Consider the following 72,089-nt stretch of genomic DNA (forward strand, 5'->3'; position numbering starts at 1 on the left):
TCATCACCGTCACATCACACATGGCAATCATATAAGAGCATGACTTTTGCAGTAGCATCGGCTTGTAGTAGGTGAAAACGAACCTTTCAACGAAGATGGTGCACTCTTCGATAACTCTCTCACGTTTGCCCTCCTCCTTCCTTTGTCTATGATTAGAATTTCATATATGTGCTATGCAGTTCCCATGATCTTTACCCAGTGCATCTTTGCTTTCTCCGTCTTCTCTTCCATGTTCTTGGTTATCTTCATCCCATAAATCAGATGAGCATCATTTAGTGTTGTGTACGCCACTGCATAGCGGTCCTTGAAATACTTGCAGGTCCCTTGAAGTGTGAACTCTACAATCCCCACCAGCAGCAACCCCCTCACACTTTTCATCACCCAATTGTAAACCTCTGCTAAATTTGTAGTCATAATGCCATACCTATCACCATTTGTGTCGTACAAAAGAGCCCACTTCTCCTTCGGCTCATTCTCAATCCACTCGCTAAATGACCGGGTAAATGATCTGTTCCTTTGCGTATGCCAACTTCATTGTCCGTTGGTAGAGACTCAAGAGGTACTGGTTTTCCTCCGGTCCCCTCACGGACCTCCTTGCATGCTCATGTGTTTGCTTCTTCATCAGCTCATCCAGTGCCTTCCAAAGAGCATCAAACTTCCGCTGCTGGTTCTAACCGCACAATCTCTTGAATATATCCATGAGGTTCTTGTTCTTGGATTGGCAGAAGAAGTTTGCACCTAAATGCCTATTGCACCACCTACTCTGCATATTTGACCACATAGGTCCATTCAAGCCATCGACCATTCCATTTTGTAGATCCATAATTGCCACGAGGATCCAAACATGTCAGTCATGTATAAGGCACACGTTTGGTCGAGCACTAATAATTATCATCCTCACATGGTATTGAAACCAATACCAATTGATGGTGTTCTCACTCTCCACAAAGCAAAGGTCAACAGTAGAACTTAGTTGTTCCCATCAACCCCAATAGCAGTCAGGATCTATCCTATGTACTTACCAGTAATGCGAAGAAGCATCGCTTCAGGACATACTTGCTAGGTTTGGACAACAATGCATACTTGTCAATGTCATAATATGTCCCCTGGTTCCTTCGAGTAATGGTCTGCAACACATGTGGAAGATTATCATATGACACTTCATAGGTCCTAAACCTCATCTCAATTGCCTTCCTCTTCGCCCTTGATGCCTTGCTGTAGCTGATAGTGTACATGTACTCCTCCTCAATTTGTCTGATTATGGACACTGGTTTCGTAGTTTAGGTTGTTCATAATCTGGGCGTACATCACATTGGCGAAAAAGGCTGAGGTGATGTTCCTTTGGTTGGGCTCAAGTTACTCCATTGTGCAAGTGTAGTCGGTCACAATCAACACCTCCCAATACTCAACCTACTTCCCCTTTAAGTCGTGCACCCACCACGTGCCACCCTCCTTCACACACTTGATATTACATTTCTTCTTGCTTGACTTGACAATATAAAACTGCCCTCGAAGCGAAGTCGCCCATTGAGTCACAACATCCTTCATGGCCTGACTGGTAGGATACCTAGAACCCTAGGCCACCTCATTCTGTGTATACTCCCAGGCCACTTGATTCCCCTCATTCACCACAAAAGTTGTTGAAGTTGGGATTTTTATAGCTTGTGAGAACCGGAGCATCGTCCTCATCATCTGACATGTCATACTCAAGAGATTTGTCAGCTTGAAGATCATCCCACTCCATCTGTTCAATTAGAGAAGGGATTCATTCCCCCTTGTCTGCCTCACTCGTCAGTTCAGTCAGATAATTCGATGAATGTGCACCATCTGGATCGACATCCTCATCATGCTCCTCCTCATCATCCCCCTCCTCCATGTACCCTCCACCTTGCATCTCCCAAACTAACTCATAATTCTTCTATTGCACAAGCAACATACGAGGTTGACCTCTGTGCACAACATCCTATAGGTACCTCCTCCACAATTGATCTTCCTTATGTGTGTCACATGAAAATGGGCTCGGAAGTACGTGTTGGGCCACTAAAAGATACCCAAGAAGTGCCATGCGAAAGCGCAAAGGTAGATTTTGGCAGCATGGCAATTTTGCCGCCCAAATTGCTCCCAGGCGCCTTCACCAAGTCTAGGTCAAATTGCTTATGGGTATTGCCGGAGCCCACGTGGCAAGGTATGCCACGTCAGTGAATGGACTCTGTCATACGCCATTGAGTATGCCAGGTGAGGCCTAGCCATCAAAATGGATCAAGGAAACGGGAGTGTAGCTCTGTGATACCTTTGGGCAAAAATGGTGTAGTTTTTCGATAAGGTCACATGAAAGTGTAGTTTACTGATAGTTTTTGCAAAGTATGTATAGTTTTATGATACAAAATGATATAAAAAGTGTAGTTCTATGAAATAGCTTTCTAGAAGTGTAGTTTTGTGTTAGTTTTGACGATCGCAGTGTAGTTTTGCAAAATTTACTCTTTATTTTTCTCTATTTTCCAACACTGGCCAAATTCCCCTCTTCTTCATGTTCCTGGTCCAGCTCCCTTCCTTTTTCCACCATTCCTTTCTTCAACATGTTGGCCCAGATCTGCATGGCCCAATCCCACTCCGACCTCGGCCAAGATCACTCTGGCCCAGCTCCACCCCACCAAGGCCTGACGACGTGGTCGTCTCCTTCCTCGCATTGAGACACGTACGTCTTGAACCCCTCGTCATCTTCCTTCCTCTCCGACCTTGATCTCTCCCTCCCCTCCCTATGAGCCGTGTTAGAGTGACAACAACACACACAAACGAGCCAAAAAACCCTTCACTGCAGCACCACCGCCCCACTTTGTCACCCCTATCCTTTTGTTGTGTCGTGCACCTATGTTTGACTGATACGTCGCATAGGTTGTCATACATGTATCTGATACGGTAGGATACGGCGATACGACACGATATGAGAGGCTCATCCAAACTGCGTGAAGGCGGCTACATGGCGAATACGGGTGGCATCGCCTGCTCGACCCGCTGCACTCGGACCTCTGCTGTGAGATTGTACGGTACGAGGAGTTCGTCGATGCCGCATACGGTGCATTCCTGGCCTACCCCGACGCCGCGCCAGGGGACTGTACATGCGTCCCTCTCCAAGACACCCCGTACCGAGTCACGACCACTATCCATGACCTCCTCCATGGGGCTCCCACCCTAGCTCTCCACAGCCGCACCGTGCGCTAGGCAACGCACCACCTCATCGGGTACGTCGCCATCTCTGATAGCCCCACCGAGGTCTGCCACATGGGCCTCTGTGACAACATCATCGTGCTCCAAGGCACCTGTACCATCCTCGAGTTTTATATCAATATCATTCTCTAGATTATTCAATTATTTAAATTTTGGTAGAAATTAAATATATACTTACATATCCTTGTATTTGGGCAATTGCCTTACCCGTATCCGTATTGGCGTATCGGTGAAACTTAGCCGTGCACGCTACACCAAGCTCCATCGACTTTTCCACCGGTTACAACCTCACAGCAACTGCCATAATGTGTCACATAGCCTTCACCGACTATAAAGGGCACGATAACCTCCTCTTCCTCCTCAGCTCTCCCTAACCATCTCTAGCCCCTCTTCTCCCCATTCCTCCTCTCTATACCAGCGAAGAGTGCTGCTGCCTGCCGCTTGCCCTCGATCTAGTGAGCACCACCATTAGTGTGTCGTCGGCCACCCACACACATCACCAAGCTGAGCCAGTGTCGCGATTGAGTTCGTCGTTGCCAGTCGATCACTAGCACAGGGTATGTCGTCAAGTTCCACCCCTCTTTGTTGTTCTCGGAGAAGCTCTGGCCGTCCGCCATCGTCAGAGTACTGTCCTGAGCCGCCCCTCCACTCTCTCTCTCTTGTTGTGCCACTGACTTGTGGGCTCCGCTTTGGGCCATCTACCACGTGGCTGTCACGCTGACATGGCAGAGCCCTTTTGACCCAGTCCATGCTGCATGAGCCAGTCAGTCCACGGGAGTTGCCATCATGGACTACTCTTTGGCTTCGGCTGAGGTCCATGGACCATACTCCTAGTCCACGGCATGGTAAAAACCGCTGACTACAAACTCGGTGAACGTTAGCCGTTGACCTGTGGGTCTCGGACCCACTTGCAAGCTTCAGTTCTTTTCCCTATTTCCCTAAAATCATTTATATCATTATAAAATCCTTTTCTAAATTCCAAAGAATATTTCTTCCTCTTTCTTTTTCTAGAATTAATCTTCTAGGAGAACTTCCGAGAGTTACTTCTCCTCCCTTTCAATTCTGATTTTGACGATTATGTTACGTAAATTCATATAAATTCAAGACCTATCCATCCATGCCAATTTCATAAGTTTTGGAGTTCATTTATATGTCATTTGAATTTCAATTGAAATTGAGCGACTTTTGTTGTAAGTTGTAGATAACCTTTTAGCTAGTAAATAAATTGGACCAGCTATGTTCTAGGCAATAAATGTAATTTGAGTAGAATAAATAATAATCTAAATAGTATAATTAATAAATAAATGCCTAGTAATTGGGTAGAAACGCTAGGCAAGTGTAACCTATAACCTTCAACAAGTGACAATAATTTTGGCTCCTTACAACGGTGGAATAGCACATAGATGTACACTTACGTATATGTCGAGGGTAAATCCCTGACAGTGATTCCAGGGTATGCTGGACAGTGGGTGCGTGAACGGTGTTTCAGGGACAGGGTGTGTATGTGTGTAGATGGTGGATTCGGGGACACCAGGGGTTATACAGGTTCGGATCTCCCGGAGGATAACAACCATACATCCTGTGTTTGTGTTATCGTAGATCTCACTTGGTTATAGACGGTGTTCTAGCAGTTTGCCAGAATTGATTTCTCTACCTTACAAACAGGGTCCTCATCCCTTTATATAGTAGGGAGGGGGAGAACTTACATGTGGACCCTACACAGATGGCCCCTACTCATTCTAATATCTAACTCAAATAATCATTACGGAGGACAAGGCATGCCAACTTGCTCTAACGACATTGTATGTCATGCTGCCGTGCGTCGTCGTGCTTAGCCTGTAGAGCTCTACCTCACCGCATTTAATGCAATGGGACAGAACGATGCCCTTCTGCACCGTCTCCGTCCGCTTCCCTCTCCGCGGCGTCCCCGTCCACTTGCCTCTCTGTGTCGTCCCCGTCTACTTGCCTCTCTGCGCCGTCCCCGTCCACTTGCCCTGTCGGGTGGCTGACAATGTCCCATCTATTGTGCGGCGCTGCGCCGGCCTGTAAAATCTCACTCTGTAGCCTTTAATGCTATGGGACGGGACAATGCCCCCCTGCACCGCCCATGACTTTATCCACTGGAGCTGGTGCCTGGTGAAGAGAAGCTTTTGAGCGGGTACCAATAAAGGCACTTCGGATGGGTTGCGTCTAATCCGGTCCTGCGACCAATGGGGCTGGTTGTGGATTTATGTGAAGGCGTAGAGAGATTGGTCGTTGGAGTCCTTGCACTAGTCGCGGTAACCCTACCCTGGTCGCACGACCGATCAGCTTTCTATGAGGCATGTTCCCCTTGCCGTTTACACCCTTTGTGGGGCCTGTTAGCCGGGGTACCCCTTTACTCAATACACCGACAGTAGCCCCTAAGCTCCCTCGTGATCGCGGTTCGGCCTGATCCTACCACTTGGGTCCCAGGCCAAATGTAGTTCTCCCCAGGAGTGGTCATTGACATCGTTCGTCCTCAAAGTTCAACTTTGAGTTCAGCATCACAGGGGGAGGTTTAAGTGTGCTGGGAGAGAGAAAAAAGGGGAGGCACATTTATTGCCGTTGGACCTGAAGGACTCTTGGTTCTTTCTGCATGCCCCCTAGGGTTTTGAGCTGTTTGAATGCTGTGTTGGTTGGGATGCCGCTGTAGTCTTTTTAAAGTAATGGTGTTTGAGGGTCCTTCGAGTCCTCCTCTTGCATTCCTTCTTTCCTTCAAGCCTTTTGCACCTAGAGTCCAATTCTTTATCCCGTCTCGCGTTCAGCTCCGTAGTGTAGGCAGACCCTGAGGCCATGGCGTGCTCTCCTCCCTTCTCGCCGGAGAGGTTGACGATCTCGGATGATCCGGCGAAGGGGGAGTTGCCCCTAGCTCTGGATCCACCTGCCGTGGTGCTTTCGGATGCGCAGTTTGCCGCGGTCACATTTTGCAAGATCAAAGCCGATACTCACAAGATTGAACCGGGTGACCATCAAGCTTCCGTTCCAAAGAAGGCTGCCTCCTGTCGGTCCGTCTCGCTCTCCCGCCCGGGTGGATCCATCGGCCGAGGTCATCGATGTTTCGGATGACGAGGAGGGGATCGATTGGGACCTTCTGGAGAAGGAGAGGGATAAAGAGGAAGAGTCGGAGATGAAGCGGAAGGGAGATCCTCGGGATGCGCCAGAGCTGGTTAGTAGCTCCAGTAGGGCCTTTGCATCTGCCACCCTTCCTGGCCCTTATGCAGGTTGTCGTCCGATCCCCGAAGTGGTGAGCTGTCATTCCAGGTAGGAGTATAAGAGGTTCCTTGACTCGTTTAGGGGCATATAGAGGCGAGAGTCCAGTGGACCCCTTCTGTCAACTACGCGCTAGTTGCTCGAGCTAGGGAGGATAGGGCAAGCATGTAGTAGGATAGTTAGCCCGACTAGATGTAACCAACCGGTTTGTAACCTATCCTCTTTATGAATGAAAAATGCTGGGGTTTTATGGTGCCCATCTTTATTCTGTTCCCTTTCCAAGGCCCTGCCGATGGTCGGAGGACAAAAACGGAGTCCCGCGGCTTTTCGGATGGATTGGCCTGGATCACTGCTTGGAATTTTTCGGGAACACTTTCCTGGTGTTGATGCGGAGAATTGGCTCTACTTGTCCCATCCTACTCTCTAGTGAGGTTCTTGGCGTGTAGAACGGCCATAGCTCGACAAGTCCGTCGGTGGCGACCAGCGCTCGGCTTGAGTGAGGACTTGTGGCCTTGTCGTCATATTTCCGGCCGCTCGTACCCCTGTTATCACGTGAGAATATGGGATGGGGCTTCACACTGTTCTAGGGTCTCTGGCCGCCTGGTTGTTTGGCTCCCTGGTCACTAGGTTTGGTAGTGGTCGTCAAGCGTGGTCGCGCGCTGTGGTCGGAGGACAAATTTGCGGGGAGTCCGTTGCTGGTCGGGAGGTCATGCAAAACAGGGAGTCTGGTTTTTTGAATTTGAGAACTTACAGGTCGTATTCCATGCTCGTCTGGAAGGTCATACAAAATAGATAAAATAGGCCCATTTACGAGCGGCCCAACACATAGAACTTGCGTAACAGGGTGATGTTTCAGGAGTTGTGTAATTCACGGATGTCTTCCATGGCTAACTTGAACACACCAGGTTGGGTGACATCGACCACTTTGTAGGGTCCCTCCCATTTGTGGGAGAGTTTATTCCGACCGGCCTTATTCTGAATTTGCCTAAGGACGAGGTCACCTACGGCCAGTGTTCGTTGTCGTACCCTTCGGTCGTGGTAGCGTCTGAGGCTCTGCTGATACCAGGCGGCTCGAATTAGAGCACGATCGTGAAACTCTTCGATCAGGTTTATGTTGTCCTCTCGTTGCGCCACTTGGTCATCGTCCGAGTAGTTGTTGATTCGGGGTGACTGGAGGGCGATTTCAGAGGGGAGCATGGATTCCGTGCCAAAGACCAAGAAGAAAGGGGTTTTGGCTATGGCCCGGTTGGGGGTTGTCCATGGCAACCTGAGTACTGTGGGGAGTTCGTCCACCCAACGTCTTGAATAGCTTTTAAGCCTATCAAAGACTCGAGTTTTGATCCCTTGCAGTATCATCCCATTTGCCCTCTCGACTAGTCTATTGCTTTGGGGGTGAGCCACAGACGCATAGCAAACCTTGGTCCCGATTTCCTCGCATTAGTCTTGGAAAGCACTACTAGAGAATTGAGTTCCGTTGTCCATGATTATGTGGTTTGGACTGCCAAACTGTACTACCAGCCCTCGTATGAACTTAATCGTTGCTGTGGTGGTGATCTTCCTGACGGGTTCAGCCTCGATCCACTTAGTAAATTTGTTGATTGCCACGAACAGGAACTCAAAACCGCCTGAGGCTTTAGGGGACAGTCCCACGATATCGAGCCTCCAGACAGCGAAAGGCTAAGAGAGTGGTATGGTTTGCAGTGCCTGGGCTGGTAGGTTGGTATTTCGGCCGTGGTACTAACACGACTCGCACCGTTTCACCAGCTCGCGGCCATCCTGGAGGGCAGTGGGCCAATAGAATCCTTGCTGGAATGCTTTTCCGACCAGGGTGCAGTATGAAGTGTGGCTACCACATATGCCTCTGTGGATATCAGAGAGCACTGTGCTCCCCTCTTCCTGAGTGATGCATTTCAGTAAGAGGCCATTACTCCCTCAGCAGTAGAGGCGTTCCTCTACCAAGGAGTCTCTACGGGCTTGCCACGAGACCTTTTCTGTTGACTCATCATTATTAGGGACTGCTCGGTTCTGAAGGTAGTCCAAGATCTGATCCATCCAGGTCATACCCGAACCAAGCAGGGCGACCAAATGATGGTCGCCCAAGGTCAACGGCACCGAAGGAGGCGTTGCTCCAAAGGTGTTGCCTCGGGTTTTCCGTTTTCGAGCGGAGCATCCCCTTCACCTTGGCCCAAGACTGCGGTGGATGGCAATGAGACTCTTTATTCAAGGACTTCGACCGGGATAGATTCTCGAGAAGAAGTTAGACGAGCCAGCTCATCAGCTAGGAAGTTGTCCTTACGAGGGACATGCTTGACCTCAAAGTCGATGAAGCGTCGCTCTAGTTTTCTCAGTTCGGTGAGGTATGCTATCATTGTCGGGTTAAAGCTTTGAAACTTCTTTTGCACTTGGTTTACGACTAGTAGCGAGTCCCCTATTGCTAGCAGTCGTTTAATCCCAAGTGTGGAGGCTGCTCGCATTCCGTACAAGAGGCCCTCATATTCAACAGTGTTATTAGTGGCTGGAAAATACAATCGAATGACCTACCTGAGGATGTCACCAGTGGGTGAGGTCAGAACCACCCCAGCTCTAGCTCCCTTTAGTGTGAATTACCCGTCGAAATGCATGGTCCAGTGCTCGTCCGCCTCCAGTCGCTGCACCTACTCGGGCTCGAAGGACAACCATTCGGCTACAAAATCAGCCAACGCCTGAGACTTGATAGAAGTTTGAGGGACGAACTAGAGGTCGAATCCCCCGAGCTCTACTGCCCACTTTGTTGTTCTCCCTGTTGCACCTCTATTATGGAGAATTTCCCTAATTGGGAATGAGGAAATCACCTTGATTTGTGATCCTAGAAGTAGTGTCTGAGCTTGTGAGAGGCTATCATGATGACGTACAGCCGTTTCTGAGCCTCTAGGTACGAAGCCTTGGCGTCATGTAAGACCTCACTGACGTAGTACACTGGTCACCGGAGGCCTTCTCGCTCGACGATCAGAACCACGCTTGCGATCTGTAGTGTCGCGGCAACATAGAGCAAGAGCTCCTCATTTGGCCGAGGTGCGGTTAGTATGGGAGGGGTGGAGAGGTACCTTTTGAGTTCTTGGAATTCTATTTCCACCTCCGGTGTCCACAGGAAGCAGTCGTTTTTCTTTAGGAGTTTGAAGAGTGGCAGTCCCTTTTCCCCTAGCCTTGAGATGAACCTGCTCAGAGCAGCAATGCATCCCGTTAGTTTCTGAACTTTCTTTAACCTGGTCAGCGGCCGCATCTGGTCGATGTGTCTGATCTTGTCAGGGTTCACCTCAATCCCCCGATGAGATACGAGGAATCCCAGCAGCTTTCCTGACGGAACCCCGAATGTACACTTCTCCAGGTTCAGCTTCATGCGATACTTTCGAAGATTATCAAATATTTCTTGGAGATCAGCGACCAGGTGTGTCTTGATCTGACTTTTGACGACCACATCGTCCATGTATGCCTTGACGTTTCTCCTGAGCTGTGGTCGGAGAATGAGTTGAATGCACCGTTGGTAAGTGGCGCCGGCGCTTTTTCGGCCAAAAGGTATTTTTACATAACAAAAGACCCCAAAGGGTGCAACAAAAGCCATTTTTTCTTCATCCCCCCTACACATGCTAATCTAATGGTACCCTGACCGGGCATCTAAGAAGCATAACAGGTCGCTGACGGCAGTTGAGTCAACTAGCTGGTCGATTCGGGGAAGGGGGAAAAGATCTTTCGGGCATGCCTTGTTCAGGTTGGTGAAGTCGACGCACATCATCCACTTACCATTGTGCTTTCAGACCATGACTGGGTTAGCCAGCCATTTTGGGTACTGCACCTCCCAGATGAAGCCTGCCTCCAGGAGCTTGTCGATCTCCTGTCGAAGTGCTTCCTTCCGGTCGGCTGTGAACCAACGTGCCTTCTGCTTGACGGGTCGTGCGTCCGACCGTATAGATAGCTTATGCTCGATCACATTCCTGGGGACTCTGGGCATATCAGACGGACCCCATGAAAAGACGTCCACGTTCACCCGGAGGAAGGTGATGAGCGCGAGTTCCTATTTGGGGTCCAGCGAGGCCCCAATCTGGACTGTCTTAGTCGGGTTGGTGTCGTCCAGGCTTACTGCTTTGAGTCGATCGTCTAGGCTGGCGACAACTGGACTTTTACTGGCCGTCTGCTGGGTTCAGCGGTCTCAGGCTGCGACCCGGGAATTAGCTCGACCATGTCGAGACTCCTTTTGTCGCAGTGCAGGGCTGTCTTGGTGTTGCTAGCAACAGTGATGGCCCCTGTTGGCCCAGGGATCTTGATTGCCTGGTACATGTAGTGAGCAATGGCCATGAACTGGACCATTGCCGGTCGCCCGAGGATCGCGCTATACGCAGTCCCGAAGTCGGCCACATCGAAGAGGACTCTTTCGGTCTTGAAGTTACTTGGCGAGCCGAAGGTGACCGGTAGCTTGATTTGTCCTAGCGGCTTGGCCGAGGAGCCTGGGGTGATCCCGAAGAAAGGTGAGCCCGGGGTGAGCTTCTCGGAATTTGCAGGGCGTCCAGTGCATCAATGAAGAGAAGGTTGATCGAGCTCCCACCGTCGATGAGCACGTGGCCAAGCCGGATGTTCTGTACCGTGGGTTCAACTACGATGGGGTAGTGACCAGGGCGCCTGATGCATGCCGGATGGTCGACCTGGCTGAAGGTGAGAGGGACCTTCGACCACTTGAGGCGTGGGCTCGGGTCTGATGTGGTTGCCCACACTTCCCGGACCACCGACTTGTATTCCTATTAAAGGAATATATCACGGCCCCTCTGAAAATGTGATGGACCATGTGATCGGCCTACTGGTACCCCAGCGCCGACTGGTCGGGGGTAGCCTGGTCTTCATCGTTTGTGCTTGCGCTCTCCGAGCTCCTGGTCGATGATGCCTCGTATGACCTTGCATTCGGTTAGATCGTGGGCATCTGTACGGTGGATCGGGCAGTAGCCCCGACCCTTTTCCCGTCCTTCTTTTCGAAGCATTAGCGTGTAAGGCCGGTTTGTTCAACTGCCAAGACCTCGGGAGGTCCGGCCTTCCGCTTGCTCTTCTTGTCTTTCTAGTCAGCTCCTTTGGAAGAGGCAGACCGGTCGGACGCCGGGCGTGACCTGGAGTCGATCTGCCACTCCCAGGCCTCAGCGGCCCGTGCGCATTTGTTCGCGAGCTCGATGGTGTTTCGGATTACCTGGGTGGCCACCTTCTTGACCATTTTCTGGTCATTGACCCCCCCTCTTGAATGCTATCATCACGGATTCTCCCGTGATCCTCAGAATGGTGTTCCGACGCTCAGTGAAGCGCCAGATGTAGTCTCATAACGACTCATCTTGTCGCTATCAGACCTGATACAGGTCGTCCTCGACCCCTGGTTGGGCGTAGGTTCCCTGGAAGTTGGTGACGAACTGGTCGCACAGGTCCTCCCAAGAGTGAACCGACCCGCAGGGGAGATTCATCAACCAAGACTGGGCGGAACCAGTTAGGGCAGTAGGGATGTAGTTGGCCATAACCTTCCCATGTCCTCCGGCGTCCTGCACCATGGTGGTGTAGATCGGTAGGAACTCTTCCGGGTTGGTCGAGCCATCATACTTTTTGGCTAGGACCGGCCAGAATTTGTCCAGCTAGCGCACCTCCCGTAGCCTGGCAGACAGGGTGTTACACCCTGTCCCGTAACGGGGCACCGTTCATTGCTGGGCGACGGCACGTGTCCTGGGGGAGAGACGGCGGTCTCTGGGTCCTGGCGACGGGGTGGAGCCGTCCGATGCCTCCCTGCAGAGGGAAGGCATACAGTAAGGTTGTTTGCCCTTTTCTAGCACCCGTCGGGCCCTCGATCGCACCCCTTCCTTCTTCTCTCAGGGGCAGCCAGCGGCAGTGGCTCGCCATCGCCACTCTCTATGTCCCTCTATCTTTCTTGCTAGCGGCCGATGGTGGTAGCTCTCTATCGCTGCTAAAATATAAAATTAGATAACATACGTGATCGTATTTACCAAAATAGACAACATATCGTCGTATTTACAATTTTAGCATTCGTATTCGGCACCTCATTTACCAAAAATTGATTTTCGGTACACCGTACACCGAAAATACCATATTCGGCACACGTTGTGCCGAATATGGCACTGTAGCACCGTATTCGGCACACGGTGTGTCGAAAATGGGCTACAGTGGCATTTTCGGCATATGCCGAAAATGAACAGTACCGCGCATGAACAGTAACATCAGTGCGTTTGCATTTCGCTTTCCCTCTTTTTCAAAACGGTGGTCTTCTGTTACTCTAAAAATTTTAAAACTTTTTTTACGTGTCCATAATCTATGTGCAACCCATTTTAATTGGATTGAAAAATTCTTTGTATATTTAAAACTAAAATTCTCAAAAAAAAACTACTTTTATAACTTGTAATAATTGTTAGTGTCTCAAATAAATTCTCAAAAATCTCAAAAAATTCACTAATATTTTTCTTATGTGATGGACTAATTTCTAAAATTATTTTCAGCCCTAGTTTATATGATGAAAAAGTGAGTTCATTTGTAATGCTTCATTTATATGCATTTTTATCATTTCATTTAAATAAATTATTACAAAGGAACTCACTTTTTCATCATATAAACGAGGGCTGGAAATAATTTTAGAAATTATTCCATCACATAAGAGGAATATTGGTGAATTTTTCTAGATTTTTGGAATTTATTTGAGACACTAACAATTATTACAAGTTATAAAAGTAGTCTTTTTTTGGAGAATTTTAGTTTTATACAAAGGATTTTTTTGGTGAATCCAATTAAAATAGGTTGCACATGGTTATGAAATATGTAAAAAAAGTTTTAAAATTTTTGGAGTAACAAAAGACCACCGTTTTGATAAAGAGAGAAAGCGAAATTAAAACGCACTGCTGTACTGTTCATGCACGGTATTGTTCATCTTTCACACCGTATGTCTAATACGGTGCTACAGTGCCATATTCGGCACACCGTGTGCCGAATATGGTATTTTTGGTGTACGATATACCGAAAGTTAATTTTCGGTAAACGAGGTGCCGAATATGAATGTTAAAATTGTAAATACGACGATATGTTGTCTATTTCGTTAAATACAATCGCATATATTGTCTAATTTTGTATTTTGCCCCTCTCTCTCAGCCGCCGTATTTTTCATGTGGAGATGGGGAATGGGAATAGGGTTTTCAGGGGAAGGTGCCAGTTTGTTCAAGCGAAAATGACGCTGATTCGTCGGATGCTTTTGGATGGCCGAGATTATCTCCCTGCATTGCTTCAGGCCGGAGAGCGAGTGCGATACAGATTGGACCGATGCAGACCTCAGATGGGCCACCGCGTGTTCACAGAAGCGCATTGGGCCAACGTGACAGCAGGCTAGATGGCCACATTGGTTCAATAATGGGCCGACGGGCAATGATGAGTGGGCTGGCTCAGTAAATAGGGCCATTTCTTTATGGGCTGGTTTCTGGACCGAAAGAGAATGAGGCCGGCTAGGGCCGATTTTCTGAGGATTATGGGCCTTTTTCTATTTTTTATGTTTTCCAGTTAATTTAAGGTTTTCTATTTATGCATGAAATTATTAATGATCATGGCCCAAATAAATAATATTTAATGTACCAAAATCTAAGATTATTTCGTTAAAGTATTTTATGTTTTATGCACTGGTTTAATTAACTAATATGGCTTGAAATTATGATATTTTATGCACCAAATTTTACGAATATTTCTCTGGATAAATTGGAACCAACAGGAAAATTTATTTGGAGAATTTTGATGTTGTTTTTGGCAATGATTTGCATACTGACCAATGTTGTTTGCGATCATGTGCTGAATCTTTATGATTAATTTATGAATGTCCATAATTACTTTTTGACCAGCGTTGATGTTAATTGTGTGCCACTTATGTATTTATTAAAGATTATTTCCCATTTTCTGCCCAACTATGATACGAACTGGAATTGAACTTTCGCATGATTTTAATTAGATCAATGCGGGGTTATCTTCATGCAAATATTTCTTCATGATAATGTTCTAATCATGCCCAATTTTTCCTTTTGATCTTAACATTTCCATCGTTGCCGCCACAATTGATGGTATCGAGCAATTCATAGGAAGCAATTTTCCCGTTTGGAAAGTAAAAGTAACAGTTGTCCTTGGCATTCTGGCAATGAAGGAGGGGAGTACGCCATGGCCTCCGACAAGATCATCGACCCCTCTGTCAATGAAGGAGGGGAGTACGCTATGGCCTCAGGGCATGCCTACGCAACGGAGCAGAACGCAAGACGAGATAGAGACGAATGGACTCTAGGCACTAGAGGTCTGAAAGTAAGAAGGAAGGCAAGGGGGTGGATTGAAAGGCCATCAAACACTCGTCCTTTAAAAGACCTCAGCGGCACCCTAACCAGCGCGGTATTCAAATCGCTTGAAACCCTAGGGGTGCACAGAAGGAACCAAGAGTCCTTCAGGTCCAGCGGTAATCAATTTCTCTCTCATACCCTCTTCTCTCTCAGGACACTTAAACCTCCTCACATGACGCGAAGTTCAAAGTTGAACTTTGAGGACTGACGGCGTCAATGACCACTCCCTGGACGAACTATATTTGCCCGGGTCCCAAGTGGTGTGACCAAGCCATACCACAGTCACGGGGAGGCTTAGGAGCTACTATCGGTGTATTGAGTAAAGGGGTACTCTGGCTAATGGGCCTTGTCGAGGACTTAACAACTAGAGGTGTATATTTTCCAAAAACTGGTCGATCATGTGACCAGGATATGGCTCCAGCGACTAGTATAATGCCTACGCGACCAGTCTCCCTACGCCATCGCATAAACCTATGACCAGCCCCACTGGTCGTTGGGCCAGATTTGACACAATATGTCCAAATCACATTTATTGACATCCACTCAAGTATTTTCCTTCTCCAGGCGCTAGCTCCAGTGGGCGAAGTCATGGATGGCACAGAGGGGCATTGTTCCGTCTCGTAGCATTAAATGTTGTGGTGTGGAACGTTGTAGACCGGCACGACGGCGCAAGATGATTGGGACATCATCATCAGCCCGACTAGGCAAGTGGACGGGGATGGCGCAGAAGGGCATTGTTCCGTTCCGTAGCATTAAATGCTGCAGAGTGGGACTTTGCAGGCTAGCACGGTGGCGCACGACAATAGGATATATAGAGCCTTTAGAGCAAGTGGGCATGTGCTGTCCTATGTAATGATGGTTTGGGTTAAATATTAGGATGAACAGAGGTTTTCTGTTTGGACCCATATGTAAGTTCTCCTCCTCCCTACTATATAAAGGGATGATGATCCGTTTGTAGGGAGAGACAGAGATCAAGTCTGGCAACCAGCTAGAACATTATCTGTAATCAACTGAGATCCTCCATAACATACAGGACGTAGGGATATTATCCTTCAGAAGGCCTGAACCTATATAACTCCCCGTGTCCCCGAGTTCACCGTCGACACACACATCCAACTCCTAAAACACCGTTCACGCACCCACTGTCCAGCATATCCTGAAATCATTGTCAGGGATTAACCCTATACAGGAATCTTGGGTAAATGTGTTCCTTGCTCCCTCTTCTCCATAGTTCTTGATCACATGTAAATCACAAGAATTAGGTAGAATTCCATTATCTAAACCAGACGTATAAAACCTTAGGAAGGAGTGAACCCAATAGTTTAATTGATGTGCTCTAGCTCGAGTAATTGGTCCTTGTATCACATCTGGTTTGGAATCATCTTGAGAAGAATTGGTGTGTGTATTCAAGGTGGTGATGTCCTCATTAGGTTTCTGAAATTCCTAATGAAGCACCTAACGATAAGCCTCAACAATTCCAAACTCGTATCAAGAACATTCACTTAAATGGTCTAATGATGAACGAAACTTAGTAGAAATTTCTGACGGAGCCAAAATAATAGGTTGAAAATAGGTCTAAAAACAAAGAGTGACTCTAAGGGAAACGTCAAAAGGTTCAAAGCAATGCTCAAAGATAAGAGATTGACCATAATAAAGTAAAATAATAAGTAAATTGACAACTACATTCAAGTAAAGTTTAGAAGGAGAAAATTCACCACCTTAGACATAAGAAGGATCTCGGTGAAGGTTTTTACGTCCTTTATAATGATATTCACCAAGATAGGTCTAAAGGCATACATTGACAAAGTACTAAAGAAATACAATATGTATAAGTGCTCGATCTCGTCTGATCCTATTGTAAAGGGTAATAAGTTTGAGACATTTAATATGCAATGTCTGATGAACCTTTATAAAACTGATCAGATGAAGTCAGTTCCTTATGCTTCAGCTATCAGAAACATTCTGTACGAGCCCTGATTTAGTTTTCGTAACTGGGGTACTTGGCAAATATCAATGAGAAAGTCATTCGCTGTTCACAAGACATTAAGCACTACATGCTCATATTTAACAATCCATTTGTGAGTTGCGTGGATACTAAAAAAACCCATGACATGTTATATCCTCACCCTCGTCAGATGAGCTATTTCGTAGAAAAACCCCAAACAAACACTTACGGCATCATTATCGATGCAAACTGAGTTTGTAGCATATTATGAGGCTACTGGGCATGTTGTATGCCTATACAACTTAATACCTGGATTAAGAGTTGTAGACAACATTTTAAAACCACTTACACAGTTTTTCTAAGTCAATTGGTACTACCAACTATATTAACATTAAGTATTATGTTGTGAAAGATAGAATTCAGAATTAAACCATCAGTGTCAAGCATATAAATACTAAATTAATGCTTGCGGCACCGCTCACTAAAGGCTTACCACCTTATAATTTTCGTGATTATGTTGCTGCCATGAGATTATTGGAAAGCCTATGATTCTGAATAAGATGACCATAAAGCAAACCAACTCCCATTAAACATAACAAATATTCATTTCAAGATGGAGTACTATGCTATAGGTTTTTGGGTTTAAGTGGTATTTTATTAGTTACTGTAACGCTTTACCTTGGTGTGCTGTTTCATTAAGAGTGAGTTTATGATATTAACCTTATGATCAATTGGGAGTATGTTGGATTTGATCTCAGTACCAACCTAACGTGTTTCCTAACCGAACAGAGAAAAGAGGGGGGAGTCTGTCCCTAGGTATGTGCTTTGATCGGAAGCACAACCAACAAGATTGATTATGGTCCCACCATCGTGATGTGCCTATAAAGATGAGGGGGAGCCGGTATCTCATTGTGCAATCTCGTGAGGTTGTCTGCCCCATCAACTGAAACCCTAAGACGATTCTAAGAGGCACAGAAACAGGGTGAAGGCCGTTGTCTCCATAGCCATCGCCACCACCTGCAGCTCCAGCACGGCCAGCAACAAATTCATCCACGACTATGTGCCGGCGAGCCAACATCCTCTTCCTCATGCCACATCCACTGCACGGACAAATCAAGGCCCTAATAGTATCTCCTAAAGCCGGTGAGTCTTCACGCTTCCGCACTAATGTTTATAAGTGTTCAATCATTAGAGTTAGTGATCTTGATGTTTAGGTTAAAGTTTAAGATCTAATAGGCCTACACAGCCTATTTCTTTCACCTTGGATTATGTAATTCTTAGAGAAGTTAAATTTTGATGGAGTAGATGGTTGTAGGCCAACAGTACGAGTACATGGGCATGATCTTCTAACAACTGACAAAAGTTGCAGTGTCTTTCCATCAACATCGAAGGCCAAGAAACAAGTTAGGCATCACAGACAGATACCATCATGCCCGATTTTGATCCAAATGGTTCTATTGTTTGTTCGAGTACTCCGACCTCCTCCAGTTCCCCCACTGGTGGCATGCTGCTATAACTGCGCACCGCGCGCAACGTAAAAGACAGGGAGCGATAGGAGGGGGAGCGCGAGGAGTAGCACTTGCTTCCACCTGAGACAGTGGGCCGGCGGCAGCTTCTACTTCTTCATGGGTGGCGTACGAGCAGGGGACAGTGGGATTCGGTGGCTGGTGGAGACAGAGGTAAGGTAAAGTTAGGTTTTTTTCCTAATTTTAATTAGAAAATTCCCATGGATGAAAGTTAGTCCCCAAATATTTCAACATACAAGACATATTTAGGCTTTTCTGAATATCTGATTAATTAGGTTCTCTTATTTCGTTATGAAGTCCTGAGAGACTAAGCCTTTTGATTGAATTTACAATCTTTGTTTTTCTCTTGAAACAGACACCATTGTTAAAACGTTTTACAATTAGCTACAAACAATGCTCAGATTAACAATTGGTTTGCTATTAAAGGTGTCATTCTCTTTTAACAACAGTTGCTAGAACTCAGTCAGAGGAAGATGCTGCTGCAGCTGAGGTTGTTGAAGGGGTGGATCTAGGAATCGTGGGTGATGATACACAGGTTTTCAGCGAGGATATCATTTATAGTATCCATTATTTATCTTGTAGCTCAACATGGGTCTGTATATTTATCACCTACGATAAACTCTAAACTGAATTTGTTCATTTTGCTCACGGGGAAGAGTTATGGTAAGCTCAGTAATTATATCTATTTGCTGAGATTTATCTTCCATTTTTTTTACTTATTTCTACTTGCTATTAATAAACACGTTTATTGCAATGTTACTAGACCATATGCACAGAACATGCTGATGTCTACTTGCCACTTCACGAGAAAATATTGTTACTTCAGAATGATAACAACAGCTGGGAAGTGGATTGTCGTACTAGAAACAACCATACATACAACAGACTTTTGAAGGGATGGAAAAACATTGCAACTGACAACAATATAAAACTTGGGGATCTCTGACTTTTCCAGCTACTGCAAACCGAAAATTATACATTCCATGTTTACACCACTGCAAAAAGGTATAAGTGTGCTGGTTGAAAAACAGCTTTAGTGCCAATTTTTCAACTGGCATTTTTTACTCGGCACCGATACTCGGCTAGTATCAGTGCATGTTCTGCAACCGGCACAGGAACCCACTATCACTGCCGGTTTGAGTCACCAACCGGTAGTGATAGGTGGATCAGGAGCCAAAAAAAGAAATCGAGCCAGCTCGGTGCTGGTACCATCGACGTGCTCCGCCACGGCATCACACGCCTCCATTGTCCTCCTCCCCGACGCTCTTCCACTGCATTGCTCCGCCGCTCGCCTGATCGAAGCTTTGATGCATGAGAGCAAAGCAATCAGAACAAGGAACAAAAATCTTTACTGTACCTAAATCGAGCTCATCGACTATACCTCAAACAAAGCAATCGATTTCTACACCCAAATATTTGGTTTTTCCACACAAAACAATCGATTTCTCCAAAGAAATCAGACAAACAAATCACTACACCTCAAATAAACAGCCATTGCAAATCACTACACCTCAATCTTCGCTTCCGCACCTAATCCGGCCACCACCATTCTCAGCTGCAAACTCTGAAGAAACGCCAGGAATGTCATCTTGGGAATCAAAACGCAATCGTCGAAGGATGAGACATGATGAATCAAGCTTATCAATTATTTGCAACTCGATCTAGCAATAACTCGAATAGAGCAAAGCACAAGCATAAGCGTGAGGAGCACGCTCCAAGAAACACAATCACTCACCTTGGATGAGGGAGAAGAGGCACGCATTGATGAACCGTGCGGCCTTAGGCCCGCAGTGCTTGTCGTACACGCTGACGAGCGTAGCGGACGGGGACGCGAGCACTTGTGCCTGGTCCTCGAGCGCCTCGTTCGCCTACACCATGGCGACGGAGTAGTCCCCCAATGCGTGCACCTTGAGGGCCATGTCCCACACCAGCCTGTCCGCCACGCCCCCGAACCAGTGCCTCCATCGCCACAGTAGCAGAAGCAGCATCCGCCGCCGTCAAAGCAGCAGACACAAGATATTCACGGCGAAGAGATAAAGAGAGAACGAGTGGCTATGGACTCAAGCCCGATGTAAGCACTAGAGCCAAAATAGGAGCGTATCAAAATCTTGGGTCCAGACACATATGTGCCGGTTGTGTCTCGAACCAGCACTGAAAATGAACTATCAGTGTCGATTCTTAGCAGCTTAGTCATTATTCGCACGTGGGAGTTTAACAACCGGCACTGATACGTCTTCAGTCACGGTTTTTACACAACCGACACTGATAGGGCCACTACTAAAAAAACCACTTCACTGTCAGCCCATAAAGGGGTTTCACTACCGGTTTTGGAGTCGGCAGTGGGCAACGCGCAGTGATAGTCGGGGACTCCCGGACCCGCAGTGAAGGGGTTATCACTGCCAGCTGAAGGTTTCAGCTGGTAGTGATAGTCGGGCACCGAATCGAACCTTTAGGGGTGGAAAAATTTAAAATATATATATTGCACATGAGGAACCCCCACGCCTGTGCAAGTCACAAGTCACGCGATTTTTCGTACGAAATATGCGCACATACGGTTCATGGCACTCGAACTCGGAACCTCTCAGCTCGCACGATACGTCCTGACCATCCCACCACAGAAGTACTAGTGATACTATTAGCATATGCAATACTTTTGACATCTTCTATTTGAAACTTCAAATGATTATTTGGATATTTAAATGACATCAAATGAAAAAGTTTTCAACTACAAAGTTATGGATCTCGTCGAGGGCTATAGTTTTGATATAAGTTTGTCCCCATAAGATTTTGTATGAAAAAGTTATGAATTTTTTAAAATAAACTGTCATCCACTATCACTACCGGCTGGTGGCTAGAGCCGGCAGTGATAGTCAAGGTTTCACTGCTGGCTCATAATACGAACCGGCAGTGATATCGGCTCGTGGTTAGAGCCGGTAGTGAAAGTAGATTTGCACTATCGGTTCTTTTCGAATGACCTTTAAGTACCAGTCTATGATGCGAACTGGAAGTGATATTTCATCACTGTCGGCTTGTAAGAAACCGGCAGTGATGGATCGGTATATAAACCTATTTCTATAATAATGGACGCTACTTATGATATGTTCTGTAGTAGTATTATATCATCCATGCAACATTACACAGGGTACTATCACTACTTTTACATTTTATAAGCTGATTGCATCTCTCGTATAAATATTGGAAACTGGTTTCTATATTCTATATGTTTCGCAGCGCAATCATCAACTTCTACTCAATACATGGATACTTAATGCAAATGGCACACGCTTTGTATCAAGGTGAGTCTTACGACAGGATTAAATGAATCTTATAAATATTTCTCAGATGATGGCAACATACTGGCCTTTCTCCATTTTCAGTTTATCTTCTGCTAATCTCACTCATTATAGATTTAGAATTCATGGCAAATAGTTATTTGCTGCTGCTGATATCTACCTCCTTTTACAAAGGATCAACGAAATATCTAAACTATCTCTTTGTCGGTGTATTAAGTAAAAGGGTATCCTAGCTAAACGGACTCCGCAGGAGACCTAGTAACTAGAGGAGTATACTACACAAGGTCTGGTTAGTCGTACGACCAGGGTGCGACCATAGCGACCAATCTAACACCCGCACGACCAGTCTCCCTACACTATCACATATACCCGCGACCAGCCCCATTGGTCGCATGACCAGATTTGACGCAACCTGTCTAGAGCGCTTTTTCTGATAAACCACTCAAGTGTTTTCTTTCCCAAAGCACCTGCATCAGTGGACGAAGTCATGAACGGTGCAGTTGGGCATTGTCCTGTCCTGTAGTATTAAATGCTACGTGATAGGACTTTGCTGACCGCCGCTGTGGCGCACGATGAATGGGACGTTGTTGGCAGCCTGACCAGGCAAGTGGACGGGGACGGCGGAGAAAAGCACTGTCCCGTACTGTAGCATTAAATGCTGCGGGATAGAACTTTGCTGGCCGGCACAATGGCACATGACGAATGAGACGCCATCAACAGCCTGACTAGGCAAGTGGATGGAGTCAGCACGAAAGGACCTTATCCCGTCCCATAGCATTAACTGTCGTGGGGCAGAACTTTGCAGGCCATCACGGTGGCGCATGACACAAGTTTCATGAGACCCTCAGAGCAAGTGGGCATGTCTGGTCCTCTGTAATAATAGTTTGTGATAGATATTAGGATGAGCAGAGATCTTCTGTTTGGACCCACATGTAAGTTCTTCTTCTCCCTGCTATATATAAGGGGACGAGGATGAGGAGGAAAAACGGCGAAGACATCATCTGTAATTCAACAGAGATCCTTCATAACACACACAGAACGTAGGGCTATTATCCTCCAGGAGGCCCGAACCTGTATAACTCATTGTGTCCCTTAGTTCTTCAAACACACACATTTGGTTCTTAAAATATCGTCCACGCACCCACTGTCCAGCATACCCTAGAATCATTATTAGGGATATACCCGACACTCTTAATTGCAAATTATTTTTCATAGTGCCTAGATGAACCGCATTTTATAATCTGTACATACGTAAATAGTCCAAACAAGATCAGAACAACAAACTTATTTCATCTTATAAATAGTTCATCAAAACATGAGAACAAGCTGAGTCTTAAAAGTATTTCATCAAAAAGTCAAAACAAGACTAGAACAATACATAAGTAATAACGATCTATATAAAATGTATTCGCTTAATCAATATTAAGATCCATAACCTGATTATGAACATAACGATTGCTCTATTACAGGAATATCATGACTACCTTCAGGTTTCAAGGTCCAAGATAATCCAAATACTATCTGTCATGTTGAACTATATATTTCAAACTCTAATTATCGTATTATGGACCATCCTGTTCATATCCACTACTAATGTAGTAAACTCCAGATACTATTATATGTAATATATGCTATGCTGCACAAACTAGCCTCATCAAAACTATTTTTACAGAAATTACGCACCCAGGGAAATAGATGCATATATATAATTTCAAATTTGCAATTGACAAACTCTCATCAAATTTGTTTTTTTACTTCATTTCTCACTGGATTTAAATTTGAGATTTCCTCATCATTTACTTCGTTCAATTCTGCTTCTGTGTTCCGGCTAATCTGAATTTTGATTGTCAAGATTTTTGTTGGATATGGCAAATGGGAATTTATGCGTCAACCTGTGATGCTTTATACTGTTGTTGCTGTAATCAAATTTGACAAGTTACAATCCCTCTTTCAAATGAATAAATCAACATATCATCAATTATATTTGGCGACGGGCTACACAATGCTAAATTTGGTGACAGTTGTGGCCAACATGGCAGTTCTTGAAGTTTAATTGATTCAAGAAATTTATCTTCACTGAAATTCGCGGTAATTGCTTAATCATTAGAAGAATTCTCTACTGCATGAAATTCGCAATGCAAAATTAAAGTATGGTTGATTTTGTGCCTCCACGCCTTGGACGCGCATCCTCTGATTTTGCTTCACAAAGCCACTAAAGTGCACAGTAATATGAGCTGATGAACAGTATCGTACTATTATTTACTGTAGTAAAATACTGTACCAATTTCCCAATTATAAAGATACTATTCATCCTCTGACTTTGACTTTGCTGAATCAAAGTATAGATTCCCCACGCCCTTGATGCCCGGCTGCCAGCTCCGTTTGTGCAGTCTACCTACCTGTTTGCCTCCACTAGCCTATAGAAATTGAGGCTGTCTGGCTAGCATACCGCCAATTCCACCAACATCTTGGAGTTCTTATTTTCTCGTTTGAATGAAGAAATAGTTCACAAAGAAATTGCGCATATTTAAAAAATTGCAGATAGTTTTCAAAAACCGTTGACGAAGGTGTTCACTCGATAGGGATGTACGCCTCATCGGTTCATGCATGAGAGAGAGAGAGAGAGCGCGCCAAAGAAGGCGACAAGATCGAATCGACAGCAAATGGGAGAGAGAGAAACAAATTGACATTCGCCAGCTGGGGCCACCAACCACTAGGATGGATTTGACCAGCCGGGCGGACCCATCATGGCATGCCGCACCCGAGAGAAACAAATTGACATTCGCCAGGTGGGGCCACCAACCAAATTTTCAGTACGAACCGGCCGGAAAGAAGCTAGGATGGATCTGCGGGTTGTTCCGACGTCGTCGTTCACGCCCAGCGCCGGCGGCTCGCTGCGCGCGTGGTCGGCGCGCGCCGGCATCGGCCGCGAGGTGGACGGCCTTGGTGCGGTTCTTGACGAGACCAAGCTGGTGCTCGCCGCGGCGCGCGCGAAGAAGGAACTGCAGAACAAGGCGCTGGAGGTGTTCCTCAGGGAGCTCGACTACGAGGTGTTCCACGCGGACAGCATGCTCGACGACCTGGAGTACTGCCGCATCCGGACCGAGGTGGTGGAAGCGCTCGAGGATGGCGAGGTTAGTCAATGCTCAAGATTTTTAAGCAAGGCCTATTTGCCTTTGATGTTGAAAATAATAACACTTTCAGATTTAATTTAATTGAATTTCTAATATAACATAAAAAGCAGATGTATATGATCAATATCGACTAAGATATGACTAACTTCAATAAATATCGATTAGATACTCGAACAGATTTGCAACTAGATATTAAGATTCTTAAGTAAGGCATGTTTATTATTGATTTTGGATTCCATTGCTTTTCAGAAACCTAGCCAAATAGGGAGTTTGGTTTTTGATTCCCTAAAAAACTAGATGAATAGAAAGGAGAATAACCCAAAATGGTTTTTTCACCTTAATCCACCCCCTCATCACATACACTTTTCTTAGGAAGGAGAATCAAACAAACTAGCCAATCGATTACATAAAGTGATTATAATTAAATAGACAATAAGTTCCATTAAAAAACATAATATAAAATAAAGGAGAATAAAGAATTAGATCCCTACCAAACACACCTAAATTCGATTGTAGCATGGTTTTTCTCCACTTCAAGAGAACACCATATAAGAAGATTTAAAGTATTCTTAGGATCTGTTTCATTTTCTTTTTTAAGGGAGGCCGAGAGCTTTCATCCATTTGTACTAGGATTATTGGAGCCAAGAAGGCTATGAGTCGAGAAGTTTGGGCCCACATCAAGCCCCTCACGCGGCTCAAATAGCAAGCAAGCTTACCTTTAGACCAACTCCAGCGGAGTCCTTATCCGCTCCGTAAACGACTGTAGCGCTCGATATTTCGCCCGAAGCCGGCCGCAACGCTCTCCAGCGGCTACCGTATCGCGTGGCACAGGGAAGCGGAGAGCGAAGTCCCGTCGGCAAATTTGCGGGGCGATGCGGGCGCCGCAACCTTGTGCGCGAGGGGAAGCGAGTCCAGGCCGTTGGTCCCGCGGAGACTCGGAAGTGGAGGTGGCGAGAGGGTGCGGCGGCGAGGCAGGGACGTCAGGGGGGCCAGCGCAAGCGACGTGCCTCCGGCGAGGCGGAAGACGACGCAGATCCGGCGGGTTCCCCACCTTCGGTTAGCTCGGCCGCCGGCGCCCAAGGAACACGGAGGTCGACCCGAAGCCTGTGGTAAGTCCTCCGCTCCTCGATTCATGGATACACGACGAGGATGGGTGGTGGTGCAGGGGGTTGGCATCGCCACTGATGGGGATTGATCGATGTAGGTGGTGTAGGGAAGGTTCGGCCATTGTATGAAGTGATTTGCAGGGTTTTGGGTGCGATTGTGCAAGCGATTTTTGTTTTCATCACGGATCTGAGGGTGTGGCACACATAGCATTCGGGTCTGGTAGGCAATGATGCGTAGTTGCAGTGATTTGTGGAGCAAAATGGTCGGATTGTAGGTTAAGGAGCGAATGAGCTCAATTTGATTACTACGTGATCTGAACTGGAGTTCTCTTTCAGATTAGAAGGATTTAGGTTGAAATGGTGTGCTGTTCTGTGGCTGTGATAGGATGTTTGTTCGTCTGAAGGATTAGAATTTACCTCACAGTGTGAAATGGTTTGGCAATCAGCTGGATTACCAAGGAATAGAGGGTAGTTTTCTGGTTAATCCGCCCCAATGCATTTCTTCGTAGCAGGTCCTGTACCTGTGTAATTGAAATACATGAACACCTGGTCTGGTAGTTGTAGTACTCCTATTATGAATAATTTTAGTACACACCTGGTATAACAGGACAATCCTCATTACCCTGCTCTCATTTTTTGTTGTGCTGTGGCTTCGAAATGGGCTGTGATAGGATGTTTGTTCCTCTGAAGGATTAGAATTTGTAGGAAAGTGTGAAATGGTTTTGCTGTTCTGATGGCTGTACACAGGGTACCTTTGAACGAAATGATCTTACTTTTAATGGAATGCTGGGATGTTGAGAACACAATGGGGCAGGGAACAACTGGGTTAAGGCTGCTGCAAATTTAGTCATGTGATATGTAATAGTGATCATAGTGAGTTCAGAATTGTTTTGAAATCTGTATGGAGTAGTTACTGAAATGAAGGTTGAGTTATTATATGGATAATGTGACATTAGGGGTATGTTGTAGAATCTTCATGTAAAATAAGGGGGAACATTAGTGATAATGAGATATATACTAGAGGGAAGTACTGTGTACTTATGTATTGTGCATGAAATTTCATTGAAGTGATAATTGAAGTTTGAGTGCAAGTGCTGACACTGATGTGGTTGGTATGTGTTAGTTTTGAGGTGAAGGTTTTGAAATCTGTATGGAGTAGTTACTGAAATAAAGGTTGAGTTATTATATGGATAATGTGACATTAGGGGTATGTTGTAGAATCTTCATGTAAAATAAGGGGGAACATTAGTGCTAATGGGACATATACTAGAGGGAAGTACTGTGTACTTATGTATTGTGCATGAAATTTCATTGAAGTGATTACTTTGAGGTCCAATTTAGTTTGTCACTTTTGTGTTCCCGCTCCCTTGCTTGTAGATGGACTCCGCCGAGCTAGCCGATATTGTGTCGAAGATGCAAGCCTGTGTTCAGGTGGCGGCTGACGCTTTGCAGCAGGTGGTCAGTGATAACCTGAGTCCGGAGAACACCCCAGCTGCCGTCGACCTGAACATGGCACTTCTTCAGGTCGAGACCATTGCGGCAGACCTTGAACAACTTGGTTTCGAAGTGGAAGATGCTATGTACCGAGTTGGTGAGGACGACAATGGGAGCGATGACGAGGCAGAGGAAGGTTCGGGATCGTTGCCCGTCCCCGATGATGACTTGGTTCCCGTTGACTGGAGCCCTGATGAGTTACTTTGTTCGGAGGATAGCATGCCCTACGAATCCGATCGTTCTGGGAGCATGTAGTTGGGCAGGGTGCAAACTTAGCTGTGTCAATTATGCCGTAATGTGTGTGTTGCACTTCTAAGCTGTTATGTATGTCATATTGCGTAAGACGTAACAATTTGTGCATGAACTGCTATGGCAGGTTTTTATGTGCGCGTACCTATGTTATTTTCCAAAGTAAATTTCAGAATCAGTATACTCATGTTCGTGGAAAGTTTGTCCATTTGCTTTTGTTGATGTGTTCAGGGAATCTATGGAGTACGTCGGTTTCCTTTGTGGCGACAGTGAGGAAATGAATTGGGCCGATGTTACGCCGCTAACCCATGACAGCATATTTGGCAGCCAGATCCCTTCGGGAGATGTCCAGTGCGTGGAGGCTCCGGGAGATGTCGCACCTGGGGGTGGCTGTGGTTCTAGTTACAGGGTGGAGGAGGACCTACTACTGGTGGGAGCATGGTTGCAAGTGAGCATGGATCCCGTGGTCGGGACCAACCAAAGTTTGGGTGCTTTCTGGCAGTGGGTGGAGTCTTTCTACCATGAAAACAAAACATTCACCTCCACTCGCAATAGGAAGTCGCTGCAGGGGAGATGGACATTCATCAACGGTATGGTGCAGAAGTTCTGCGGCCACTATGCTAGGGCGCAGCGCAATAGGAGGAGTGGCACAACCGAGGCCGAGATGGTACGTCATTAGTTCACCAAAAATTCTTGCATTTCAGGCATGTTTACCTAGCACAGTACTGATTCATCCACTTTGTACAGCATCATTTCGATAGTACTTCACCGTTCACTACACTTGCATCTTTTCTGACATTGCTCATATGCAATATCTGTGGCACTTCAATCCGCTGATGAACCATGTTTTTTGCACATTGGAGGTTGTGGAGGCATGCAAGATGTTTCAAGCCGCTGAGCACAAGGAGTTCACCATGCTGCCATGTTGGAGGGAGTTGAGGGATCATCCCAAGTGGCAAGTAGAAACCTCCCGGAAAAGGCAGAAGACATCCGCCGCGGCAAGCCCCTCCTCCACTCCCAATGTAGCCTCGTCTGGCGGCTTGAACGGAGCAGAGGATGTTGATGCAACCACATCCAACGCCGGTGACCGTGCCAAACGTCCTCCTGGTCGCACTCGGTCCAAGGAAGCCCAAGGTACGTCGTCGTCCAGTTCAGCTTCTGCGCCCATGACAGACTTGTTCGACCGCCAGTTGGCAATGAAAGACAAGATTGAAAAGGAAAGAGCAGAGAGGTTTGCTGAGTTGATGGATGTAGAGCGGCGAAGGCTACGGCTCGAGGAAGAAAGAATGAAAATGGAACTGGAGAAGGAACAGCAGAGGTTAAGGCTCGAGGCGGAGCGTATGCAAATGGAAAAGGAGAAGGAGGAGAGGAACATAATGAGCATGGACCTGTCTCAAATGGACGAGGACCAGCAGGCCTACTACAAGAGCCTCAGGCAGAGCATCATTGCCGCTAGGCGCGTCACCGGAGGCCCATCTTCGTAATTGTGAACCTGATTGCGGGTTTGTATGACATGGCGACATCGTGGTCGAGTTTTTCGTTGTCAAAGTATAACAGTTTTCGTTTACTGCCATAACAATTTTCGTTGAGTCTGGATGATTTGCTGTCAGCTTGTCCAGTGTATGTTAGGGCATGGTACTGGTATTGCACTGTGATCTATGTCTTGCATTTTTTTTTTGGACTCCTGAACATGATGTTTGCGGATTATTGATAATGTTTTAATTGCCTGATGGGTGTGCTGTGCTGCTGCCCGATAGCTGATGGGTGTGCTGTGCTGCTGCCCGCATGCTGCTGGCAGCATGGTCCTTCATGTAGCTGTTTGCCGTGCGACATTTACATGGTCCTGGCAGCATGGTCCTGACATGTTCCAGTTTACTAAGGAAACGGGACAATTTATTGAACATAATACGTACTGCGCTTGATTACATATTACACATTATTGAACATAATACACACTACTCTACTCCGTGGAACTGCCACAGATGCTCGACAAGATCGTCACGCAGTTGGTGATGCCCATGCCTGCTAGTTATCATCCCATACCGGTGTGCAAATGCTTCAAGTGTGGGTGTTAGGTTGCGTGATGCCTCAACAGGAACACCTGAACCGTCGTACACGTGTTCGACGTCCCCATCGGGTCTCTCATCTTCGATTATCATGTTGTGCATGATAATGTAGGCGGTCATGATGTTGTGCAGTGTTTCCTCGTCCCATATCCTCGTAGCCCCCCTCACTATAGGGAACCTGGCTTGGAGGACCCCAAAGGCACGTTCCACATCCTTCCGTAACGCCGCCTGCTGAACGACGAAGTGCTGGCGCTTCCTCCCAACTGGACAAGGAATAGGCTTCACGAAGGTGGCCCATTCCGGATAGATACCATTTGCAAGGTAGTACCCCATGGTGTAGTCATGTCCGTTAATGGAATATTGGACCTGGGGGGCCACTCCAGTGGCAAGATTGTCGAGGAGATGGGAGCGGTGAAGAACGTTGATGTTGTTTAGCGAACCAGGCATGCCGAAGAAAGCATGCCAAATCCACAAGTCCTGTGACGCCACGGCCTCTAGAATAATTGTCGGTGAGTTCACATGGCCCGAGAAGGAACCAGACCACACTGTCGGACAGTTCTTCCACCTCCAATGCATGCAGTCTATGCTTCCGAGCATCCCGGGGAACCCTCTTCGCTCGTTCATAGTAATCAAGCGTGACGTGTCCTCCTCATTTGGAGCACGGAGGTACTCGTCCCCGAATACCCCCACCACGGCTCGTACAAACCGTCTCATACTCTCAATTATAGTGGACTCCCCTAGGCGGAGGCACTCATCGAGAGAATCGGCAGGAGCATCGTACGCGAGCATACGAAACGCCGTAGTGACTTTCTGCAACGCCGACAGGCCGAGCTCGCCAGCAGCATTCCTCCTCTGTTGGAACCACGGGTCATGGTCCGCAACTGCCTGTACAATCTTGAGGTATAGGTCTCGTTTCATCCTAAACCTGCAGGACCGACGAGCATAAGCCGTTTCATCATACAACTGCGATAAGATAGTTCATTTTCGTAACATTACCTGCGACGGAAGATGTAATCTGGGTACACCGGGTGATCGGCGAAGTAGTCATTAAACAACCTATGATGCCTCTCCAGCCGGTTCCGCTCGATACGCCGCCGGCCTGGCAATGAACCACCCCACGGTCCCCGCTGTGATGCCTCCGCCTGGTGCAAGTCGCTCACAGTGGCTAGGAACAAATTATCTTCCTCATCGGAAGAGTCATTGCCAAAACACAACTCCCTCACAGTCTCCTTCCATGCTTCGCGACGATCCATTTTTTCATGGCTTGGGAATTATGAGTACCATAGCCTCATATATATAGGGATATCATGAGCCTTGTGATGGAAGCCAACCCCGTTCCTTCCCCTGGAAGCCAGTCCCTGTGAGGCTTCGGCGACAAGCCTCTCGTCCTTCTTACACATGATGGTGCCCAGTTCCTTCCACTCCAAGCCAGACCTGGTCAATCACCCGCAGAGGTGATTCGGCCCTTCTAATGTACACGGTACATTGCATGGCTCCCATATCATCCTTCGGTACGTTTCAAACCTCAATTTTCGAGTGCGTACTTGCAGGTGCACAGACCAAAAATAATCACTCAAATATTTAATGCAACAATATCGTCCGCAAATAAAATTTCTAAGAAATTTTATTTCGAAACACTTATTGTCACCGTATTTTTCGATAGTCGCTGCAACGGGATCCTGCGAAAAACCTTTGCTCCTGCGTCGGTTATGGCGGTTGGGAAAAAATCAATTTAATAGATGGGAGAGAAAATAGTGGATGAGATATAGAGTAACTGCTGGAGATGGAGACGTTGAGGGATGCTGTAATAGTGATAGGGTATGCTGTAATAGTGTTTTTAAGGATGAAAATTTGAGGTAGCTGCTGGAGATGGCCTTAGCACAACTACGTGCCGCATTTTAGCCCAGCGCTTATCATAAGTCAACGAAAATCTATGAACACAGAACTAAGCTCTCTGACTTCTTGGATCCGTCTCTTACTGAGATGGATTATTCTAATCTTGTTTGGCACAACTCTTTTTTAAGTTATTGATGTTTGGCTAATTTCTTTTCCTTTAATCTAAGATGCAAACGGATATATCATTGCATTTGCAAAAATGTAACAAGCGTGAGATAATTAACAGTTGTATTACAAAATTTGTGTAACTATAATTTGTGTCCTTAAACAAATAAAAAACCATTTTAACAACCGCGTTCCTACATTTTTTATAACGGAAGCTTTATTGACTATTGTTGTTATATCTAGAAAATACAACCGTATAAGAGTTCACTCTCGGATACAGTAAACAAAATCCAAAAACACACAAATCAATATCTGAATAGAGGAAATAGGAAACAAAAGTAACTACGGTGGTGGGGGCAATGATCCGAAGCCTAGACTCCCATCGATGCTGGGTAAGGAACTTCCTAACCATCCGCTCTAAATGTGTGCACGCCGCTGCTACCATCTCTCGAGACTCCGACCTTTGAAGCACACAGACCAAGTATGGAGCTAGTGTATACATGTATATATAAGCTGTAAAGGAAAGTAAATTTTTCTCTTACCAAAGATGATATCATTTCTGCGTAGCCATAACGACAAACAAAGAGTAACCGCCCCAACCAGTATATTGGCTTTCATTTGTTTACTAAGGCTACAAAGCCAATTTCTAATCATATGTGGTACGATATGAGGTGGGTAAAGGTTTGAAGCAATCTGGATGATGAACAATGCAGAACGGGCAAAACGACAATAAAAAAGAGGTGGTTAATCGTCTTATTTTTATGATAAAAGCAACAGTTCTGACTACCTTGTCAATTTGTTTTGATTAAATTATATTTGCTTAGGAGTACCTCTTTGTGGAGATACCAAAAGAAGATTATAATTTTTATAAGTAACTTTAATTTCCACAGTTGTCTATTCATATTCGGGACATTACTATCCATAAGAGCAAGATATAAAGAATGCATCGAGAATTTTCCATTTTGGTTCAAAATCCAGCAATGTTCATCCTGCTCTTGTGATAGACTGATATTAGTAAGGCGTGTAAGCAACTCATTTCAGGCTATCAGCTTCAGACCAATTAGACTTTGCCAAAATGAAACATTCAATGGGTAGGACTGCAATACTTTGGCTGCGGTATCTTGCTAGTAGTGCACTATATTATACATATAGGGATAATGCTCACATAGTGGTAAGTTACTAAACCACCTATCCTCCCAAAACCTGATTTGTGTGCCATTTGTACAGTAGAGAGATGTTTTGGACATTGAGGTCTTGAATCCCTAATCCGCCTTGTTCTTTTATTTCTGTGAGTCCTCAAAATGGGATGATAGAAAAACTTTTTGGGTTGCAGAGGACACTTCATTTCTCTAGGCAATACTTTTTCTTACTGTCCCTTTGCAAGTAAAATCTGGAACGAAAGAGATAAAGTCACTGAAGTACCCCTCACAGAATTATGAAGAAAGATATCATGTATAGGCTACTAAGGACCGAGTTAAGAAGGACAAGCATGACATCTTTTTGAACCGTTTTTCTACTCCTTTTCAATCTGCATTCCTCAATTTTTGAAAATGAATCGGGATTCCCAAGTAACGCAAGGGGAGTTCTCCCATGGCATATTTGAACGAGATATTGTTCGGAGTTATCCTGAGCCGCACCAAAACAAAATAATTCATTCTTATGGAAGTTAAACTTTAGACTAGAAAGTTGCTTGAAGGCACAAAGCAAGAGTTTCGTGTTTCTAGCCTTTTCGAGATCATGTTACATAAAAATAATTGTGACATATTGAAGAATAGATAAGCCATCATCAATAAGATGTGGCACGACACCACTAATTTTTCCATCTATCTTGGCTCCAAGATCAGAACGACTAACATGTTGGCAATAATGTCAAATAGAATCGGAGAGAGAGGATCTCCCTAGCATTGGCCTTTTTTTTTGTTTGGAAATATGGGTCGATGTCCTCATTAACTTTGATGGATACACTTCCACACGAAATGAAACTCTCCACTCAGGAACACCACTTAGTAGAGAAACCCTTCATTCAGAGAGTCTATAATAGAGAAGATCATTTGACCTTATCATACATCTTTTCAAAGTCAATTTTAAGTATCACACCGTTCATTTTTTTGTGATGAAGTTGGTGGATGGTCTCATGCATAGATTATCTGGTCTGCCATGCTATTTATATGGTTGATTGCCACTTTTGTAAATATTTTGAAGCTAACGTTCAACAGGCATATTGGCCTATATTGTTGAAGGCAACTTTCCCCTTGAATCTTTGGTAAAAGTATGATAACCACGAAATTAAGGATGCGCAGTGGGAGATTACCAGAGTGTAATTCATGGACAATGTCATCAAGTTATCTTTGATGACATACCAGAAAACCTGGTAGAATTCTGTCGGAAGACCATAGGGACTGGGAGCTTTATTATGTTCCCTTTGGAACATTGTATCCCACACTTCCTTCTCTGTAAAACATGCAATGACGACATCATTTTTTACACCAGTCACCTAAGAGATGCCATCTCTTCTTGATTCAATTATCTAGAAGTGATTGACCTCAGGTGAACCGAAAAGACTTTTATAATATTTAGTGATGTGCGCCTTTAATTGCGCCTCATCCTCAATTGTGCCTTCATCCTATTCAAGACTAAAAATGTGTTATTTTCAATGTTTTCCATGTGCAACCATGTGAAAATATTTCATATTATTGTCGTCAAGATGGATGTGTTTAGTCTTTGCTTTGTTGGTACCATTTTATTAACTCTTCTTGGAGAAGTTTGAATAACCTTTTGTTAGAATGATTTTTTTAGATTAATCTCGAATTCGGTTAATCCTCACACCTCTGCTACTTTATCAAAATTATCAATGATATCTAAGATATCTTTCTTTTGTTTTTTGTATGTTTCAGTGATATTCGTAGCCCAACCTCTTAGATGGCATCTCAGAGAGTTAAGTTTGTTTTTCCACCTTTGCGTGGTCATCCAACCTTTAAGTGGTTTGTTCCACACCTTCGATACTAGGCCAGTGAACCCCTCACGAGTTAACCACCCCAACTCAAGTCTGAAGGGTTTGTTACTCCCTCGAGGAGGCGAGTCACCGATATCAAGGAGTAGGGAGCCTGGTCTGACACTTCCGTTCGCTCTAAGGCATGAACAAAAACTGTTGGGAATTTGAATTCTCATTCTGTTGTCATTAATACCCGATGAAGCTTCTCAAAGGTGGGGACTTGTTGGTTGTTGACCCATGTGAATTGGCGACCCGATAACTCAATTTCATTAGGTCTAAGCTATCAATGATAGCGTTAAACAGGAAATACCATCGGTTATGGGACATGTCATTGTTTTTCTCCTACCTATGACTCAAAATGTTGAAGTCCCTGCCAATCAACATGAGATGGGGGTTATTGTGACCGATATTGGCTAGTTCGGCTAGGAATATTGACTTGAGGTCTGCTTGGGCCGGAACATAGACAGCCATTAGGCTCCACTTAAACTTGTGCCTTATTTCGAAGATGGAATTTGACAAAGAATTTACCATCGAAAATATACGAAACGTCAATAGAAGCCACATTGACCCTTAGTACAATACCACCGGATCTACCGCATGGGGGTAAGTAGTGCCACATGAAGTCCAATCTACCAGAAAGGTGAGTAAGGATCACCATATCCATATTATGTTTCCCCCTTTCTAATAGGCAAGAAAGTCCAATCTATGCTGGAAAACACACTCCGCGATATATCTGAATTTAGACAAGAGCCGAAGACCTCTGTTGTTCCAGAAAACACCTTACATGTATTCCATTGTCTTTTTTATTTTTCTGTTCATTTTCAATCACCGAGGACACGATGGCCTTTTTTATTTGAGGGTTTTGATTTGGAGTTACGAGAAGCAGCTTTAAGATCGTATATTATGCTTTCAAGCTCCGCCTCATCTATTTACTATACGTTAACTTCAAAAATTAAGGACAGTGCAGCACAACACAATAAACGTAAAGTGGCCCTTTGATGTGCGTAAACGTCGTCTAAGCATCTATATTATTTGCTTCTTAATTTTTATATTTTTCTTTCTTAGTACTTGGGTAGGCTTACTGATTGAATGGCACACAGGCCTCGGCGGATGAAGAATGTTCTGACGGCAGCAATTGTGATGTATTTCAGCAGAACAGCTCTAGTGCTGAGTCTGCTGACCCATCAGCCTCAGATTCGTCAAAATTTCAGCTCGTAGTGTACGATGAAAATGCAAAATCTTTGGTGCCTCGGGTGGAACTAGATAAGGATGACATCCTACGTAGGATATGGCATCATGTAAATCAACTCAGTAAGATGCAACATGACGCACGCAAAGCTCTCAAACTTGAGGAACTTGACTTGCTTGCTCTCAGAATGAATCCTGCAGACATGGACTTGAGGGAGACAACTCCTCTCGTCACTGAACCTAGAATCTATGGCAGAGATAAAGAGAGGGACCAAATAGCTGACAAACTGATGAGTACTGAAACAAGGCAGGAAGATTTGTCGGTCTTCGCAGTTGTTGGTAATGGTGGTGTTGGCAAGACCGCATTGGCTCGTCTTCTATATAACGATGCGATCATCACTAAGCATTTTCAGCTAAGGGTGTGGATCTACGTCTCTGTTAATTTTGATGAAATTAAGCTCACCCATGATTTGTTAGAATGCTTATATGATGACCGGTTTGAGAGAATTGAGGACATGAATAAACTCCAACAGTTTGTTGAGGATGCTGTGAAGTCCAAAAGGTTACTGCTTGTTATGGATGATATCTGGGAAGACCATAATACAAGCCGATGGGACACATTCCTAGCACCACTTCGACGGACTCAAGTAACGGGGAATAAGGTTTTGGTGACAACAAGAAAATTATCTGTAGCCAAAATGACAGGTGCCAAGGATTCTATTAAGCTCGATGGTTTACTGGAAGCTGATTTTTGGTCTTTATTCAAAGAATGTGCATTTGGGAATGGGACGCAGATGCCAAAGCTTGTACATATTGGGCGCCAAATAGCAAAAAAATTGAAGGGGTATCCTTTAGCAGCTAAAACTGTTGGCACACTACTGAGAAGAAAACTTGATACTGAGCATTGGGTGAGAGTTCTTGACAGCGATGAATGGAAACATCAACAGGGCAGCGAGGACATCATACCGGCCTTGAGGATTAGCTACAACCATCTGCCGTTCCCTCTTCAACGTTGCTTCTCTTATTGCGCATTGTTCCCTAAAAATCACCACTTCAACACTGAGCAGTTGGTCAACGTATGGATCGCGCAAGGTTTTGTTTGCTCCAAAGAAGGCAAAATAATAGAAGATGTTGGGAATGAGTACTTCAATGAGCTGGTGCAGTGTGGCTTTATTCAATATGAAGCACCAAGACTATCTTATATCATGCATGATCTGATTCATGATCTAGCACAGATGATTTCATCTGATGAATGTTTAACTATAGATGCCCCAGGATGCAGCACAAAATCAAAGCTAATTCGCCATATCAGTGTAATTACAGAATCCATGTATCGTCCAAAAGGAGATGGTAGTATGATACCCAACGAATATTTCGAACAGGAGTTTGTTAACTCTATCGACACAGTCCAGTCAAAGAACCTGGGCACAATTATGCTGATTGGTCGATATGACTCAAGCTTTTCTGAAGTATTCCGAGAGAAATTCCATGAGTTCAAAGCCGTTCGTGTGCTGAAACTGGAAATGATGTTTGACAGTTTGGGATCTTTGATATGTGACATTGCAGCATTTACCCATCTCCGTTATTTGGAGCTGCGTGCTGCTTATTCATATTCGAGTTTGCAGTTGCCAGAGGCTATATCTAGTTTGTACCGTCTAGAGGTCCTTGATATAAGACATAATTGGGGGATTCATACAGAATTACCTAGAGGGTTGAACAACATTGTGAATTTGCGTCACTTTCTTGCCATTGAGAAGTTACACGAACAAATTGTTGGTGTTGGGAAACTGAAATTTCTTCAAGAGCTCAAGGCATTCAAAGTTAAGAAGAAGAAAGGATTTGATATAGGTCAGTTAGGCAATCTGATGGAGCTTAGAGGATCCCTAAAAATATCTGGAATTGAAAATGTCAAGAGCACAGAAGAGGCTGCCATGGCTAAACTCAAAGACAAAGTATACTTGAGAAGTTTACATTTGTCATGGGACAAAAAGCAAAGAGATAGTGCTGCTCACACACTTGCGCTTGAAGGATTTCAACCATATGCAAGCCTAGAAAGCCTCCGAGTTGATGGACATAGAGGTTATGTTTCCACATGGTTAGCCACCAATTTTTCACTTACAAGGTTGCGATCTCTTTACTTGGAGAGTTGCCAGAACTGGAGAGCCATTCCACCCATCGAGAAGTTGCCATTCCTTAAAGAGTTACACTTGGTTCGCATGTTTAGAATCAGAGAACTAATTGTTGGTCCTCTGGAGGTGTTAGAGCTACGAGAGATGAATGGACTAACAAAGTGCACTGTTTTAGATGAGGAATACTCATCCAAAAGCATACGAGTTCTCGAAATTGTGTCATGTTATCAGTTGGAAAAGGTACCGTTTCTGCAGAGCTTCAGCGACATCGAGCATGAGCAACAATTGCTGAATCTCCAGCGGGTCCAGATTCACGAGTGTCCAAAATCTGCAGATTTGCCATCATTTCCGGTTAACAAAATATTAACTGACATAGACATTGCAGATGCAGGCTCGACTCGATCGATGTCATTCCGTTTAAAGCATGTAGTTGGATCGGATGGACTATCCATAACAATTAAAGGGGGCCCCTACCTAAGCAACCTGGATGAGAAAATTTTGGCATTCCATAATATTACTACTTTAGAAGAAATGGAAATCATTGACTCTCGAGATCTTACATACCTGGCATGGAATAAATTGCGGCAGTTGACATTCTTAAAAAGGTTTGCAGTCTCATCTTGTCCAAAGGTATTCTGTTCATTGCCAACTGGATATAGCCTGCCACCTTCACTTCAAGATCTCAGGTTATCGATGTGCGATGTTACAGGAAATCAACTGACTCAGTTGCTAATAAATCTTCCCAATTTGTCAAACTTGGAGATAGCATATTGTCGTAAGGTAACATCGTTGGCTGTAGGCTTCTTATCCAGTGGAATCGATTTAATGACAGAAGGCTTATGTCATATCCCATCTCACTGTTTGACGAACATCCAACACTTGCACATCTCTTCTGACATGGCTTTTTTGAGCAACAAGGGCCTAGGAGATTTCATCTGTCTCAGAGACTTAATTATAAGGGGTTGTGCCATTCTTCTTACCTCAATGGTTCAACGAGCTGGAACGCATTCAATTCTTCCATCTTCACTGCACAAATTACATATTGATGCCTTACCAGATACTGTATTCCAGCACTCAAACCTAACCTCTCTTGTCCAACTAGACGTGGAGCATAGTCCTAGTTTGACAACACTAGATCTGCATTCATTCAAAAACTTGCGTAACTTGGTAATCAAGGAATGCAACTTGTTAACTTCATGTGAAGGTTTGCAGAACCTCATATTTCTCAGCAAAATGGTTGTAAAGGACTGCCCTAGCATGGTATCTTTGCCTCTACACTCATGCCAGGCATTACAACACTTGCATGTCGAAGATTGTAATGCATTATGTACTCTCGAGAGCTTAGTTTGCCTTCCTTTACTTTCTGAGTTGCATCTACTCAAGAATCACAATTTGGTGTCTTTCAAATTGCATCCCCATGCTGCACTGCAGAGTTTGAAAATTCAAGAGTCTCCTGCATTGTCTTCATGGGGGGATTTGAAGTCCCTTGCACATCTCAATCACTTGGAGATACGAAAAGCTCCTGGATTTGTGTCCATGTGGAATCGTGCGGCACAAGACGCTGACATAGCAGGCCAAGAGTTCTTCTTCCCCCTTAAAACACTTCAAATTGATGACATCGGTTTCCTGACAACAGCAGTATGTAGGCTCATACCTTCCCTCAGCAAGCTAAGCATCGGTTTTTATCGGGATTCTAGGGATGTGGACTACCAAGTAAGTGAATTCACTGAAGAACAGCAAGGTGCACTTAAGCTTCTGAAACGACTTGAGTGTCTCGAGTTCTTGTCCTTGATGAATCTCCAGATGCTGCCATCGGAAATACGTTCTCTTCCCTCACTGCAGCATTTGATTATATGGCAGTGTGGGAAGATCAAGTCGTTGCCGCAGAAAGGTCTTCCAGCTTCACTAAAGCTTCTTGATGTTGATTGGTGTAGCTCTGAACTGTATGATCAATGCAGAGATGTAAAAGGCCTCCAATGGCTGTACATCCGCGGACGTGAACAAAATCAGGGCTAGTTTATCTTGATACTTGGGTAATGTTACGCTATGCTTATTTTATTACGTCTGCCTTGTTTTATTTACATGTGAGTTCTGTAAGTCTAGTTTATCTCGTTGATATTTGGCTAAAGGTATGCTATGCTTATTTTATTACGTGCTAATTATGTAAGTTAAATTTTATTTACATATGAATTCTGGGCATTGAATGACTAGTTTGGAGCTATTTTGAAAGATGGACACACAAAACTGATCTCAAGTTGATCCTTGATTTTAGTTTGTTATCACTATGATCATAGTTTTCAGTTAATTTTCAATTCTATGTAACTTTAGGGATAATTAGACAATTGGGCACGGCAATCCAACCCCCCCCCCCCCACACCAAAAAAAACACACATACACCATTTATAGGAAGAAGCAATAGGCGATCCAGAGTAACATGTTGACCTCGCGTTGCATGACAAAGCGTGGTTGACTTGCATGACTCCATCTAGAATGAAGAGAGCACCTCATTGTGACTCTCATGCCATTGCAAATGGTCTGAGTCCCTAATTTGCCATCGCAAAACCATAAATCCCCTATGTGCCATCTGGTTGCAAGTTATTGACCTTATATGCCATTATTGACTTTTCAACCAGTAACAGAGCTATAAAAAGAGCTTCTTGCCCCTGGCTTCTTCCTCCTCCAGTCTATCTTCCTCCACCTGCTGTTCAACCTCCACTCAATTTGATTGACTCGGAAGAAACGAAACGAAAGATAGCAAATCCATTGCAAGGGACAGCAAAAGAAAAGGGAGCAACAACCACCAGTCTCGGCTCGACATCACTGCATCAGGTTCCAGCGTCAGACACTAGGCGGCCATGCGGGCACACATCGAATTCGCCGAGAGCTTCGCCACTGACATCCATAGCAAGGCCACCACGATTCTCCTTCCATTACCTCTCTACCCTTCCTAATCTTCTCTAGCCCACCACGATTGCCTAATCTTCTTCTCGCAGGGGATTCTGCGCGCCTTGGCACATATGGCGCAAATCGTGCATATGTTTGATCAATCCATAGGTGCTGTTATAAGTAATAAATTTGACACATTAGCTAAAGGCTTAGATCAATCGCTCAATAGCCATTTTGATTCTATAGCTCTTGAGGTGCAAGGTATTAGAGATACACTTAAACAACCCTTGTCACATGATTTTAGTACTTCAACTTCGAGCAATGGTAGCAAATCTCAGCAAGGTCCTTTTAGTTCATCGGCATAATTCATATCACCTATGCCTATACAACAAGACACATGCCGATGCATCAAATTCATAGCCGAACTAATGTTCTAGGTTCGGCTAATGTTATGATGCCTTCACATACTACACCAAATGCTATTAAACTGGAGGGCACATCATTTGTTTTGTAGTGCCAAATACTATATCTAGTATAACTAGCTCGGTTTCATATGTAGCTAGTCATAATAGCCGAGTTGATGAAATTTCAGCAATCATGCCATTAGTTCTATATAATACTGTAGCATATAGTACACCTCTCATACCTCCACAAGGTACTGGCATCCCTTATGGTCTATTACCGGATACTTACTTTAACGTGCCTCCACAAAATACTCCATATATGTAGCCCGTAGTGCCTCCACAAAGTATTCCGCAAAGTAATACAACTCCTACTCAGCCCATGGCCGAGCAACCCATAAGGCAAGAGAGCATTAGAGAGCAAATGGCTAACCTCTTGAGGGAGCATTTTGGGGTAGAACCTAAAAGTAGAGCACGTATTTATCAAAAACCTTATCCGGATTACTATGATACAATTCCATATACTCTTGGGTGTAGTGCCAAACTTTGTAAATTAATGGGGAGGATGGTAGGACCACAATGGAACATATAGAACAATTTCTTGCACAATGTGGTGAGGTCGGTGGTAGTGATGCTTTGAGATTGCGTTTATTTTCTTTATCACTTTCCAGCAATATGTTTACTTGGTTTACTTCGCTTGCACCTAATTCTATTAATACATTGTCACAAATTGAGAAAAAGTTTCATGAGTATTTTTATACCGGAGACATAGAATTAAGGTGTAAGAACGAGATTGGCGACTAGAGGGGGGGGGGAGTGAATAGACGCCTCAACAAATTTCTTACAAAATTGATAGCCTTCTCTTATTTGGATCACCCAACGCACCTCAAAACTCAAGCGAAAGCAAAAATAGAGAGAAGTTTTAACAAGAGAAAATCCAGACAACATAACTCCACGGATGGTATATGAACCATAGGTTCCATTTAAGATCAATCCATGTGTCTTAGCACTCAAAATATCACAACTCGTAAAGAAATAAGAAAAGATGAATACCGAGCAACGAAACTCTCCAAATTGATTATCTAGAGGCAAGAGAATTCAAGATCTCATCACATAAGCATGTGTATACAAATTTTATGCCTCTAGCAACAAGAAGAATGACCTCACAAGGTGCTGAAATTTCAGCCAAAAAAACCAAAACGAAAATCAAAATCAGAAACTGAAAAACTTGCAAACTTGCAAGGGAACCAATAGAGAGAAACTAGAAGGAGGGGAATTCAAGTATATGCAAAAATATAAAATTCATTACTCAAAGAGGTCAACCCTATTTTAGGTGGATTACAAAGATTTATCTCTCAAAACTCTCACCTATTACATAGGCTAAGTATTTATCCTTCTCTCTTCTAAAACTCTAGCTCTCAAATGGGTGGTACAAGGGGGCTCAAGTGGCTAGTTCAAACTCTCTAATAGCCATACCCCTCTATTTATAGGTCTAGGAAACTTGACTCCTAAGTTTTTTAGCTTTTTCCCAAAATACCCCTCTCTTGTAGTACACTCATATCTACTATCGAGGGTATTTTGGTCTATTTTCTTCTCCATTTATCGGACAGCCGCGACGCCTTCACGATTTAGCTTCGCCTTGAGGCAAGCTCTGCGATGGTGCTATGTACTCCTCCAGCCCTCTCATGGTTTTAAGCCAAACCGCAAAACCCCTACACGCTTCTCAAAGCAGGACTCGCTACCTTGCTTACACCTTAAGCAAGCGTTTCAATGTCGATGTGTGTACTTCATCATGCGATCCTAACCATTGGCAAGTCTCTCCTACTCCCGATCCCTTGGACCGCCTTGTCACTTGCACCTGCATCCCCTTAGCTTGACTTTTTCAACACGCTGTCTCCATCCGTCTTTCATGCTTTGCTTGACCTCCATGTGTTTAGCTAGAATCACCCTTGACTTTAGCCGGTCTTCTTGATCGTCCAACACCAAGCACTCCGCTTGGCTCCTATCATCCCACCGTCGACCGCCAAGTTGCATCAATCACCTGCACACCATGAGACAAGCAAACATATATCTCCAACTTTAATTCCAGTTAGTCCATAATCAATATGCTTAAATGAAATCTCAAATCAATTTAAATCACATCAAAGCTCATGCAAAATCGAGGATTATCAAGCCAAATAAATACCAATGTCAATCACTCGTCACAAGTAAACCAAGACACATTTGAACTTGTTTTCTCATAAGGTTGATACACTCAACATCTATTAGACAAAACTATAATGGGTCCATCTCTGAATATATTAGAAGGTTCAGATATACTAAAAATTGATGTTTTAATGTAGCGCTCTCCGATAGAGATCTTGCGAAAGTAGCTTTTTCTGGTTTGCTTGCGCAAATAAAAGAAAGGTTAGAAGGGCAAGAATTTTCAGATGTGAACCAAATATTGCAGCGGCCTCTGGCTCAAGAATTCCATGCCAAAGAGCATAGAAAATTTTAGAAATTTAGTGAGAAGAACAAATATGATCGTCCCTGTGTTAATGTAGTTGAATATGATGATGTTTCATCAGACGATGGGAGTGTTGATATGTGTGTAGCTGAATGGGCATGGAAATCTACGTCTAAACCATTTGTATGCTCTGCTTTAAAGCTGACTCCACAAAAGAATCGACAAGAAGAGATAAAATTCACTTTTGATGTTTCTAAGTGTGATACAATATTTGATCTTTTGCTACAAGAGAAGCAAATAAGTTTACATCATAATCATGTTATTCCACCCATGGAAGAATTAAAAAAGCATGCATATTGCAAATGGCACAATTCTTATTCTCATGCTACTAATGATTGTAATGTTTTCCGTCGGCAGTTTCAATTGGCAATTAATGAAGGATGATTGAAGTTTGCTGAGAATGCAAAGATTAAACTAGATAGTGATCCGTTCCCTATCAACATGGTCAATTTTGAAGGCAAGAAAGTCTTGGTTTGGCCATCTCACCCAGGACGTGGTCATTGGTGAGGATAATGTGAAACCAAAGATAATCAAATCTAAAAGCCCGGAGGTTGGTCGTTGGAAGGTGAATGAGAACAAGAACAAAGTACGCTTTTGACTAAATATGAAAGTGGTAAGGCCGGCCAAAAGGGAAACAACTGTCCAAATACTTTCAAACGTCCAAGATCATCTCCTAAGCATGAGTTCGAGGGAAGGAAAAGGCGATGGGAGAACAATATTGCAGTAGCTCCATTTTCCTCCTTTTGGGCCACCAATGCCTATGATGTGGGGACCTTATCATATGGTGTATCCTCCGTGTCCACTGTGGGCTTGTGGACCTTGGGCGCCACCTCCTATGCCATTTGAGCCATTTCATCCGGGGTGGACAGCACCACAACACTCAGTATTTAATAGGCTATCTCATTCCAGACAAGACCGGATTGATTAAAAAATTTGGTCAAATGATGGGTGGGACAGAAATGAAGTTAAGGGGTATATCATGTGAAGAATATAGGTATTTTAAGTGAAAAATCAGATCTGGAACAAAAAGAAAAACAACCGGTTGTTGAGGAAAGCAAAGTACAAAAACAATTGGTTAATGACGGTTTGAATGGAGGCAATAAAGAGGAAGTTGTAGAGGCGGTTAGCCCTGATATTGAGAGAAAATTGGTGCCACCTATAGTAGTACAACAACCCATGGTGCCAAAGGTTGAAGAATCTGCTTCTAGTGCCAAACTGATCGGTAGTTCTGGTGATTGGAAGGTTGAAAAGAAGGTGTCCTTGCTGCCCGGAACTAAACCACAACCCCAATGGTGTCCTCGAGATCACTCACACTCCCAAAAGAGATGGCTATAAAGATTACGTAAGCAACAATTGGGAGATGCTCAAGCTGAAATGGTGAGATATGAAGTTTTTAATGAAATCAAGCCGATGTTGCCTATTCATAAAGAATGGAGAGTGAAGAAAGTTGAAGTACCTGTAGGGACACCTAGTGATGATGAGGATGACATGTTAGGCGATTCTCTAGTGATTAGAGATGATTCTCCACCTCATTATGGTATGGATGTCAATATGGTTTTTGTCTTACCTTCGGAATTGCGGATTATTGATGAGGAGGTTGCTCAATTAAATCTTGGTCTGAAGGAATCCATATTTGAGAAGCCTAAAGAATCAAGCTAACAATTGAAACCATTGTATGTTAAAGGGCATGATTGATGGAAGGCCGATTTCTAGAATGCTAGTTGATGGTGGAGCTATCTTGAACTTAATGCCATATTCAGTTTTCAAGAAATTAGAAAAGAGAACAGCAAGCTAGTGAAGACAAATTTGGTACTTAATGGCTTCACTAGCGATCCTATGGAAGCTAAAGGTGTGATTTCTATGGAGCTTACTATTAGGAGCAAGATGGTGCCTACGGCTTTCTTCGTCGTCGATGTGCCAGGTAACTACAATGTGTTGTTAGGCCGTGATTAGATTCATACAAATCGCTGTGTGCCTTCTAGCTTGCATCAATTCTTAATTCAATGGGTGACAAAGTAGAGATTGTCCATGCGGATACATCGACTTTTGTTGCTTTAGCCGATGCTTCAGTAGATTAGCAACATGGGAATGTCCAATATTTATCCGGTCAAAATCTTTTGGGTTATGATTTTCTTAGTGTTACTAAAGATGGTTGTATACCCGTATCTATACAGCTGATTAATACATCTCGCCTTAGCAATGTAATGTTATAAATAGATAAACAAAGTAATTTGATTGGTTGCAACAACGTGTGGAGCAATATCGGTCTAAAAAGAACGATATTTGTGAGACCATTGATGATTTTGATGATGTAGAGAAACTAGGATAAGGTTTTTCGTGGGCCGATCCATTAGAAGAAATAGATATAGGATATCGTAATGTACCAAGGCCGATCTTTATTAATAAAAACATGCATGCTGATTTAAGATTAAAATGATTGCATTGCTCAAGAAGTATGTGGATTGCTTCGCTTGGGAATATCATGAGATACTGGGACTTAGCCGTGAACTTGTGGAGCATTGGCTTCTCATAAAAACTAGTTTTAGACCTCACAAACAACCAGCTATAAAGGTTAATCCTAGCATGTACGGGCGAATTAAGGAAGAAATAAGCCGGTTGCTCACTGTGGGGTTTATTCGTCCTTGTAGGTATGCTGAATGGATATCTATATTGGCCCAGTTGAGAAGAAAAATAGTGGTAAGTTAAGAGTATGCATTGATTTTAGAGATTTAAATAAAGCTACTCCTAAAGATGAATATCCCATTCCTATCACCGATATGTTGATTAATGATGCTTCGAGTCACAGACTCATTAGTTTTTGGATGGCAACGCGGGGTATAATCAAATTATCATGGCCGAAGAGGACATGTCTAAAATGGCTTTTCATTGTCTGGGTTTTGTTGGTTTATTTGAGTGGGTTGTCATAACATTTGGGTTAAAGAATGCCAGTGCTACTTATCAAAAAGCTATGAATTTAATCTTTCATGACTATCTTGGTGTTATTTTAGAGATAAACATTGATGATATTATTGTCAAATCGGATGCTATGGATAGTCATTTCGCCGATTTGCGCTTAGCTTTTGAAAGAATGTGCCGGTATGGTTTAAAGATGAACCCACTTTAATGTGCTTTTGGTGTATCGGCGGGTAAATTTTTGGATTTTATAATATATGAGAGAGGCAGGGAGATAGATCCTACTAAGATAGCAGCCATAGACAATTTACGGGTGCCAAAAACAAAAGGAGATGTTCAAAAGTTGCTAGGAATGGTTAATTATTTGAGGCGGTTCATATCTAACTTGTCCGGCAAGGTTAGTGCTTTTACTCCTATACTTCGGTTGAAGAAAGAAGCCGATTTTACTTTGGGGGGGGGGGGGGGGGTGGGAGGGGTAGAATAGAAACAAGCATTTGAGGAGATAAAAAAGTATTTGGCATCACCTCTCGTACTTAGAGTGCCTAAAGCTGGGACTCCGTTTCGGCTATATGTTACTGGACAAGAGACGGTGATAGGAGTTGCCCTTACACAAGAAAATAAAGGGAAAGAATATGTCATCACTTATTGAAATTAGAGTCTCTTGGATGCAGAAAAAATGTAAGTGTTTATTGAAAAATTGTGTTTGTCTTTGTATTATGTATACACCAAGTTGAGACATTATTTTCTTTCTAGTACTTGTGTGGTTGCATGCCAAACCGTTATTATTAAATATATGTTGCAGCAACCGATTTTGAGTGGAAGAATCAGAAAGTGGGCATATGCTTTGATTGAATATGATTTGGCTTATAAACCGTTAAGATCCATGAGAGGCCAAATTGTAGCTAATTTTATTATTGATCATTGTATTGATAATGATATGTTGATTAGTGTTGTCTATGTGCATCCATGTAAATTATATTTTGATGGATTGACTTGTAGAGAAGGTCAAGGTGTTGGTATTGTTTTAGTTTCACCTAAATGTGTTGTTTCTGAAACATCGGTTTGCTTAGAATACTTTTGTACCAACAATGAAGCCAAGTATGAAGCTTTCTTGTTAGGTTTACAAATTTTAGAATCTATGGATGCGAAGAATATAGAGGCATTTGGTGATTCATTATTAGTAGTGCAGCAGGTCTCTAAGGTTTTTCAATGTTTTGATGGGTCACTAAATAACTATTTAGATAGATGTTTTGATATTATAGCATCTTTAGATGATTTCACCATCTCTCACATATCTAGAGAAGAGAATATGAGAAATGGCTTAGCGCATCAAGAATCCAGTTATCGAGTAAATAGAGAGATGTTCTTTGTGTTAGAAAAACCATTGTTGGCTTGTGCTAGTACATTTTTGGCCAAACAGCAGGAGGATGGTTCGGTTTTGCTCAAAAATTCAGATTTGTCCACACCAAAAGATTGGAGGAAGCCATTAATCGAATATTTAGAAAAATCCTAGTTCATCGGTAGATAGAAAAATTAGGTGGAAATCTTTAAAATATTTAGTGTTGGATGGTGAATTGTATCACCAAACCATAAATGGGTTGCTTCTAAAGTGTTTAGGTTTGGCACAAAGTAAATTTCTATGGGTGAAATATATGAAGGGATTTTTGGTACACATCAATCGCCCAAAAAATGATGTGGTTGTTAAAGAGGGCTGATTTTTATTAGTCGACTATGTTTGATGATTGCTTTAGATATTACAAAGGGTGTGAAGCATGTTAAAAATTTGCTAATATACAATTAGCTCCTACTTCTATGTTGCATCATATCATTAAACTATGGCTGTTTTGTGGATGGGATTTAGATTTTATCAACCAAATTTATCCTTCATCTTCTAAAGGCCACCACTTTGTTTTGGTTGCTATGGATTATTTACAAAGTCGATCGAGGCCATCCCATTGAAGAATATGACGCATAAAGAGGTAATCAAGTTTATTTTGGAGCATGTCATTTATAGATTCGGCATTTCGCACACTTTAACTACCGATCAAGGTTCTTCTTTTATTTCTCATCAAATGCGTGAATTTGTTGAATCATTTGGGATCGAGCTTCTCAATTCCTCACCATATTATGCTCAGGCTAATGGATAGGCCGGGTCAAGCAATAAAACTTTAAACAAGCTCATTAAGAAGAAAATAGAGGAGTATCCAAAAAGATGGCATGAGGTTTTGAGTGAAGCATCATGGGCTCATCGTATATCTAGGCATACTACTACCACTACTACAGAACAACACATTACTGCTGGCTCCAAAACCCCCTTCACTGTTGGTTTTGGAGCCAGCAGTGGGTAACGGACAATGATAGTTGGGGACTATCACTGCCAGCTCGAGGGACCAACATTGAACGTGTTATCACTACCGGCTGAAGGCTTCAGTCGGTAGTGATGATGGAGGTATCACTACCGGTTGAAGGCTTTAGCCAGTAGTGATGCCTTAGGAATCACTATCGGCTGGTGGTTTCAGCCGACAGTGTTTTGCCTCTCTTCCCTCCCTGTGCTCCCTCTCTCTATCCTCTCTCTATCTCCTCGATCTCTTCGTCTCTCTCCCTCTCAATACACACACACAAAATGAGACATATATTTAATGTAAAAATCAATAATAAAGGCACCTTCATTAATACATAGTAATTCATGTCATATTCAAGTAAACACATATTACAAGTCATAGGCATCGACAAAACACATATATACATAATAGTTCTCACAGGTCACCCCCCAAAAAGTCGGTTGAGTTGAGCTAGTCCAGTATCTCTCTACCTCTCCCGCGATGAGGATCACATCTCCACACGGATGGCTGATGGCGTGTGTACGTCCGGGGACGTCCGGGGACTAATGGTGATGGAACGAAAGACCCGACCACACTTGATCGACATCAGCGTCTCCTATGCTCTAGGCTCACCGGCGTGGCAAAGACATCAAAGTCCAACCCATGAACACCACTACGGTTTGAGCCTTCGGTCTCCTCCATAGCGCACTGACAGGCCACCCTCTCATGCTCATCCACAGTGCATTGACGGGCCACCCTCTTGTCCTCCTCCTTCTGGGCATGCTTACAGGATGCTACTTTTTGCTCATCTGCAGTGCACAGCTGATGGGCCAGCCTCTCATCCTCCTCCTCCTGGGCACGCTTACAGGCCGCTGCTTCTAGCTCCTCCTTCGCATTATCGTTGGAAGGCCATTATATCGAAGAGTCGTCCGACGGTAGCAGGTCTAAGGTCACAACAGGATCCTTCGGACCAAGTGCACTGGCATGCATACAATGAGACACATGTTTAATTTAAATCAATAATAAATACACGTTCATTAATACATAGTAATTCATGTCCTTTATTAACATAGTAATTAATATCCTTCATTAAAATGGTGTCATTTGGCGATATGTAAGTCGTCTAACCACTGGTAGCCTTCCTCCTTGTCGCATACTCTCTACTAGAAGGTACAAAATCATTTGAAGATCTCTCACATGTCAATGGTACGATCGGTTCATGAAACTCTCTAGCTGGGTTGATAACATGTTCCATGAAGAACCTGATGACCTGTTCTTGAATGGCATGTATTTTTGCAGGTTGTAACGCACCTGTGCATTGTTTGGAGAGCTGCGTTTGAAGAATTGAAAGAATTAGTCCTTGATGGAGATGTTGTCATGTTCAATGATGTTGAGGTATGAATTGAACCTTTTTATTCAATAGGAAATACAACATCATGAATATTCCCTGTGTACCGAAAAGTTAATTTTTACATCATATTGCTTCCTGTATGGACGGTACATAGCACTCTTTTTGCAATATCTTGTGTACGCCCTGTACGTGAATATGAATACCAATTAAACTTAAATGCAATCAACATGAAGATTAAATGATCAAGTTTACATGTTTAGCATGTCAATGAGGTATTGATAAGTCATCTTATCTCTCTTTTGCGAGTCCAAGACAATGATCTTGCTCAAGCTTGAGTGGATGACAAGGAGGATCCAGTGAAACTTGCAGGAATATATCACCATAGCAAATTAGTACTAGAATAAAGTTACCCATAAAAAGGAGAACACCCTGACACGCAAACATGTAATCAAAGCTGTAGGGTAAGAGTACGAAGGTCTTGTATTGGTGGTGAAGCAGACACTTCAATAAGTAGTCCTCGGTGAAATCTAGATTCAACCGTATAATTTTTTGGTTGATAAGCCCAGGATCGATGAATCCTACTTTATTATCTAATTCTTATCTGCATGATTGAATCTCCATTCTACGAAAGAGAGAAGTTAGCCATGCGATTTCAAATGTAGAAGAACATATAATGTGAATTATATGCATAAGTCACTTACAGAGTCCACTCTCTGATTATGGCCACGTCGATGGCATCTTCCTTGTACATTTCATACAAGCACTTGAACTTCGCCCAGAAGCAGTCATCCCTGTAGAGGAAATATTCATCTCTGTACCTTACAAGGGACGCCTGTATACCCTACATGGACTGCTCCAAGTACCACTGATGTAATCAGTGCATTTTAGTTGCAAGGTTTCTTTCTATATTTGGTTTGACCAAAGGTTTGCCCAACTCAAATTACTATTTAACATCTTACTTGGACATATCCGCTCCCATAGTAAGCCATGCTAGTTCTTCTAATGTTAATCTAGAAGAAGCCAGGAAGTCCCCAATGCTTGGAATGTCCTGAATGATTGGACCTGATTTGCTCCTGGTCTGCTTCTTACTAAAACTTTTGTAGTCAGTCGGTGGTTTACTTGAAGCCACCCCCATCTGTTTAGCTTTGGCTATATTCATGAAAAAATTCATGGTATTTTCAGGCATAACAGGCTTCAATGGAGGTGGTGGACGATGGAAATGAGTCATGATACTGGTATCCACAATCTTTTTGTTTTCTTCAGTAGTGAGTGAATAGATATCCTTGGGTTTTGCCACCTTAGATGGCACCGACTTCTTAGATGATGTTGTCTTCTTGGATGCTAGAGAATCTAATCATGTTTTCTGAGCTGATGGCTAGCTTCTTGAGTGGTGGACTTCTTCAAGGCTGTTGGAGCAAGAGTTCGTCTTGCCTCAGGAAGTACGGCGAGAGTTTCTTCTAAGGAGAAGACTCAAGCTTGGAGACTCTGGCCAAATTACTAAGCCTTATCCTGGATGACTATCTTCTATCTTGTTGGGAGATAAATATCCACCATGGTAATTATCGTGGTGCCTGGCCCCTGAAGGGGACGAGCCGGTCGCCAATTGCGGCCCGGCACCGCATTGTCAGGGGTATCAAGATATCCCTCATCACGCCGAGGTGTCAGGGTGGCGTCTATTCAGTCTAGACCTTTAATGCCGGTCACCTCCTTGCAGGCAAAGCATGATCGGCGCTCCCCTCTCGGGAGACCTTCCCAGGGCCTGCTGACTCACCTCATTTTCTTCGGGAAGGTGGCCTGATCATCCCGAGGCGGGGGCCTCAGGAGGCATAGAACAGGGAGGTGAAGACGTTGGAAGCAGGACCCCGGAGGGCCGGGACTTAGGGAGGCCGAAGCTTCGGAGGACCGAGGCTTCGGGAGGCTGTGTTTTGGAAGGCTTCGGGAGGTCGAACCGGCGAAGCCAAGGGAGGGCTTCATAGGTACGAAGGGGTACCGTGAAAGGATCTGATGATATCTGAGATAGAGATTTTAACAGAGGGTTCGGAGATCAAGGCTCCAGAGGGACCTGGACGGTAATCTTCAACCATTATCCTCAGGTTGGTTTATTTTCCCCCCAACAATACCCCCTCATTCTCGGGCCCCGATGTTTCAGAGGGGGGAGAGGATGCAGAGGAAAAATCAATCCCAGCCTGGTATCCTATCAAGGATGCCTGATGGCATTTCTCTATCCTTCGGAGTCGCCAGAGTAGAGGTTTCGTGTGGGTTTAGAGAATCCCACATGTTCACCTGGCGGGACAAGACGTGCCACTGCTGCGTTCTGACTGGACAATACGAGGGGTCGCTAGGGTCTTGTGCCCACGATCCTGTCACGCGCCGAAAGGGGTTTGGGTCATCAATGTGACGGGACGTCCGCGCGAGAAAACAATGCATTTTGTCATAGAGTGCTGCCACGTGCTGGAGGGAAACCAGATATGGCCACGACCCCCTCCCCTAGGAGTTTTAATGGGAGGACACGACGACATTCGTCCCGCTTCATCTTCTGGACCTACGTGGCTGCGTGGCCCGGGTATAAAGCCGGGGTTACCCGGTTGGAGTCTCCACAACCCATGAGTAAGCGGTTAACCTTGACTTGAGTATGGCATCGTCTTCCTCGTCATCCTCCTCAGAGACATCGATGATCTCGATGGCTCCTTCGGGAGCCGGGCTGTTTCGGTCATCGGTAGAGGCGCCAGAGGTGAAGCAGCTTCCACCTCTTCAGGGGAGGCGGTTATCTGCTGCTCTGGCCTGTCCTTTGGCCGTGGAGGGCATGCCTGTTGAGATCATCGATATCTCCAATGACGACGAGGAGATCAACTGGGATCTCCTGCAAAGGGAGAGTGAGCCGACGTCTGTGGGCCCGGCGGTGAAGTAGGAAGAGGCCGGGAAGGCGAGGGAGAGGGCCTTGCTGGTTACCTCCTTGGACTCCTTAGCGTCCTCCGATAGCTCAGGAGCCGGCTACTGTATCGGCTTCCGCAACGGCAGGCCGCAGATGAGGCGCATACACCGTCTCATGCATGGCCCCTGTCGGGACCCATAGGAGGTGAAGGCGGTCACTGGGATGACGTACTTGGTGACGCCGTTATATATCAATGTCATGGAGGGACTTAGTCACTTTGTACTCTTTCTCGCCATGTTTTGCTCCATAGGGATGCATCTTCTTCGTGGCAATTTCTGTATGGTAGTTTTAGTTTGTATCCCTTGGATGTACTGGTTATTTAATAATATAACATGGATCTTCGGGAACGGTCATGTCTCCTTCCGTATCGCAATACGAGAGGACCTTTTGAATAGGTGGCCGCGTGCGTGCATGCTTTCATGCCTTCAAACCGTACTTCTTCGTCCCTTTCAAAGGCGATGGCTAGTTTTTCTGACGATCGGTGGATACTTAGGGTAACTGAGGAGAACTGGGTGGAGTAGTGGCGATCACATCATCTCTATTTACTGCGTACTCCTCGGGCCTGGTTGTTGCGTACTCCTTCCTAATTTGTTCCAGATTTCTGACTCAGCGAAATCCCTCTGGAACATTTGGAGATGAGCTCCGGAGGTGGTCCTTGACCCAGGCTGAAGGCAATGATGTGTCAAAGGCGCAGCCAAAGACTAGGCAAGAGAGGTGGTCCGTGACCCCCTTGGCCCTTAGCCGTTGCGCGGCTCCGGAGGTACTCCGTCCAAAGCCTGGCGATGGCGCGTCAGAGGCAAAGCTGAAGGCTAGGCGGGAGAGGTGGTCTGTGACCCCCTCGGCCCTTAGCCATTGCCCGGCTCTAGAGGTATTCAGTCCAGAGCTTGGCGATGATGCGTCGAAGGCAAAGCCAAAGGCCGGGCAGAAGAGAGGGTTCGTGACCCCCTCGGCCCTTAGTCGCTGCCTGGCTCCGGGGGTATTCCGTTCGGAGCCTGGTGACGGCGCATCGGAGGCGAAGCCGAAAGCCAGGCGGAAAAGAGGGTTCGTGACCCCCTTTGCCCTTAGCCGCCGCCCGGCTCTGGAGGTATTCCGTCCGGAGCCTGGCGACGGTGCATCGGAGGCGAAGCCTAAGGCCAGGCCGAAGAGAGGGTCCATGACCCCCTCGGCCCTTAGCCACTGCCTGGCTCCAGAGGTATTCCGTCTGGATCCTGGCGATGGCACGTCGGAGGCAAAGCCGAAGGCCGGGTGGAAGAGAGGGTCCGTGACCCCCTCGGCCCTTAGCCAATGCTCGGCTCTGGAGGTATTCCGTCCGGAGCTTGGCGACGACGCGTCGGAGGCGAAGCCGAAGGTTGGGTGGAAGGGAGGGTCCATGACCCCCTCGGCCCTTAGCTGCTGCCCGACTCCAGAGGTATTCTGTCTGAAGCCTAGCGATGGCGTGTCGGAGGCGAAGCCAAAGGCCTGGCGGAAGAGAGGGTCCGTGACCCCCTCAGCCCTTAGCCGCTGCCCGGCCTTGCTATCTCTGCAATGGATAGTCGGGGGTTCCACTATGTTTCTCATGCCATGATGCGCGGGCTTTTATTAAATGTTAGTATAACCCTTATAAAATAACATGTAAAAGGTGTTTTCGGAGGAGATGGTAGGGTAATGTTGTTACCTTTTACCATACGTGTTTGAGTCACATGATCATACCTTCCCCTGTAGGGAGGGGGATCTTGGTACCTTTTCGATCTGTGGGCGGTGTTCTTTGGAGACCAGCGGGTTTCGTACCCTTTCGGCATGGAGGTATTAGCCTTCAAGATGCCGGGGTTCCTTTCCCGCTAGGTCTTTTCAGAATCTTTTTGCTTGGCCAGAGTTTTTGAAAAAACATCTCCATCGTGGGGGTTTTCGGAAGTCTCTCCATGGTGCGGAGGTTTTGTAAGGCTCTCTGTTGTGCGGAGGTTTGGAAAAGATCTCTGTTTTTACTAGAGGTTTGGTAAAGCTCTCTATTTTTACCGGAGGTTTTTGGTAGAGTTCACCGTTTTTACCGGAGGTTTGTTAAAGTTCTCCATTCTTACTGGGGGTTTGATAAAGCTCTCCATTTTTACCGGAGGTTTTGGTAATGTTTTCCGTTCTCACCAGAGGGTTTGTAAAAGCTCTCTGTTCTCACCAGAGGTTTTGCAAAACTCTCTATTTTTACCAGAGGTTTTGGTAAGGTTTTCCGTTCTCACCGGAGGTTTTGTAAAGCTCTCCATTTTTACCGGAGGTTTTGTAAAGCTCTCTATTTTTACCGGAAGTTTTGGTAAGGTTTTTCGTTCTCACCGGAGGTTTTGTAAAGCTCTCCATTTTTACCGGAGGTTTTGGTAAGGTTTTCCGCTCTCATCAGAGGTTTTGTAAAGCTCTCCGTTTTTACTGGAGGTTTTGTAAGATTCCTTGGCATGTATTAATGCCAAAGGCCCTACACACTATCGGAGCTACGTAATACCTTCCAGGAAACGTAGGCAGTCTTGCCTTCCAGGTGACCTAGGCATGCTACGCCCACGGTGTGTAGTCTTGACGTGCTCCCAAGGAAACACCCAGGGTGCACCGCAACACTGTCCACCAAGGATGTGCCCTGGCGCGTGGAATTTATACGACCGGAGCTATACAGTGCCTTCCAGGAAACCTAGGGTTGATGCCTTGGCGGTGACCTAGGCATGCTGTGCCCGCGGTATATAAGCATATCGTGCAGAGAGGATTCCTTGTGATAGCATTCCACAGAGCACCGCATCCTCACATCAGGGCAGTCCCCTGATATGCGACGTCCACACACTATCGAGGTTACACAATACCCTCCAAAAAACCCTGGGAAGTCATGGCTCCTAGGTGTCCTAGGCATGTTACACCCGTGGTGTGTGGGCTCCACCTCCGACTAGGGCAAAGCCTACCCTTTGGGAAACCTTTTCATGTGACCTTGGGTTTACGCAAGCGATGCTTACTGGTGCGTGGGCTTGTCACTCCTCCGGAGAAATCCCCCCGAGGGTGCCGCAGCTACATTACCAAGGAAGTTCCCTTATAACCGGCATCTACACACTATCGAGGCTACATAATACCTTCCAGGAAACCTAGGCAGTCTTGCCTTCCAGGTGACCTAGGCATGCTACGCCCGCGGTATATATACCAAAATTAAATTTGCTATATACCTAAATTTCATGGTTAACTTCTGCAATTCAATAAAAATGGAAAATAAATATTGTTGGAGCTTGCTAATTAATTAATTTTATTGGGAACTTCCTATATATCTTAATTTCGTAGATAAATATTTTAAATCATTAAAAATTGAAAAGAAATATGCTCATAACTATATAATGTAAATCAATAGTAAAGACACCTTTATTAATACATAGTAATACATAATAATTAATACAATTTAGCTATTTTGTCTTAATGATTCGCCCTTCATTATGATCATGGCGTACATAGGGAGGTTCATCGGTCTCTTCAATAGGATCTAGGTCGACATCCTCTCCGAAAGGAGATAGAGCATCAAATTGATTGTAGTCTTCCTCATCAACAACATTCTTCACTCCGACAATCCTTCTTTTTCCTTGAAGAACCACATGACGCTCCTCCTTGTTAGCCAGGTTTGGATTCTTTACATAGAAGACTTACATAACATCATTCACAAGTACAAATGGTTCTTAGCTATATCCAACAAGTTTTTGGTCCACTATAGTCATACCATACCTGTAGATCTTCATGCCCCCGGGATTCTGACACATTGGCACCGGAAAAGAGGAACCTTTAACACTCCATAGTCGAGCTCACAGATTTCCTCTATGAATCTGTAGTAGGTCTCCCTATTTCTATTGCAGTCATAGGCATCTATACGGATGCCGCTATTTTGGTTGGCACTCTTATTATCCTGAGCTCTCGTATAAAATGTATAGCCATTTATGTCATATCCTTGGAATGTGAGGATTGTAGTTGAAGGTTTGTGAGCCAACACATTCAACTGAGTACACTCTATCTGCTTATCCATCACCTGTCTACGTCACCAGGCACCAAAATGATCTTGGTGCTTTTACATGATCCAAACATCGAACTTCCCTGAGTTTTTGGTGCATAGCATCTTTTGGTGTTCTTCGACGTACGGGTCCACTACAACTGCTTGTTAAAGAATTGTGAAATGTGCTTGCGTGAATGAAACAGGGTCATTAGTGCGGAATGCATTTGCACCTATCGTCCCTTTTCCCTGTAGCCTCCCCTCATGGCGAGATACAGGCACACTAATCAATTTGAGATTCATGTAGTCGACGCAGAAATCAATGACCTCCTCGGTTCCCTAGCCTTCGGGCATGCAGCCTTTCGGCCGATTTTGGCTATGAATATATTTCTTCAGAACTCCCATGAACCTCTCAAAAGGGTACATCTAATGTAGAAACACTGGGCCAAGAATCCGTATCTCTTTCACAATGTGAATAATGAGATGCACCATGATCTCAAAAAACGACGGAGGAAAACATGCCTCAAACTGTGATAGAGTCTCGACCATGTCTTTCTGTAGCTTATCTAGCTTTGTCAGATTGATGGCCTTCTGTGATATCATGTTGAAGAATGAACACAACTTTATGATTGGGTTTTAGACCTTTGGTGGCAGAATACCTCTAATTGCAATTGGAAGCATCCGTGTCATCACCACATGATAATCATGAGACTTCATGCCAGTTAATTTCAAATCTTTCATGTTAGTCTCTTTATGTTGGCGGAGTAACCAGATGAAACTTTGATTCCATGCAAGCACCCGCACATTGCAATTTTCTCCACCTTGATCAGACTGTAGCTAGCGGGACCAAGATATTTATTGCCTTCTTGCATATATTTGGGATGTAGATCTTGTCTGAGTTTTAAACATTTTAGGTCCTTCTGTGCTTGGAGTGTATCCTTTGTTTTGCTAGGTATGTCTAGTAACATACCAATCAAGCTATCACACACGTTTTTCTCAATGTGCATGACATTGATTGCGTGTCGAACCACCAAATTTGGCCAATAAGCTAAGTCATGAAAAACATATTTCTTTTTGAACATAGGAACTCTAAGATTAGATTTTGGAACCGGTGTACTCCCGCGTCCCTTTCCAAGGATATCCCTAAGTCCCTTTACCATTTCATATACATGTCTCCCAGTGCGATGCTTAGGAGGTGATCAAGTCTCAAGTTTCGCATCAAAAGCTCTCCTATTGTTGCGGCATGAGTGATCCTTGTGAAGAAATTTATGATGACCTAGGTACACCATTTTTTCGGCTATTTTTCAGCCACAAGCTCTCTGTTTCATTTAAGCAATGCATGCATGCACAATAGTCTTTGACAGTCTAGCCTGATAGGTTGCCAAGGGCTGGCCAATCCTAGATTGTTCCGAACAGCATTACGCATAGGGTGAAGTTCTCTCTTTTGTATGCATTCCATACCTGCACACCATCGTTTCACAGTATTACAAGATCTTCCATTAATGGTTTCAAGTAGATATCAATATCGTTGCCAGGTTGCCTCGGCCTTGGTATCAACACCGGCATCATAATGTACTTTCGCTTCATACACAACCAAAGAGGAAGGTTGTAGATACATAGAGTCATAGGCTAAGTGCTATGATTACTGCTCATGTTGCAGAATGGATTCATCCCATCCGTACTCAACCCAAATCATATATTGCTCACATCTTCTGCAAAAGGCTTCTTGTATTTCCTATCGATATTTCTCCACTGCATAGAATCAGCGGGGTGTCTCAGCATTCCATCCTCCTCACGCTCCTAGGCGTGCCATCGCATTAGTTCGGCATGCCTTTTGTTCACGAATAAATGCTGACGGGTGGCCTTTTATTCTTTCCTTCACCATCGATATCATCACTGTCATGCTTGTACAATGCTGCACCACAGACGAGACACGCTTCTAAGTCTGCATGCTCTCCGCAATACAACATGCAATCGTTTGGACATGCATGTATTTTCTGCACTTCCAACCCTAATGGGCACACAACCTGCTTGGCCTGTTACATGTTTTATAGTAGCACATTTTCCTTTGGAAGCAATTTCTTCAAGAATAGTAACAACTCTGTGAAGCTTGTATCAGACCACCCGTTGCTTGCCTTCAATTGTAGCAGTAAAAGCATGGTACACAACTTTGTGTGCTCCTTCTCGTAGCCTGGGAACAATGGTGTTTTAGAGTCCTCTACCATATGCTAGAGCTTTTGAAACTCTTTTTCATTTGTGAAGTTTCCCTCCCTATCACGCAACATTTGCTCCAGATCATCGGTGTTGGCGTTGGCCAACATCTCCTCTAGATCATCATCGGCTAACATATCTCTGGCAGGCAACATATCAATGTATTCGTCAGTCGTCATATCGGTGCACAAGTCTTCATTTTCTCTGCCAATGCATTGCCCTTCCTTTACGATATCAGCTTCATCGTGCTCGGTCCAACGGGTATAGCCAGACATAAAGCCCCTTGGCATCAAGTGGGAATGTATTTGTAGAGTGGTGGAAAACTGCTTCTTGTTCCCGCAATCGACCCATGGACATCACATATATTGAAACTATGTATTTGACTTGTGCGTTATGGCTACTATCAGGAAATACTCCACGCTGTTCTTGTACTCTGCGCTCACACGGCTCGCATCGTGCGTCCATCTTCTATTATAACATTATTGTAAATCCAAATTCATAACATCTAGAAGATTTTGCAATCACCAACAAATAAATTACCTCACCATCTCCTACCGGGAATTGGCCCGGGTTGGAGCAGCCGCCTTTTGTATGATTTCACATCCACTTCCGATGAGTGTTTGTTGTTGCCATCCATAGAAATTTTCATTATTATTCAACCCTTATGTAGGACTAATTAAGTAAAAATGAAAAATAAATATGCTCATAAATAAAGTTTCTATGTTGGAGCTTGCTAATTAAATAAAATATAAAAAAATATATTGTATCTTGTTACATACCTAAATATAATTGCAAAATTTTCTAATTCATTATTAATCAAAATAAAACACTCATACCCAAAGTTTCTATATTGGAGCATGCCAATTAATTAAAATATAAAAAATAATTGGAGCTTGCAACATACCTAAATATCATGGCTAATTTTTCTAATTCCTTAAAAATCAATCATACATATGCTTACCTAAAGTTTCTATATTGGAGCTTGCTAATTAATTAAAATATAAAAAATAGAATTGGGCTTACTATATACCTTAATATCATGGATAAATTTTCTAATTCATTAAAAATCAAAAAGAAATATGCTCATGCCTAAAGTTTCTATATTGGAGCTTGCTAATTAATTAGAATATAAAATATATATAATTGGAGCTTGCTATATACCTTAATTTTATGGCTAATTTTTCTAATTTAATAAAAATAAAAAATAAATATGCTCATACATATAGCTAATGTAAATAAAAAATAAAGACACTTCCACCATAAGCTACTAATTGAAACTTACATATCATAAATGAGGTATAATTGTATCTACATTGTCTTCAAACATCATGGCCATAGGTTCATCTCCATCATTTCAAAATCTAGAGCAATTTAGCAAATAAAGTTCAACTAGAAATGGATTAGAGATGAAGTTACATACCTTGGAACACTTAGGGCATGATGATTCCTCAAATTTTTGAAACCCCCAAGAACTAGGTGAGCAAAAATGGCCACCATCAAGAAAGAAAACAGAGCTTCTCTGTGTTGTGCTCGGACTTGGGGAAGGAGATGGCCACTTTTATATTTACCGAGACATCACTTCCGGATCAAATCACCAGTCGGCAGTGATGCCCTTATATCACTGTCGGTCCATAGCTTGAGCCGACAGTGATGATGGAGTTGTGCATCATTGTCGACTCAATCCATCGACCAGCAGTGATGACCCTTATCACTACCGGTTCATAAGCCACGATGACTGATTTTTCCCGTGCGGCAAACCGGTAGTGCTACCCCGTCACTGCCGGCATATTAGGAACCGACATTGATGGGCCAGCATATAAGGCCAGTTCTGTAGTAGTGTACAAAGTCACTCCTTATGAACTAGTGTATGGACAAGAGGCCGTTTTAGCCATTGATGCAAATCTTGATGCATTAAGGGTGGCATGACAAAATGACTTGTCGGCCATAGATTATTATGATGCTATGATAGATAGAATGGATGAAATCACTGACGAAAGGTTGAGAGCATTAAGAGAAATTGATAGAGATAAATTGAGAGTAGCCAAAGCTTATAACAAAAAGGTGAAGGAAAATTGTTTTAGATTGGGGAATTAATGTGGAAAATGATTTTGCTTATTGGAAAAAAGAGTGGTAAGTTTGGAAAATGGTCTCTGAGTTGGGAAGGGTTGTACAAGGTAGTAAAAATAGTCATGGGAAACTCTTATATAATGTAGGATTTGCAAAGTGAGACATTTTCTAGAGCTATCAATCGAAAATATTTGAAGACATACTATCCAAGTGTTTGGCAAGACGCTTAAGAAGGAAGGTAAGTATACGCAGCCGATGTATTTTATAATCGCCCTAAGACATGTAATTATGAATGACCGAAAATACATAGTGAGCTCTTCATGATTATGAAGCATAAAAGTATTTTTTGGTATACAAGCTTTAACCAAAAAATACAAGGGCATGTGTTGATTGCAAAAAAAAATGACACGGCCAAATTTTTTGTATACACCAGATAGTCCAGTGCTTAAGGCTGTGTCATCACCAGACTATCCAGTGTGTGGAATGGTGGAATTCTGCAGAAGGGTTTCAAAGTCCTAGGCAATTCTCTGGTGAAGGGTCCGGTGAGTTCATCAGATTATCTAGTGAGTTCAAAATTTATTGCAGAGAGGATGCAAAGAATTGCATCTTCTGAAATTCATTCGGTGAGTAGTCCAATGAAGCACCAGACCATCTGGTAAGCTCAACCTAATTCTTGCAGAAGGTTTGTTCTCTGGAAAAGTTGTCCGGTGATCCATCCAGTGAAGCACTGGACTATTCGGTGAATATAACTCAATTCTTCTAGAGAGTTTTGCTCTCTGGAAAGACCATCTGATGTAGTTTCCGGTGATCGCTGGATTATCTAGTGTGCACAAATATAAGTCATTGCAGAGAGTTCAGAAGTCTTAAGAATTGGTCCAGTGCAAGCATCCGGTGAGTTCATTTCCTACATTGGACCATCTGGTGTGCTTTAAATAAAATTTAGGGTTCTAGCCTATTTGAACTCGCCAGATGGTCCGGTGTTCACATTTTTGTACTCACCGGACCATCTGGTGTTTAGTCCGAGTCCGACTCGACTGTGTTTTCTAGATCTGTTCAGAATCTTTTCATGTTTTCAGCCGAACAGAGTGTGTGTAGGCTAAGGATAGAGTCATATTCCATAAGGGCCAAGTCAAGCCGCCCCTATAAATAGTTAAGCGGGTGGAGGCCAATTGCAACATATCAGTCAATCGTCAAACCGCATCTACTTTTGTTTTTCTTGTTGTTTCCGACGCATTTGGGTAGTTTAGGGCTAGTTTTTCGCTGTTGATTTGAATGCTCATGGTTCGGATGGTGGTTCTTTGTTGATTTGCTTGTAAATCATCTGGGCGGCAACTCTCACAGTTGTCGGTTCAAATCCTTTGCTTGTTTGCTCGTAAACAAATCGTGCGTCGCTACGAAAAGTGATAGTTATCTAGGACAGATTTGTGTGTTGCACGGGTTGCAAAAATCTCGCGCCAACACAAATTGGCGACTCCTCTGGGAAACGAGGGTTCTCCATCAGCATCTTCACCAAGGGTTTTGGCTACTACTTCTCCTCCAAGCTATTGTTTGGTCATGTCTACAGAGGGGACCAAAATCAACATGGACAACATCATCAAACGCTTGAAGAGCTTCCCGATGATGATCGCCAAGCCATTGAATCTCAAAAGAGGGATGTGGAGAGGATGATGCTTGCGTGCTACTAAAAGACAAGACAAGGGGTGATCAAGAAGAGTGATGCAACGCCGATCATCTACGCAAAAACTAAGGTAAAGCCCAATGTAAGTGATTCTCCTCAAGCTTTGCAAGAGCAAATTGTGCATATGGTTGATCAATTCGTAGGTGCTACTATGAGTAATAAATTTGACACATTAGCTAAAGGTTTAGATCAATCACTCAATAGCTATTTTGATTCTATAGCCCTTGAGATGCAAGGTATTAGAGATACACTAAAACAACCCTAGTCACATGATGCTAGTACTTCAACTTCGAACAATGTTAGCAAATTTCAGCAAAGTCTTTTTGGTTCATCGACACAATTCATGTCACCTATGCCTATACAACAAGACATGCCGATGCATCAAATTCATAGCTGAACTAAGGTTCTAGGTTCAGCTAATGTTATGACACCTTCACATACTACACCAAATGCTATTATACCGGAGGGCACATCATTTGTTTTTCTAGTGCCAAATACTACACATAGTGTAACTAGCTCGGTTCCACATGTAGCTAGTCATAATAGCCGAGTTAATGAAATTTCAGCACGCATGCCATTAGTTCCATATAATATCATAGCATATAGTAAACCTACCATACCTCCACAAGGTACCGGCATCCCTTATGGTCCATTTCTGGATACTTACTTTAACATGCCTTCACAAAATACTCCATATATGCAGCCCGTAGTGCCTCCACAAAGTATTCTACAAAGTAATACAACTCCTACTCACAGGTAAGTGCCTCATCAGGTAAGTGTAGTGCCAAGTGTACCATCACATCTAAAAAGGTAGGTGGGAAAATTTTCTCAAGTTTGCATAGAAATATGGGAATTTAATATTTTAGTTTGTGCAAAAGATCTACCTTCAGAGTTTTAGAACATATTTGCTTAAAAAAAAATTCCTAGCTCAGCAATTGCTTCATTAATATCCTTACGAATCAATCCCCGCGTAGCAGTTGGTATAATTCGTTGTAAAAGAATATGACAATCATGAGTTTTCAACCCTTGAACCTTACACCCATCAACATTAACACATCCTGTCAAGTTAGAAGCATATCCCCGGGAACTTGACATCTCTTAAAATTTCACATAATGCAATCCTCTGCTCCTTTGTCATTGTATAGCAAGCAGGTGGTTTGACATATGAATTGTCGCTCTGTTTTAAGTGTAGCTCCTTTCTAATATCAAGATCTTCCAAATCAAGTCTAGCACTAACAGTGTCCTTTGTTTTTCCCTCAATATCAAGAAATGTTCCAAAAAGGTTATCACATATATTTTTCTCAATGTGCATTACATCTAGATTATTCCACAACTTATGTTGTGACCAATAAGGTAAATTGAACAAACTAACCTTTGAGTTCCAAGTTGGCTGATCCTTCTCTGTTCGCTTCCTCTTTTTATTGAGATGATGCTTTCCTGGTCTAACATCTTTAACCTCTTCTAGTTTCTCCAATAACTCGGATGTTGAAAATTCTCTTGGTCTGCCCTAATTTTCATGGTTTCCATTAAATGCTCTGCTTTTTAACCAAGGATGGTCCATTGGAAGGAAACGACAATGACCAAGATAACCAATTTTGTGACTTAAAGCCCGTGAACAAGGGTCTTCATCACAATGAATGAGAGCAAAGTAACCTTTTGTGCTACGCCCTGACAAAGTGCCTAGGGCTGGATAATCATGGATACACCAAAAAACTGTAGCATGAAGGGTAAACATTTCATTGGTAAATGCATCATAGGTACGAACTCCGCACCATAGTTCAAGCAATTCATCTATTAATGGCTGCAGGAATACATCAAAATCCTTTCCAAGGGCTTTTGGCCCTGGGATAAGCAAGGTTATTATCAAGTTAGATTGATCCATGCATGCCCATAGTGGAAAGTTGTAAGGGACAACAAGCACTGGTCACATACTATAGGAGCTGCTCATGCTGTCAAATGGATTAAAACCATTAGTAACAAGACCAAGTCTTACATTTCTAGCATTTTTGCAAACCATTCATATCTTCTGTTGAAATTTTTACATGCCTCACCATCAGTAGGATGGCTCATTTCATTCTCAACAATTCACCGCTCCACCGTATGCCACTTAAATTTCTTTGATGTTTCTTTAGATATGAATAATCTTTGGAGTCTTGGCTTCAAAGGAAAATAGCATAGTACCTTCTGAGCAACTTTCTTTTTTCCATTTGGATCTTTCCACCTTGACTCTTTACATACTGGACAATGCTCTTGTTTGGCATACTCCTTACAAAACAGAACACAATTATTAATGCACACATGAATTGACTCATACCCAAGCCCTAATTCACGGAGAATATTTTTTGCTTCATTATGATCTAGGTAGTGCATTGTGAGCTGGGAAAGTTGAGGATAGCAACTGAAGAAGTGCATCAAAGGCAGATTTGGTGATCCTGTAGTAGGACTTGAGATGAAGTAGCTTAATAAGAAAAGAGAATTTTGTAAATTTGGAACAGCCGGGGTAAAGTTCACTCTTGGCATCTTCTAAGACATTTGCAAACATTGTTTGACTCCTATCTTTGTTTGTGGCTGTGTAGAAATCTCCCAGTCGTTGTGGAATTCCATCATCATCATCATCGTCATCATCATATCCATGTGTAGAAATCCCATCAAGAGAATCATCCTCCATAAAATTAGGAGCTTGAATTTCACGCGCACTATCTTCATTTGTACTTGACATGCCATAAAAATATATGTGATCTTCCACTTGAGCTAGATGTCCATATTTTTTGTTATTGCATAATGAACATGGCCAATATATTTGATCATTCACATCGAACTGTTGTTGAAAAAAGTGCATAAATGATTTCACACCTTTAATATATGCAGGACAAAATTGTCTCTCATTTATCCATGACTTGTCCATCTGAAGCTAATTAGAGACATTTAGAAACTTTCAACACATGGCAGAACTACTCCATACATTTGCTATTGAAAATAGTTGACCATTTTGTGTTACAATATCAACCGTACAACTAGCTAGGAGAAACATAACCAAACAACAATATTCTTTTCTCCATTTGAATCAAATCAATGGATTTCTAATGAATGTTTAACTATTGATTACTATTGCAGTTTTGGTCACAATTTGTAGACCATTTTATTGAGGAGCACAAATATAGGAGAATCAATAAAAAAACATAAAAAAATATACTCAGCCAACAACCCTTAACGATTAAATGAACACATAATGGAAAAATGAAAAAAATTCAATATTAGCCTTTTACCAGAATTATTCATCTACAGATCGCATCGAAATCCCTCCTTTAACACAAAACACATTCGTAATCCACCAATTAAGCTTGAAACAGCCACCCAATCATAACAGAGTAGAACAACTTGCATCAAGGATTCTTTTATGGCATAATAATCACAAATTCATGAAGAAAGCCAAAAACACACATGGTGCACATGCTTAACAATTCAGTCTTTCTAGCACATAAAGCAAAGAATCAAGGCCAATAGTAAGATGACACTCACAGGTCTGCCGACTCCTGCACCTTGGCCTAGACAAACCAATGCTTCAGTCACTCTTGCACGACATGGCTAGGGTTTGGCGAGGCAATTTGGGGATGGAGGAGATGATAGGAACACGATTTGGGGAGGGAGGAGAGCAGGATGGGTAGATGATTTGGGCAAAGATGAGGTGGTGAGAGGGGAACATGATTTGAGGAAGGAAAGGGGCAAGAGTGAGAGGAGGGAGGCGATTTGGGGTTGGAGAGACGAGAGTGAGGAGGGAGACGGGTTGCTTTCCTTTTCTTTTTTTCCCCTACGACTAACATTTTGTGATGAAATGATATTCGTCATTGAATGGAAGTATAGTTACCGTCATTGATATTCATCATTGAATGGAAGTATAGTTACCTTGTCCTGGCTTAATGATGAATAGGTTCAACTCGTCACTAAGCAGCCACTATACCATAACGTTTATACTTTTCATCATGAGAATTTTTGTCATGGATACTCGAATTTCTTGTAGTGCCACTTCGCCTCCTCAGTGTCAGCCTCCTCCCTAACTGTCTCCTCCTGCCCGACAGCCACCACCTCCCCGATGGTCACCTCCCTGCTTGCCTCCACCCGCTCAATGCCCCATGTCTCTGCAATTTTGTGATGGATGGAAGGACCGATGGATCCTAGCTTCTTTGATTGATAAGAACAGATAGTATAAAAATTGATCTTAGGCTTGGATAGTGATAATGATGCTCAATGATGAAAAGAGGTTGATGTATTGACAAATGATGATGTTTGCCCTGTCAGAACTCAGTGAAAAAGAGAAGAGAATAGGATTAGAGTTGACTTATGAATTTAAGTTTCAATTTCGTTAGCAATTTTAGTTGGACTGAATAATGGATGAAATGGCAGGCCCCATGGTGAGCCACTGGATCCATGACAATAGACGTGGAGGCTACCTCCCATCTTGTTATGACAACGACCTTCTCCCCGTCCCCGTCCCCCCTCTAGGGGGGGGGGGTTCAAGCGCTACTACGTGGCAAACATGTTCAAACTCTTATGCTCACATGTATGATATTATGCGAGATTGATGGCCAAAATCATGACTTAAGCATTTACTGTTGATGTAGGTGATTTCTTTTATGTTGGGTCCAATGAAGTAATTCCAAAGATAGGTGGTCCAATGAGATCCACGATAGTTGATGATGACAAATTTAAGCTTACTAATTCTTTTGAGATTATTGGAAGGGAACAAGCCAATGGATGGCATCTTCACATCCAATAAACATGTGGCTGAAAAATAGTTGTGATGGCTACATCAAAAGTGCTTGAGGATCAAGTTGGGCACTTTTTCCCTGACTATATAGTTATTTTCAAAATGAAAGCAATGGAGGAGGATGAGAAGGATGTGGCTTTGATGGCTCACGAGCTTTCGCGATTATATGTGAAATATACAGTACATTAACCTCATTGTTGCTCTTTGCCTTTGTATCTTTCAATAACATAAATTTTTCTCTATGTTACCCTTTTCCTGGAGGATAATTCAATAATATGATTCTTTCCATCTGTGCTGCTCTTTGACGATATGTTGGGGGAAAATAGACCAGCCTGAAGGTAATGGTTGACGATCGCTATCAAAGGTTCCTCCGGAGCCTTCGATCTCTGGACTCTCAGCAGGAGGCCTGGCCCTTAGAAGCTGCGGACCCCTTCGGGCCACCCCTCCGGTGCCCATGTGGTCTTCCGAAGCCTAAAGATGCAGCCAGCCTCCGGAGATAGTATCAGGGATGAAATGAACACCCCCTACAGCCAACCTGATGCGAGGCAACGGGCAATTAATGGCTCAGCTAGCCCATGCCCAGGGAGCATGCCACCCGAAGCCTCCATTTCCAGGAGCCGCCTCCCGAAGCCTCCATCTCCCGGAGCCATGCTTCCTGAAGCCTCCATCTCCCAGAGCCATGCTCCCCGAAGCCTCCATCTCTTGGAGCCATGCCTCCCCCGAAGCCTCCATCTCCCGGAGCCATGCCTCCCCTAGAGCCCCCATCTCCGGGGCTCGGGCAGGCTTCCCAAAGGCTACAGGGTGAGTCATCAAGCCTCAAGAAAGATCGGCCACAAGGGGAACACCGGTCATTCATTGCATGCAAGGAAGTGACCAGCATTAAATACCTATGTTAGTGGACGCCACCTTGATACCCTAGTGCAATGAAAGTCGTCCTAACACCCCCGACAGTGCGGCACTCAACGGTATCGAGGACGTCCTAAGAGGGGGAGTGAATTAGGATACTGAAAACTATTGGCTCCAAAACTTTCACAAGATAAGCCTATCTCAATTTCTATCTAAATGTGCTTTAGGCTTATCTAGTGTGTCTACTCTACCACTTAAGAGAATTGCATGGTAAATTGCAAGTAAGTAAATGCGGAAACGTAAATGAGGTAGAGAGACAAACTCAGCACGAGGGATTTTTATCATGTAGTATCGGTGGCACACAAGCCACCCCTAGTCCACGTTGGAGCTCCACAAAGGATATACTCCTGGTCGTCAAGTATCTTCCGATCACGGCTCTTGAGATACCAAGTCACCAAGAGAGGCCTCAAGCACGATGAGCCACCAAGGCGAGGTCTCACCACTAAACTCTCTTCCGGTGACTTGTACGCTGTCTCCACTTTAGAGATTTAGTCACAAAGACAAGGGCCTCCACACCCCCTACACAATCCTCTTGTCGCTGCTCCACGCTAAGTCAGAGGGTCAACAAGTTACCGATGAGTCACAAAGACTCCAAAGTGCCGGCATACCAAGAGGTACAAGCTTGGATCACTTCTTGATCCACACTCTATGTTGCAGAACTTAGCAACTCTTCTCTCTAGGCCTATAAGCATTAATCACTTGCTAATAGTGTGCTTAATTGCCTTGGATAAACACTTTATGCTCTTAGATGGCTTAGATGGCTTAGATGTCTCTTAGGTGTACAAGGGTTTCTCTGGACTCTAGCTACTCCAAATGAATGAGTGGAGGGGTATTTATAGCCTCAAGCCCGTGGACTAGCCGTTATCCCAATAGCTCAAATATTCTATGAACACCGGATGATCCGGCGTTAACAGAGGTACAAGCACCGGATCATCTGGTGTGTACATTCTCAGAAACTAGCCATTAGAACTCCACTCAGAGTTCTTCTGAACACCGGATTGTCCGGTGTATACATCCTCTTCTTCACCGGATTATCCGGTGAGTTATCCTGAGCCTTTCCTTCTTCTCGGTGTAAATTGCTCTACTGTAAGCATCCGGTGTACATCACTTCATCACCGGACTATCCGGTGGGTTAATCTTTCTTCTTCAGCACTTGGAACCTTCTCTGCTGAAATTACTCTGGTGTGTATCTCCTCTGGTCACCGGACCATCCGGTGGCTTGTAATCCATTTCCTCCGAAAATACCAAGCTTCTGTTAAATAGTCCAGTGATAACTCCTTTAAGTCATCGGACAATCCGGTCAGTTGAACTCAGATTTTCTCCTGAAAAATAGTCTTTCTGTTAAATAGTCCTTCTGTTAAATAGTCCAGTGTATGCGTCCTTCAGATCACCGGACAATCCGGTGCACGTAACTTCAAATTTTTCTAAAAAATAACTTTTCTGTTAAATGCACCGGTGCAAAATTCCTCCCATCACCAGACAAATCGGTGAAGTCATTTCTCCTGGGACGTTTTCCAATTCAACCAAACTTTGTCCTGGCTCCGATGGCTTCTTCATGTATTGCATCCATGAGACCTACTAATAAGGAGCAACTTGCCCCCCTAGGCGGTGGGCGCACGCCTGGTCCTTTCATCTGCCAGGCCAAAATCATGGGGGAGCAGAACCAACCCCCTTGACCCCCCAACGACAAGACGACATACGTCCCACACCCACCTGATGGGGCAGGACCGCGCCTTTCCCCAGGGCACATTCAATGCCCCCTGTTGCCGACGTCATCCAGCATATTGTCTAGTAACTCGGGTCAAACTGTCCCAGACAAGCCAAGCAGTACTTGGACCACGAACCATCAACCACAAGCCAGGGATCGCTGGAGGCCCTGCTCCCAAGGAACCGCGGGCCCGACCGCTCCACTGGCTGCCCTCGCAAGGGGCTACTGTTGGGGGTCATTGTTAAGGACCCCCGATGGCCCCTTGGCTTAATCATGCCCGGCCTCCCGAAGGCTCAGCCTCCCAAAGGCTCAGTCTCCCGAAGCCTCGACCTCCCGAAGCCCCGGCCTTCTGAAGTCTTGCCTCCCGAAGGCTCATCCTCCCAAAGGCTCGGTCTCCTGAAGCCTCGGCCTCTCAAAGCCCTAGCCTTCCAGAGTCTTGCCTCCCGAAGGCTCAACCTCCCAAAAGCTCGGTCTCCCGAGGCCTCGGCCTCCCACTGCTCGGGCTGGCTTCCCGGAGGCTACTGGGTGTGTCATCAGGCCTCAAGAAAGATCTGCTAGAGGGGAAGCACCGGTCGTACTTTGCCTGCAAGGAGGTGACCGGCATTAAATACCTAGGCTAGCGGATGCTGCTTTGACACCCCAGCACGATGGAGGTTGTCCTAACACCCCTGACAGTACGACGCCAAGCCACAGTTGGCGACCGGCTCGCCCCCTTTAGGGGGCAGGCACCACGATAATTACTACGATAGATATTTATCTCCCAGGTAGGGTAGAAAGCAGTTATCCAGGATAAGGCCCAGTAAATCAGTCGGATCCCAGATATTTGAACATTATGATAACTTGTACACCAAGCTGTGCATGACCCTATAAATAGGAGTCATGGTCGCCTGGGCTAATAGGACGGGAAAGATAGCAAAAAAGACACCGAGGTGAAAATACACCAAGTCATGTTGTGATACTCCTCACAGAGCGATCTATTTTTTCTACCATCAAGTCATTCGTGGTGTTCCTTCCTCTTAAACTTCGTCTCCAAGCTTGAGTCTCCTCCTTAGAAGAAACTCTAGCCATACTTGCTGAGGCAAGACGAACTCTTGCTCCAACAGTGGCGAAGTTGGCCATTTCATCACCGACTATCCTAACAAGAAGAAGAATAAAGACAAGGAAGAAAAGAAGAACAAGCCTTACAAGTAAGACAAGTACAAGACCCACAAGAAGATCCATTCGGATCAAGCCCACATCAGAGAGGAATGGGACTCCAACTCTGACTCCGATGATGAAGGGGTCACCATTATACCATTCTCTCCTCTACACCGACAAAATCTCTCTTTAGTGACATGAGCGACAACGACAACACTCTCAAGTGTCTCATGGCAAAAAGGCGCAAGCTAAAAACACAACTCAAGCTCCTAGATAGCGATAGTGATAGTGATAGTGGTTTTGAATCTTTGCTTAAAGATCTAACTAAAAATGTCATGTCTAAAATAAAAGAACTAATGGAAACAATAGAGAGTCAAGAGGAAATTTTTGAGAAGCAAGAGGAC

At 44.1% G+C, this 72,089-nt stretch overlaps 2 protein-coding genes across 2 annotated transcripts; both read left to right on the forward strand.

Annotated features, from left to right (window-relative positions):
• The first annotated feature begins 24,382 nt into the window (after positions 1 to 24,382).
• LOC133925365 (putative disease resistance protein RGA3) lies at positions 24,383 to 40,088 on the forward strand. The gene is made up of 2 exons (XM_062371314.1): positions 24,383 to 24,717; positions 35,726 to 40,088. Exons 1-2 carry the CDS (start codon positions 24,424 to 24,426, stop codon positions 39,956 to 39,958), a joined length of 4,527 nt encoding a protein of 1,508 aa, XP_062227298.1. The 5' UTR covers positions 24,383 to 24,423; the 3' UTR covers positions 39,959 to 40,088.
• LOC133923420 (uncharacterized) lies at positions 27,923 to 29,090 on the forward strand. The gene is made up of 2 exons (XM_062368727.1): positions 27,923 to 28,233; positions 28,430 to 29,090. The coding sequence occupies exons 1-2, from the start codon at positions 28,021 to 28,023 to the stop codon at positions 29,048 to 29,050; spliced, it is 834 nt and encodes a 277-aa protein (XP_062224711.1). The 5' UTR covers positions 27,923 to 28,020; the 3' UTR covers positions 29,051 to 29,090.
• Positions 40,089 to 72,089: the final 32,001 nt, after the last annotated feature.

Source organism: Phragmites australis, chromosome 7 (assembly GCF_958298935.1).
Source record: "Phragmites australis chromosome 7, lpPhrAust1.1, whole genome shotgun sequence".
Taxonomy (NCBI): Eukaryota; Viridiplantae; Streptophyta; class Magnoliopsida; order Poales; family Poaceae; genus Phragmites; species Phragmites australis.

Bases quoted from the DNA above. Each gene is read 5' to 3' on its own strand.
- LOC133925365 (XM_062371314.1), top strand. From the start codon at position 24,424: ATGGATCTGCGGGTTGTTCCGACGTCGTCGTTCACGCCCAGCGCCGGC. The intron at 24,718-35,725 runs GTTAGTCAATGC...AATGGCACACAG, and splicing joins AAGCGCTCGAGGATGGCGAG to GCCTCGGCGGATGAAGAATG.
- LOC133923420 (XM_062368727.1), top strand. From the start codon at position 28,021: ATGGATCCCGTGGTCGGGACCAACCAAAGTTTGGGTGCTTTCTGGCAG. The intron at 28,234-28,429 runs GTACGTCATTAG...TGCACATTGGAG, and splicing joins GCACAACCGAGGCCGAGATG to GTTGTGGAGGCATGCAAGAT.